Source organism: Centroberyx affinis, unplaced genomic scaffold (genome assembly GCF_046629955.1).
Source record: "Centroberyx affinis isolate AG114_WGS23_722 - 3 ecotype Tasmania unplaced genomic scaffold, CSIRO-AGI_Caff_v1 ptg000999l_1, whole genome shotgun sequence".
NCBI lineage: Eukaryota > Metazoa > Chordata > Actinopteri > Beryciformes > Berycidae > Centroberyx > Centroberyx affinis.
Window position 1 is genome coordinate 1 of NW_027279564.1, and position 61,664 is coordinate 61,664.

The window sequence follows — 61,664 nt, forward strand, 5'->3', positions numbered from 1 at the left end:
TTCACCCCTCTCACACTTGGAAACCAATGCGACATCTGACTAAACAGGAATAGGGGAAAGATGACTGAATCTCCAGTATCAGTTATTATGACTGTCTGGCTATTTTTAGTTGAGTCAGCCAAGTTGTCTTACTCTGTTAGTTATTTAAAGGCTGTAATAAACATCATAGCCTTGAAATAGGAAGGACACCAAACTAGCCAAAGCTTTCAGGGATGCCAATTATGTCCTTTAAGGATATGAAAAGGCCTTTATATGCCTGTAAATGAAAATCTCTTAAATAGTTGAGGGTAAAATATTGGCAGACGGTAGAACCACACACCATAGTCAGGACTGATAATGTGAGGAATAAGTCAAGGTTAAGTCACTTTAATATTGCCTTCCTTTGCCCTTGGATGTGAATTCATCATTGAAACCCATCTCAAATGGTGGCATTTATTATATCAATAATACTGACCAGGAGTGACTGGGACTATGGGTTTAGGATGGTGGTACAGGTTTAGAATGGTGCTTAAGGTAGGCTATACTAGTATACCTAGTTAAAGGCACAATAAGTACGATTTTTACTGTCCTATAGTACAAAATACCAACAACTCAATGATTACTATATAAATAAAGTTATCATTATTATTATTATAATTTCCTCCCAAGACCATCCTTGAAGGTATTATAAGAGAAAGCTGGAGTGATGGTTAGCTTGTTTCATGGATATTACTTGTTAGTCTAGTCTAGTCTAGGCTTGTTTATTTATATATGTTAGCTTATGAATGAATTCAAACACAGGCAGATATACTTCATGGAGTCAGACTGCTTGGCCAGATCGACCCTTAGCAAGAACCCTAGCAAGATGCTGCAGTGCTCAGACTCACTGGAAGACATTGGGTCCGAACACAGTGGCGAGATTGAGGGCGGTCATGCGGTTGTCCTTGTGGTGGCGCTCCACATGGGTGAGGAAGAGGCAGAGGTAGCGCAGGAGGCTGTAGTGTGCGTCTGGAAGTTGCTGCAGCAAGTCCCTCAGATCTGACCAGGAGCCATCATCACTGCACTCTACAGGCACAAAACAAGATGTGGGATCAGATGAAAGATTGGAGTGCTACTTGGAATCTGAGGTTCCATTCATGTAGTGAGACAACGCCGATTTTTTTTTAGTCATTGCTATCTTAATAATGCATCTTCCTGGAAAAAAATGAAGCCAACAACAGAGCAATTTTATTAAAAAAGTGAAGAAATTCTCCAGCATTTGTCTGCAAGGCTGGAGCAGCCATTTCTCTACATTGGCCATTTTCCTACAGTGGAATTGCATTAAAACACATAATCAGAGGTAAGGAATTTCACGTTAGCATAAAAAACAACTTTATTTAATCAAATAACATCCAATGTATTAACCGCCAAGACACACAGACTTAACAAACCCCACCAACTGGATTTCCCTTGGCGCAGCTTAGAAGTTGTAAGACATAAATAGAACTTGAGTGTATAACATCCAAACCCTAAGTTTAGTAAATAGTTTAATAGCCAGTTTCCAGTAGGCAGTGATATCTCCATCCACCTGCTCTCCATAACATCTAATCTTGAGTTGTGGTGACTAGTAATACCTGAGCATTAGAGCAAAGAGCCTGAAAACACGCTGATGCTATTACTAAGGATTCATAATTGGGTCAGGGTTGGATAAACGGATACGGCTACTGATCCTGACTGACTGGATGACGCAGCCATTGTGTGTGTGTGTGTGTGTGTGTCTGTCTGTCTGTCTGTCTGTCTGTCTGTCTATCTCTACATGTTTGTGTCTGAATATGTAGAGGGGGAGGGGTGGACAGCGGCTTAAAGTGCTCACAGCTGTCTTGTTCCCACTGAGTGAAGTTCAAATTGTGTGTGTGTGTGTGTGCGTGTGTGTATGCGTGCGGGTGCGTGTGTACGCCATGTGCGTGTGTGTGTGTGTGTAAACTATATGCATGTGTTGGTATACGCCAACCAGTGTGCTAGTGTGCTTGTACATGCTTTGCTGATGTGTAAGATGCCCATGGCTGCAAAAGTGTGTGTGCATGCCTATTTAGTAATTACAGTAGCTGCATACACACAGGGAGCATAAAAAGGGTGATGAGCTGTTTGTAAGATTGAAAAAAGAAAAAGATTGTAATTGGAAAAAAACAAACTGGCTCTTAAACCTCTGACTCAATCCCAGTGGAATGAGGCAGAATGCAGCTGCTAACAGTCAGCAATAAAAAAAAGTGTTTTATTGGTGCGGACAGACAGAAGACCCCTCATGTGTGGCATCGTCATATGAGCATTTGGACATTGGAAAGCCAAAGCTGCTGATGTGTAACAGTATCTTGCCTTGACAGCAAAATGTCATCCATTACAAGAAAGTCGTTTATTAATACGGTCGTCCTGGCAGCCAGTGTGCGCCACCTGCACTGGGTACATGGTAATGGATATAGAGACACACGTGCCGCCCATCAGCGACAAGACTGCGGTTCCACTACCCAAGGAGAAAAATGACACCACTGCTTTGAGCCTTAATGACATGAAGCCTGGTGGCATTCTGGTTCACTTTTATTTGGGTCAGGCAGAGGTGTGACCAAGTCAGCTTTGCTCAAGTGCCAAGTCTGTCTCAAGTCTTGAAGCACAAGTCAAGACCCTAAATCTAAATGTCTAAAAGTAGAACACCAAGTCAAGTCAAACAAATCAAGAGTCCAGTATCAATTTCATTAAGAAAACAAAATATCTAGGACTTTCCAATGGAATATTGTTTTAATCGTGCATAAATAATAAATAATAATAAAAGCGCATCATGAGTTTGATTTACAAATTCAGAAAACAGAATTTAAATTCAGTCGTCTGGTGGAACAAATCTCATCACTTTCAATCTAAGTCATTTACACAAACACAGAGATCTTTTGTCAAAACTTTAGAAAACTTTTCAAGTCAAGTCAAACTACAAGTCAAAGCCAAGTCCCAAGTCACCAGAATCCAAGTCAAGTCTCAAGTATTCTCTTCATGCTTCAAATCAAGTCTAAAGCAATTAAAATTGTGACTCGAGTCTGACTTGAGTCCAAGTCAAGAGACTTGAGTCCCCACCTCTGCCCGGTCTGGTCACACTCAAGTCTTACTATCCTAACTGAGATTTTTAACCTGATTGTTAACATTCTTTGACACTGCACCAGTATAGGGCTTTATCAATGTTTTTATATATGGCACTGTGTCAGTGAGCATATCACTAATCAGTCTGCAAATCTACGTATGTATTTATATAGATCCATTCATCATTCACCAAAGGCGTTTTTAAAAGTGGCAGACATTGGCATGGGTGGCAAACTAATCTGATAGAGTATACCAAATCATTTTATTCAGAGGTTACTGCCAAGTCGCGCGCCAAAGAACAGTCTTCTAATGCGCCATTTGGCCAAAAGCCCTGAAAAATAGGCCTGCTCATTGGGCTGATATTTATGTGATCTATGAGGGCAAAGCAAATACTGCAGCCAAAATGTAGACTCTGCTCCCATCAAACAGATTGAACCTGATGATGGAGGAGGGTGGAGAGTGAGCACAGACAGAGGCTTCCCTGGCCAAACGACTCACTTTACCTTTTATGGCCTCTAAGCATATACAGTAAGTCAGAGCTATTAGGTCCCTCGCTCTTTTAAACACACAGACTCTCTCTCTCTCTCTCTCACACACACACACACACACACACACACACACACACACACACACAATGATTCAGCAATACTGCTCATGCCATACGCCCCAGACAGTGTGGTGCTAACAGTACATTTTGGCATCTAAAGATAGCTTTGCCTATGATCCAATCAGAATCATGACCCAGTTACTCACAACACTTGTGAGGGTAAGCATATGAAATTCTGGATTTGTGAAATTGTTTAGGGTAAGTATTGTATAGTATGTAAAAATTAAAACCTTGCCAACTTGGATTAAAAGCCAATCCTATAATTGGAAAATTACCAAAGCAAGTGGACAGCTGCTAACTGTAAGCACATGCGAAGAATTGGGACACCAAAATGTCTTCTTCTTCTTCCTCTTACCTTGATGCTGCTGTATCAGAGCTGGTTGGACAGTTGAGTCTACCAGGCCTTCGGGCAGGTCTCTGAGGTACTGTTTGAGCAAGCTGGCCACCGTACACACATCGGCTTCGGAGAGGAAGTCCACATCCTCGCCGCTCTCCAGCCGCTGCTTCAGGGTCTCCACTGCACGCACGTTCCCATTCACTCTGAACAGACCCTCCTGATGCAGGGCTAGAGGGAGGTCAGAGAAATATTATAAGTATATGTACTGTTCAGTTACATTTTTACTCAAGTCTGATTAAGAGTACCGATTCCATTATTCAAGTAGTAGCTCACGGAAAATGTACTTAAGTACTTTTATAAACAGAAAATCATTAAGATTACATTGGCCCTTTAAAAATCAACGATTCTACATTTTTTGCATGGTCCCTGCAAAATAACTTGATGGGTCAATATCAGTCCAAGGTTTGGATGGTTCCTTTTTTTTTTTTACACACATCAACAAAGCTAGAATGGCTTATGAGAGAGAGGACTGTATACTAAAACTATAAATTAAAGAAGCAAACATGAAAAGTACATTTCCCAAATGTTAAACTGAAGATATATTACCCTACTCAGTAAACGGACTCAAGTGCAGTAACCAAGTAGAGTTCATTGGAAGTAGTTCCTTTCTTCAAATCCTTGTTTTATAGTGTTTCTGCTTAATTGGATAGTACTAATTGGAAGGTAACAGCAAAGGTAGCCCAGAGAGAGCAGCTGAATTGCAACTAAGACCATGGGCATCACAACATACTGTAGGCTTTGGCCTGCTGACCTAGATCAGAGAGGGATGGGGCTGAGTATACTGAGATTAGACACAGGACAACATGTGCTGGAAAGGTGAGGAACTGGGAGACGGGAAAGATGTGGGAGAACAAGATGAGAAGTGAGTAATATAGTTCAAGAATTAGATGACAGAACAGGGATGAAATTGGAGTTAAGAGGAGACAGTTTAGTTATTGTAGGTGTAGTAGCTGTACAGCTGTAGCAGTAGTTGTAGCTGACCAGCTATGTAGACACTATGCTATGTCCCTGCTCCCTCATGACACTTGAGCTTATTTAATACCTGGTGGGAACAACATTAGTCCTCAGTATGCATTGGCAACTGCACTGAGTGGAAATCCCCACCCTATCATATAGCTACTGACTGTTGAGAACTGGCATAGGAAAACTTTGTGAGTCGCTATGGATACAAGAGTGTTAGCTAAAATGGAAATGGAAAAAACCACGTATGAAACCAATTCAGCCTGCACAGGAACTTACTGCACAAGCATGGGCGTCAATTTTACCTAAAGTCTAAAAATAAAAACGTATTCATGGCCAGCTTATCTCTAAACTGTGTGCGTTTGGTGACCTAGGTGTAATAGTGTATCACACTGACCAAATAATATCTTGTCAGTCATCAGACATTGCTCCACTTGTCCCCAGAAAGTCGGTCGATATATAAGCGGATTTGAAGTTTGCAGAGAAATTGCCATACCTTGGGGTGACATCTCTGAACACCAACAACTTTACCAACTGTCAAACAAGTTAAATAACCACACGGAGCACGTGGAAACGACGTCAAGCCGCCTACCCTTCAACCCCGCTGTCCTCGTTTCTCTCATATCATTGGAAAAGTTCAGGCGCCATGAAAGACAAACAAGTGCTACAGACTCATAGCTCTGCACTGACATCTAGTGGACAAACAGGAGAACTACAGAAAATGAAGAAAGTGAGGCACTTGTACAATACAACTAAAAGTCTCCTTAATGTGATGGAAATTTCAGACTTCACCAAATGAAATAGGCCTAGATGTTGTAATGTAATTGTTTGATTATACGTTATTCTTTGATTATTATGGAATAATCAGTAATGGTATGAAAACCATGTTAATAGAAATAGACAGCAGTAGTGAGTAGCGAGACCAGAGGTTCAAGCCCCCGTGTTGGCAGGCGTCCACGCTGCTGAAGCGCCCTTGGGTGCTGTTCTGCAGCTGAACCTGATCTGTGACCTCTCTGTGGAAGGGTGCATGCGAAAAGAGAAGCTCCCTACAGGCATCACATTATAGCTGGACCATAAATTCCGCAGCCTTGAGATATTTAGTGCCATGTTAAGATTTATGAAGGCAACTGGATGTTTTCACTCCCATTTTATGTTACAAATTATTAAATATAAATGCAGAATATCCACTGCCTGCTCTGTTGCTAGGAAACCACTTTTAAAGTTGGCAGTATGCTAATGACCATACCTCTGGACTCAATAGACATGAATTTCTCAAATTAACATTTGTTAATAAGCCTGTGCAGTCGTGACAAAGCCTCACTCAATTTTACTTATACCAAATCACAGCAGCAGCATAATAATACAACTATGGTATTCATATCATAGTGCTTCTGATTGCATTTGACCAAGGATTAGCAAATGATGAATTCATAAAATGATAACGTGAGTCTTGTTTGGGAGAAATCACAACATAACTGTGTGATTAACTGAAAGAAACCTTTTTGTTACATAAAGTCTTACAAAAAGAAATCCTAATAATACAGTGAATTTCAGAATGGGACACTAAATGTTTCCATGGGGGGTTCCCAGATGATGCTCTCTTATAGGGGGTAATCAAGCATTAATATTCTATTCTATTGTATTTTTCCTCACCATGCTTGCGGAGATGCTCCACCATTCTCCGCACCACAACAGGCACGCCATCCTCCACCATGCCCAGCTCACGCAGCTCCAGCAGGGACACTCCGAATAGCCTGCTGCCCTTGGCCGCTGCTGCCCTGGTGGGTCTCAGGATGGGCAGCTGGACCATCTTCTTCATGTCTTCCTTCACCTGCACCGCTGCCTTGTTGTGCTGCAGGGAGCAGAGCAGAGAGCAGCAGTCAGCCGCTGACACCACGGGCACAGAGGGCATCGCCGCCGCCGCCGGCATCTAGACAGACACCAGTGAGACACCTGTCCTGTACCGGGGGGTTCGTACACACACACAGACCCACACACACACTGCTCCTGACACACTCATACTCTCACACACTATTAGAGAGCAGAGAGGAGTGTGTGTTGGGAGCTGGGAAGAAGAGAGAGGGGAGGGCTGTCCCGTCTACCTGTTGCTACGACAAATATCTGGTTACCATGCAACACCTTTGGCTGAAGGGAAGGCTAGAGTGGCACGCACCTGCACACACACACACACACACACACACACACACCTGTGCACAAACACATTCAGGTGATGGCCTGCTGAGATCAACAGCTTGGATATTAATTGAATGGAAAGTAAAGAGAAGGTAGCAAATGGTAACTTTGGACATGGAAGATGTACATGTGAAAAGGTTTTATCAGAGAGCTTAAGCTGATTTCCTGATTAAACGCTACAGCTCAACTGCACTGGCATTTATGGTACAATGCACTGCATAAATACATTGTGCGCCCAGCAGGAATATACTGTATGAAATGTATATGAGCTGAGAGTGAAGCATACAAGAGTTGGATCCTTCAACAGAAAACTCTCTTAATACAGTGAAACATGCGAGTGTGCTCTAATTACCAACTTTAGCCCAGCACCCACAGTGGAAAATAATTGTAGACCAGGGTTTAAATGTATATTTACAGCCTTATATAGTTGTGTGTGTGCGTGTGTGTGCATGTGTGTGTGTTCACCAGCTGCTAGGTACTGATATCTTATCCAGGCAAATTTTGTCTCTATCTCCTGATACACATGCAATACACTCTCTTTCAGTCTCTCTATGCCTGAGACAAATGTACACACTCCCTAAACAAATATCACTTAGCACCACGTGAGAAACTCGCCAAGTCTCTATTCAATCAGCCAACATTAGAGACAGAACAGGGATTATTATAGATCGATTTGGCTCAATTAACTATATTATACTCCTGTTTCTGTTCAGTCATTACTAGGAAAAAAAGAGTAAGACACATACAATGGAGGCAGGATTCAAAGACTCCCACTACACCAGATCAACACAGATTCAGAGCGAGCTTTACTGTTGTAGCTATAGCTACAACCATGTGACATCATGTCGGTCCAGAGTTCACCACTTCAAAGGAGAGAGCCGACCTGCACAGTGAAACAAGAGTGAAACAAGAGGCCCGGTCTATGGTATTCTCTAAAGCGGCACAGTGGCTTTACTGTGTTACGAAGTTATTAGTAGGTAGTGAAGAAGTGGTGTAGAATGTATTCACTCATGTCACCAAATGTTTGGACATAATGGGGACAGGCGTGTGCCACTCTCAGGTCGGCTAATTAAAGCCCACCTCACAGATGGTGCTAAGATGGCTAAGGAGACAAGATCTTTACGGTGGCAGATGCTCTGGCAGCGTTAATAGGACCACGCAGTCACACTCAAACGAGCGCAACTGAATAGCTCTTTTGCACGCAAGGTGGTACATGATAATGGTGTTCACTCATCCACTCGTTTCTGGCAGGTGAATGCAAATATGCCAGCTATGTCTCCCTGATCACAGTGTGACGCGGTAATTAAGTGGCACTTGAAGTTTGATTGTGGCTGTGCTTCATCCTTGGACGACTGCCGGAGAAGTGGCACCACTTAATGAGCTGCACAGCGTGTGTTTAAGCACTGAGACGTTCTCATCTATTATGTGGGATTGGTCTGAGGAGATATTATCAGCCTGTGTAAATGAGAGTTTTAGGTTGGACAGATCTGAAAGGTATGAACAAGGCAGCCATGATTTTGTTCACACATGCTCAAAGATACTCGCCCATTACATGATGAATTCCAATCATTACCTTCTGGGAGGCGTTTCAGAATGCCAAAGGCCAATAAAAATGTTTTAATAGGTCATTTGTCCCTAGTACAGTGAAGATTTTAAACCGAAATCAACATATATACCCCTCCCTCTCCAATTTGTATGATTAAATTAGAAATTTAGTTTCAAGGCCCAGGGACTTGATGTGATGTGTTGATGTGTCTATGTCGTTTACAAGGTCTGTATTGATTGTCTTCTTGTGGTGAAGCCAAAGACAAATTTCCACATTGTGAACAATAAAGTTCTCATATTGGTATTTGTAAAGATTAAAGCAGCGCAATTAGCCTAATAAAGACTGCTATGTCTTTTCAGCAATACAGTGGAGGGTGAACCCACCTAAAATCAGTTTACTCACCTTTTCAGCCATAAATCGTTATGACATGCATTCATGATATAGATAGTATATGCCATATTAGTAAGTAGTATCACACTGATGTAAGTTAAAGGTGGATAGGGCCTTTTCAGGAAAATAAATAATGCTTTTCTGAAAATACAATTGATTTTTGTTTATATTGCTGATTGTTTGACTTGTAATGAGCATCAGCTGGAGGCAGAAGTTTTTTTATTTGTCATTACATCATGGTTGATTGCTAACCAGATCAGGCTACAGTGCATGCATAATAACAGGCCACCATTGGCAAAGCTAATAGGCCGCACCACAGTTTAAGTAGCATTGGGTAAACTGTCCAGTGCTGCAAACTGGCTCCAACAGTAGTACTCCCATGCAGGTGTTCAAGAGCTAAGCCTGTCTGAGCTACGACTGACTGTGACAGCTAGGCCTTACTGAGCAGATGTCACCTAAATCTGTCCTCACACACACACACACACACACACACACACACACACACGCACACACATACATGCACACGTGGGAGATCTTGAAAAAACAGGCTCACACTTATACAGATATAACCTCTCATACACAGTTTTTATCGATCTCACACACAAACATGCACACACAAACAGACAGACCTACATTTACACTGTGACAGTGATCCAGAGGAGGATAGGTGTCCTACTCACTGAGCTTACAAAAGCCTCATGCTACTCACTCTGATCTTTCTTCTATCACACACACAGACACACCAGAGATGACCCCAGAAACCCTCCTTCTGTTTCTCTCTCTCTCTCTCTCTCTCTCTCTCTCACACACACACACACACACACACACACACACATACACACACAGCACTCTTATTGTCGCATATAGAGCCTGTGTCAACCAATACAGTCCCTTAAAAAGGGAAACGCGTACTACTGCTCGATTGCCCCTATTGTTTACCAGGACAGTCTATTGTGATTAGCCTAATAACCCTCATCCTCCCCTCCCCTCCCCCCACCATTAAAATGTTCTCACACTTCAACCTCTGACGGTGAGGAGGAAACCTGTTGTCAAGTGGCTCTGATAGCTAATGAGTGTTGAAAGTCTGCTCTCTCTCCTCTTGAGAAGTGTCTCCAAGTGTCCTTGGTTTTCTGAAGTGTCTTTTCTCCAACATTTGGCATTGTTCATGTAGGTAGACAAGTTATTTCAAAGAGGTTTTACACAAAGATGCAGCTCACTGCAGAGACTGTCTGCAGTGAGCCTGTCTGTCCCTTTAACTTGCTCATGGAGGGGATAGCAAGCCCTAGCATGTGGCCTCCCTCTTCACCCCCCCCCCCCCCCCCCCCCCCCCCCATCCTCTCCCTCCCCCTGTCTCTGCCGCTCTCCCTATGTGGGTGGCCATTGAAGCAACTGGTAGCAGAGGCAAAGGCAGCCCCCCAAGCAACAGCTGCTCAACTGAAACATGCTGCTACAAACAGAGATGTTAAAAAATGTGTATAGAAATAGACTGTTAAAGTCAATATTTCCAGTATGGAAATTTTGGGGAAAGTTTGTCATGGTTGCTATTCAAGACTCCACTTAAAATTCAGGCACTGGGCAATTTCTAGGAAAACATTACAGGTATGAACAGGAAGCATAAAGCTCACAGTGTGTCATGAGGCCCCCGCTCCTTTTCTTGTGCTGTCCGGGACGGCAGAGGAGTAAAAACAGAAGACTATGCCAGCTGAATAACAGTAACAAGGGAGGGAATTGCTTTCTCTGTTTACAAGAGTACAAGGGAAAGTATTCATTATGACGTGGGTAGTCATGGATTTGGTGAACAAAGTTATTTTAAGGGAGGGAAAGTTAGTCTTAGTGCTGAGAAAAGGGAATATAGAAGACTTGGCACCGAGGACTGTTTTTTTGGAAAGACTTGCTGTGCCTAGCCCAGCAGCTAACACACACACACACACACACAATCAAAGGCACACCATCCCGCAACATCACAAAAGAGTGTGTAAGACTGAAACTGAGTGAAAGAGACAGTCCCGTTGTGCATTCTTTAGCCCTTAATCACAGATTGAATGGGAAGTCCTTCAGCCGACTCGGGCTTTACAGCTTCTACTCACACAGATGGTCAGAGCTCCTGCCCCCATTCTTCCACAGAAGAAACGCCTGCAGAGGGAAAGATGAGGGGAAAAACTGCTGCTATCCTCCCTCCTCTTCCACCTCTTCTTCCCCTCCTCACTCTTTTCCAGGGCAGGCGCTTAAACTTTGCCCAGTAGTGGGAAACCCTTTCACCCTCGAAGGTGCCATCCAAAACACAGCACAGATAATCCACACCGGGAGAGAGAGTAAGGAATAGTTGCCAACTCCAGTCTTCACTAGGAGACTAGCTGCCTCCCAACCCATGAGCACAGATTAGTGCCTGTCTCTCTCTCTTCCTCCCTCTCTATTCCCCTCTCTCCTCCTGGGCTGAAATCTGAGCCGAGCTCTCTGATTGGCTGAATTGCCTGGTCATGTGATCTAGGGGTTAAAACCCAAAACTTTAAGTCTGTGCCTGCAGGATTCATCTGCCTGGGAGTAGGGAAAGCAGAGGAGCGAGCCTGCAGGCGCCGAGCTCCGGAAGTAAAACATATTTTGCTTGGAGACAGTCAAAAAACTCTACTAGGACTGAGATGACACACAGAAAAATGAAATAAAACTATTTTTAATCAAAGAATGAAACGTGACCACAATTGTCACAATAGCTTCATCACTGAGAAAAGAGAGTTTTCAAGTTTGCATATTGTCTTAAATATCATTTGCACAACATCAAACATCAATTATCTACACAGACTCTTTCTTTAACGCCTCACCTTAGCAAAAGGGTCAGTCTTGCATAGAAAAATCCCATCTGAGGTGTTTGGTTGTACATTCAATTTCTCACTCCATCTAATGATTGCAGCTCTGAGTTTTGTGAATTATTTTTAACAGCATATAGCTATTCAGGAAAATACTGGCATTCTTCTATTATTTCTTTTCTTAATTGCACCTTTGGGGGGCATGTTTGGGGCAATCTTCCTTTAATTCACATAATGTGGAAGAAATTGTATTCTATTTAGGCTATGGGAAATAAAAACTTCAGTGGGTGTTGGTTTGCTGAATTTGCTTTGCTTGCTTTGAAATATGTGCCAAATAAAAGTTCTCAATTCCTGTATGAACTGGTTCTGTTGCAGGATTTGATACTTCTCACGAAACTCGCAGCAGTTATCAGCATTATTGGGGAATAAAAACTTGAGAAAGCCATTTATCTGCAGAAAGCAGATGCCTCTAAATTCATAAAGATGGCTTATGGCTTTGGGTTGATGAGTATATCCGTCAGCATAATATTTAAAGGAGTTCCAAAATGAACGGGATCCTCTAATGTTACTTTACATAGAAAAATGATGATTGAGCGAAAAACTCAATAACACTGGAAAAATCTTTATTTCAAGACACTGGCTTTAGTACGTTATGCCACTTTCATAGATGAACTTCTTCATGTTGTGGTGAATCCAGTCGCTGAAGGCAGAGACCCGGGTGAACACCGAGGGTTTCTTGTCTTTGATGCAGCCTTGCGGCCCGAAGCTGACAATGCCGTGGACCTCCCAGGTTGTGTTGGTCCCGGCAGTGGAGCAGGCGAAGGGGCCGCCGGAGTCGCCCTGCAGGAGAGGCAGAGGGGAAATGGATTAACTGTATAGGTAAGGAGCTGAAGTGGTGAACACTGTTGTTTTGCAATCAGTATAAATCATCTCTGTGCCCTAGATACTGTATGGGTCTATCTTTATTAAAAACTTGCCCAACAAGCATCTCTTGGCACAAATATCAGCGTTCTATAAAAAATATATAATCCTATTAAAATTTAAAAGGCCCGGTGAAAATTTCTCCCTGCTTGCACTTTTGCTCATTATGGCTAACAAACATGTTCCTGTGTCCTTTGTCCAATTACGACAAGCAAACTATAGACAGCCATTTGCTGTCAAGGCTGACCGATCACAAACAAACAGTTTTCGGGGTGTTACGTAAAAGACAACCCAATCATGAGATGCCAACACACTTATATAACAGTGTGTGACAAAAGCTTCCAGAGTAGACCCACTTCAATTAGCAGAACAAGCAGCATGCCTTTCCTTTATCCTCTCCTATCTAGAAACAAAACCCTCCTGGAACTGCAGTATGTCCATCTGAATATTTGGAATTATTTTCCCCACTAAACCCTATCCAAGGGCAAGGTTGAATGTGTCCTCTCACCTGGCAGGCTGACTTGAGCTCATCTGGGGACCCGTAGCCAGCACAGATCATGGAGGGCCTAAGGGTGTCCCACCAGTAAGCGGGCTTACTGCAGGTGGGGAAGTCAATAATAGGCAGGGCCGCCTGGTTTAGCTTCTCTGACACTTTGGGGAACAGGCTTCCTAAAATAGGGGTGGAAAAGGAAAAAGGTTATCATCGTGACACAGAAACACATGCATTCACTCCGATATACACAATGTAAACCTCCAACTCTCGTTATCATTACCAATCAAGAGCCATGGTGAATGGGAACTGATGAAGAGGAGAAACAGCATCATGCACCTGACAGCTGAGATTGATCTGGTATGATTATGATTTTAGCTGAACTTATTCTATCAATAAACATGAGATTATCACTGCTGCTGGATGAAAACCTTGTGCAGTTTTTCTCTGGAAATCAGGCTTATTGTCAGGTTTTCAGAATTTACAGTCCATTTTTGAAATGATTTATTAGGTTTTGAGTGGATTCATGGGCTCTAAGGTGATGGAGCTTACTTACTACTTGAAAGATAATGTAAACTTTCAATTTAAAAAAAGAAAATGATCAAACAATAGAGTTTAAAAAGAGCAAAGAACCTGGAGTTACGGTTTTAAACAACAGCAGCATTATAGTGGTACAACACTGGATTAATGATTAATTAAACACTGAATGTTAAATTCTTTCGTTCTTTTGTAATAGTGACATTGGCATTTTTACATAGAAGTTAGAATATAAGTGAATACTTTCAATCTATGTAGTTCCTGGAGTAGCTTTACAACTACAGTTCATCTGAGTCAAGTCATAAAGGAATTCAAAACGACTGATCCCCGCTACCTTTCTCGTCTCCCCAGCCGGTGACGAAGCAGGGCGTCCCAGCAGGCATCACTGCCCCAGGTTTGGGCAGACAGATGGGGCTGATCTCCCTGGTCATATTGACGGGCTCGGCCAAATGCACCAGGGCGATATCATTGGTGATGTCGGTGCGATCCTGCTCGTAGACGAAGCCCTCGTGGCGGATGATGCCGTCCACCTTGTAGCAGGTCTCGGCGGAGGGCACGTCCATGGAGGAGTTCATGTGGTGCTTCCCCAGGCACATGCGCCAGTAGCCGGGGTTGTTCAGTGGGCTGGAAGGCAGGTGGGAGATGAAAGGTGAAGGGAAAGTTAGGGTCATATACTGTTACTCTTCCCTGGCTGACGTGCAAGCTGATAGCCAGGTTACTATTACTGCACAGCACAAATTCAAAAGAAAACACATGTTTTTAAGATGTTGTTTAGAGGACGTGTGGGCTTTTAAAGTGGTGTGCATGGTCTCTCTCTCCCTCTCTGTCTCTCTCTCTCTCTCTCTCTCTCTCTCTCTCTTACACCATGAAGCAGTGAGCAGCAGTAAGGATCCATTCCTCGTGGATCAAAGAGCCTCCGCAGCCATGCATGTAAGGTATGGGTGGCATCGGACTTGCCTGGGGGAGAGACATAAATTGGTCAAAATGAAAGCCCTCTCTCTCTCTCTCTCTCTCAGACACTCACACTGAAACAGGAGCAGACTGTACCTGCATGGAGACCTGCCAGGGCCAGGAGTGTGGCACTGCCTCTTGCCCATTTACCACCCTCAGGGCGGCTGTATTGGGTGTCACCGCTGGGCTGCCACAATTCTCTGGCCAGTCTGGGAACAGAGAGTGAGTGCACATTTTCATTCTCTATAAATAAGCTGTGATCTGCTATCAACCCTACATCTGAGTGGACAGAGGTGCTACGACTTTGTTTGGGCTAGGCCCGCACTCACTGATAGTAATGTTGTCCCATGGGTTGGGGGGTGGAGGAGGTAAAGTGGGAACCACACTGGAATCGGTGGTCCAGTAACCACGAAAACCCTTCTGCTGATTGGCGCCGTTACTAAGGAAGCGGATGACGGCTGTGTTGCCAATGATGGTAACATTTGGAGGCGGGGCGAAGCCACAGAATCTACCTGCACAGCAGATAAGAAATAAGAGATTTATCACCATTGTACAGTGTATTGACAACAGTTGCTATGGATAAGATTGGCTTCTACAGCAAATATTCTACACTAAAAAAATGACAGAATACAAAATGAATACAACAAGAGAATTTGTGGGGGGACAGCAAACCTTGTGAGGCCATCCCTTCTCCATTGAAAATCTCCACATAGTCCGCACAGTTCCCCAACATGCTTACAGCCTGCACCTCAAAGTGAGTGAAGACTATATGGATGCTTTTGGCTGAGGGAATGGTAATTCGCCATGTGCACACAGACTGGGCTGGGTAGTCACTGGGCCAATTAGGAGAGGTGATTTCTCCCTGTTCAGTGCTGAAGCTTCCTCCACAGGGAGCTGTGTGGGCGGACGAGAGATGGGGGGAAACGAGACGGAAGGATAGGCAAGAAGGAGAAGGGAGAGGAATGTACAAAGAAGAGAAAAAGAGAGTGAGAAAGATTTTAAAAGCGATCCTGAAATATATTACAGGAGATACAACATTTGTTTTGGTCCTTTTGCTCCAGAGGCCTCACCCTCAGTGTCTTGTCTTACCCTCTGTGGGGTCCACTGCCCTCCAGGTGGCGTTGAAGCCTGAGTCCACCACCTTGTCATTGGAGGAGAAGCTGATGTGCAGTGTCTCTCCGTCACTCACCAGCTCCTGAGGGGGAACATGGCTGCAGTAGGTGCCTGAAGAGAGGGGAACATGAGCTAATGTTAGGCTGGGAAAATCTGTACCTCCTGTCCTTAGACTGCTGACTGCTTGTGCAAATAAGTAATAAGCATATTAGCAATTTTCAAAACACAACCCCATGGTTCCTCTTTCTGTCCTGTTTTTACTATGTAGGGATTCTATAGCAGTCACGTGACATTGAATTGAAACATTTACAAAGACACTGTTGAAATAGGATATTGGGGCGGGACATAACACGGGGAGGGATCATTCAAAACTGTAAACTAATGGGATTTCAGTTAAGGACAGAAAGGCTGTTTTATTTGATGGGAAGGGTGGAGGGACGGGATTGTGATGATTTTATTGGTTGGAATTTTTCTGTAGGCCTCCTGGTACATGATGATGTCACCACTAAAGATTTTCCATTTTCCAGTAAGTAAAAGTAATAAGATTTTAATATAAAACTATAATAAAATATTTTTTTTGTAATTTCTTTGCATAAATTGTCAAATAGGTGTATGGTATGATAGTTAAAATGAACTAAAAAGGCAAAAAAAGTCATATTTCAGTGTGACTTTAAGGATGAGATGCTGTATATCACAAGAGTCACAGCAGTAGGTTAAGAGCTATGCCTGTCTGCACATACAAGCACACACATACATATGGGTACACACAAAGACATATATACACACACACACACACACACACACACACACACACACACGCAATGGTGCATGTAATGGGCTGTATGCTGTACCTAGACTCCCTGTTTTGTCTGTGAGGGTGACTTTGTCATTCATGCACAACTGGCTCTCCTCCAGGGAGAACGTGTGGAAACGGAGGTGGACCAGTTTGCCGAGGGGCGCCCGGATGTTCCACTGGCAACGGGCTTTGTTGCTATAGCTGCCAGGGTAACCCATTGAGGACAGGGTGCCACCTGTGCCAGTCAGGTCCTTTGGCCCACCACAGCCAGATGCTACACAGAGAGGACAGAGAGTGACAACCAGCAACAAATTGGGATTTTGTACCATATTTAGACCCTACGTTTAAAAAAAGATGAAAGATGTCACATGTTTTATTGTTGACAAATAGTGTTTCTGGCAGCATATACTGCATGTGCCTGGCAACCATAGAACTGTTTTTGACCAGTTTGGGTCAGTTGAGGCCAGCTGGCGCCGTACTGTGCTCATTGTAGAGATCTCTGCGGATGACATTCTCAATCCAGGGGATGTAGGCAGAGGAGCGGGTGAACACAGACGGCTTCTTGTTCATGATGCATCCAATAGGGCCAAAGCTGGTGATACCGTGAACCTCCCAAGGGCTGCTGGGAGCATCCTGGCACACCAGAGGACCACCTGAGTCTCCCTGTCAATCAAGATTGCATGGGCTATAACATCATCAGCATGTTATTAAATAACATATATCTGAGGTTAGATGTATGAAAGAACCATCCGGTTCCCATGATTTCATTTTATTGATGCTTAGAATGCTCCATAGTCTGCAGAACTAACTTATTAGTCCTGCACCAATAGGCCTTGTTTTACCTGACAGACAGACTTGAGCTCGTCAGGCAGGGTATAGCCACAGCAGATCATGGAGGTCTTGACCTGGAACCACCAGTAATCTGCCCTCTTGCAGGTATCATAGGGCACAACAGGCAGGGCAACCTGATTAAGGGCCTCCGCAACTTTGGCATTCATGGAATCACCTGATAATCACACAAAACAGTGGAATAAGTCACTTTGGATTATTAAAAAAACACATTCAACTGGAGATACTGGAGGGTGCAAACACTGGAAGTAGTTGCACCTTCAGTCCAGCAGAGGGCATGCAAGCTATTCCAGCGCAACATGAATACATTTTTAACAGCAAGTGAACACAATATTGCGGTCAAAAAAGCAATTATGCAGGGCGAGTGTCTCCTGAGTTGCCGTGTTATTGCATTGTTTCAGTAAAAAATCTGATTTTGAAGCCAAAGGGTGAAATTACAGTGGAAATAAAAATGTCATATATGATTGTGAACATGCAAATATGTGTTGTATGAGCAGCCTGCATATGAACATGAAGCCCAGAAACAGCACCGGTCTCGTCTCCCCAGCCGGTGGCGTAGCACTTCTTCCCCCCTGGTAGGACTTCCTCCTTGGAAGGCAGGCAGGCATACGAGATCTCCTGATTGGATGTCACCTCCCCGTCCAGCCTGATCAGGGCGATGTCAAACTCCACGGTGGGCACGGTGGGGTACTTGAAGCCCTCGTGGCGGTAGATGCCAGTCACATTGAAGCACTGCTCACTGGGCTCCGTGTAGGTCAGGTTGTGTTTGCCAAGGCACATGCGCCAACGCTGCAGCTCGTCCGCGTAGCTGGGTAGAAAAGCAGCAGATTAGATAAATCAATAATAATACATTACAATGCACAGTAAACAGACACAGTGTACAATGGACACAGTCAATATACTTTATGTGCAGTGGTGAAAGGGTGCATGTTTAAAAAGGAAAGCTGAGATACATGTCAGTGCTCAGTGTAAGCTTGCAGGGTGTAGTAGCATAATTTCTCAAATACATGCCTTTGTACTGAACACAGCATATTGTGAGTCATCCCTCACCACACCTCTGTGATATATGCTTGACATACTTGTGTGCATCCTATTCAGCCATTCAACAGAAAGCTGTGTAGTGCACAGGCTCCACAGAGCATCAGCATCTCTCTCCCTCTGACAGGCTCTTGTCAAGGCACTGTGCACCATTAGCCAAGGCAGAGATACATCGCTAACGAGGCACCGCTCTGGTACTGTAATAAGCCTTAGGTAAAAGCACAGGCACAAACAACTGCCTTGCAAGATTACGCAAATAGGCTTCAAGAAAGTTTCTGGCTTAAACTTTGGACCTGAAGTGAATAGGATTGTGTCACAGTCCATAAAATATTTGGTATTTAAAATGTATTTCACCGCAAAAAAAATCAGTGCCCAGAACTATCTCGTTTTGAAGATTAATGGCTAACGTTTTAAGTCTAAATTTCTTTTATGTGTACTGAATGTGAAGATGATAAAATAGAGCACTCACTTTATGAAGCAGTGGGCTGCTGTAAGTACCCAGTTCTTATGAATAAGAGTACCACCACAGGTATGGAAGAACGTGGGTTCTGGACGACTGGCTGGCCAGACCTGAAACACACATAAACACACACACCGAACATGCGGAGGAGAGAGAGTCATATCATTAAAGTTGATATACAGGGGCTGATCCCATTTTTATTTTTGAGAGTGTGGGTAATTAGATCCATGCTATCAGTTCGTTAATAAATTAACATGAGACAAGAGAAAGAACAGAGGGGATCTTTGAACACATTACCCTTTGATTACACATTATCAGTTAAGATTTCAGCTATCTGAATTTGCCCCAGGAGAGTCAAATTCTCAAATTGTGCCATAATGTTTCTTCTCCATTTGCAACGAGCTGCATTTATAGCAACAATTAAATTCAAACAATTACGTTGTAAATTCTGATCTAATTAGCTCTATTTGAATGTAAGTTAATTAGTGGAGTGTCTCACCTGCATGGACACTTGCCAGGGCCAGGAGTGAGGCGTGGCTGGCTCTCCATTGACAATGCGAGTGGTGACAGTGGGAGGAATAGCCGGTTTCCCACATGTGCTGGGCCAGTCTGGGGAAAGAGACGGAATCACGGTTATCTATCTTGTGTCTGTGCGTATGAATTTGTTTGTGGTTTTCTGTGTGTGTGTGTGTGTGTGTGTGTGTGTGTATGCGTGCATGCGTAAACAAAGACTGAAGATACATATCTGCAGCAAACAGATAAGCTCCCATCTCTTAGGTACTGAGGCTTTCAATCATTTGCTCGGGGGATCCACATTTTTAAAATAATTTTTGTCACAACCAAGACTGATACTGGCTGCCACTGTGAGCTGTGTTCCTCTGCTTTTGGCTTTTACTGACCTACTAGCCTGCATCATTTTATTCAGTCCCTCTTCATACAAACAGTGTGATTTGGGGATCCATTTTAATCTTCCTCTGCTCCTCCAGCAAACCAAAATCGGGTCCCATGCAAGCCAGACTTTAAAAAAAAAACACTGTTTCCGGGCCAAACTGCTTGACATGACATCACCAGCAGACATCTAGATATAAATTTCCCCTTGGTCATCCAAACAGCTGACAACAAAACGTCCCACTCATTCACTCCCTCTCTTCTCACCCCTTCCTCCTTCCTCTCTCTCTCTCTCTCTCTCTCTCTCTCTCTCTGTCTGTCTCCCTCTCTCTCTCTCCTTCCCTTGCCCCACACACAGGGCACCTCTGGTCAGAGCCTGGGTGAAAAAACCCAGAGGCAGCAGAGTCCATCTATAAAACTCTATTTCAGCAATTGGCTTGGCAGGAGCCTGGGCCACCTGGGGCCCATCGCTGGGTAAAGAATGGGAGTCGGGTGACAGCCAGCTAGGAGGGAAAGTGCAGCACTAGGCCACTTCACATTGTGTTCTCAGCACACCAAATCACCTTGCTTTACTGCACATCTGGGGGGGTAGCAGGGGTGGTGTGTGTGTGTGTGTGTGTGTGGAAAGGGGGGGGGGGGGGGGGGGGGGGGGCAGCATGAATCAGATGAAAATAGGCCAGGCTTCTTCACAGCTTCTAAGGAGCTTTTTGAAAATAGATGTCGGTCGATGTGATTGATGATAAAGAGGATTGGTCTGCTAAAACTGTGTACACAGTATACAGTGTGCAGTGTGTAGGAGAGGTGTGGAAGTGATGTGTAAGCCGAGATGTATGAGAAAAACAAAACATCAAATTTAACGATAAGACTAATAAATTCCTGTCATTCATACACTGCCAGTCAAAACTTTGGACACACCACATTTTTCAATATTTTTACTATTTTCCACATTTTAGAATAATAGTAAAGATATCAAAACTATGAAATAACACAAATGGAATTATGCAGTGACCAAAAAGTAAAAAAGTGTTAATAAATCAAAACCATTTTATATTTTAGATTATTTAAAGTAGCCATAGGCATACATACATAGGCATCAACTTCACTATTTATAACTTCACTATTTTTATTTGTGTAAGAAACACATTTCAAGCATTTAAGCATAAGCCTTTAGATCAAAATGGCTTTAAGATAATGAAAAACATAGTACATTCAATCAGGTGTATCCAAACTTTTGACTGGTAGTGTACATCGCCATAATAATGCAATAATCTACATTTGGCACTTAAAATAATGTACAGTTACAGTAAACATCCTAGTTCAGCCACACTATGGTAGAACTATGTGAAACCTGGTGAGAAACCTTCTAACATGTTGGCAGAAACTGTTTTCCACTGAGACAGATACTCCACCTATGGTGATGTCATCCCAGGGGTTGGGCTGAGCAGGCGGCTCGGTGGGGGCCGGGTGGCTGCTGTCGGTTGTCCAGTACGCCCTGAAGCCTTTGGCCTCCGTAAATAAGTCAGCATGGAAACGCATCATCAGCCTATTGCCTTTTGTCTGGAGGGTGGCAGGCAGTGTGGTCCCACAAAACGGACCTGAAACGGGTTAAAACGACAACAAACCATAATGAATTGAACTAAAGAGATACAGTGATTAAACACAGAACTATGTTAAACACAGCTCTATCTTAAACACAACGCTTTTGCTTAAACACAGTGCTATCTCTGTTTAGAACAACTAGTGTAGATCTACAGTTATAATAATTAGACATGATGGGTTAGTGAATGCATGACTAGGTGTTGCTTGCAATTTCATGTGTTCGATACAGATGTGAACACACAATTTATTCCCACCATGCTACTGTCTGACTGATCATCCTGAAAATGCAAATGGTTGTAGGATCAGCCAATAGAGTAGGATTTCCACAAACCCACTCACCATGCTTTCCTATCAGCAAATTGTCCTGAGTTCTGATGTCATACACCATTAGGTTATCATAGCATTTGGAAGTTAGGATATCTTTGGCTTCTAGGTCGAAGTGGGTGAACGTCAGTGTGATATTTTTCCCCAGCGGCAAGACAATATTCCACATGCACTCAGTGTTGGCCTTGTAGTTCATAGGCCAGTTCTGGGACTTGATAACCCCGGTTTCCTCAGTGGAAGACGCACCACAGCCCTGGACCTCTGAAATGGGGAGAGGAATAAATAGAGAGAGAAACTGTGTGAGATGTGTGTGTCTATACACTGTGTTGGAGTAAATAGCCAGATAAGTGTAAACGAGCTACAGTGTCTGAACCTGTGACAAGGCAGAGTGAAGTAAGAGATGGAGAGAGGAGTAAATACACAATGTCACAACAACTGGTGAACACAGGATCATGCAACACATGTTACAGTAGAGGCTTGATCCATCAGGTTAGCTTTTGGTCCATTTACTTTCAGAAAGTATCAAAAAAAGAGCAAATAATCAAACAGAGAAGCATGTGTAGTGGTTTGTTTTTCACCTGGGGCCTCAAGTTCTTCTCTCGCCTGATAATCGTGATGAAGATAGGAAGAGTTTTATCTTGCGTTTACACAACACAGTGTACCTGACCTGTGCCTTGCCAGAGTTCACACAGCTCATGTGGCAACTTTGCTCCTGTTATAAATATGCAACTGGGGAGTGAGATGCTTTATGGATAGTCATTAGGAGGTGCTGAGCTGCCTCAGCGACACGTGCCTCAGGTGTGAGTGTGTGTGTATGTAGGCATATGTGCGCCTGTGTGTGTGCTGTGTGTGTATCAGGCGTCTGTACCTGTGATATCTTCAGGATACACAGCCTCCCACCTGGCAGAGAACCCTCGGTCTGTGAGTCGACTGTCAGACTGGAAGCTGACAGACATGGTGTCAGTGGCGCTGACCACCACTGGGGGAAGGATGTAGCCACAGTGTGTGCCTGAGGAAGACGAGGGAGAGGTGAGGAGGGAAGGAGATGTAGAGGGTAGAGCCAGGGACAAAAGGATGTATCAAAGGATGCGACAAACGGTGAAGAGTAAGAGAGGGAAATAAAAAAAAGCATAGTCTCTCAGTGTGACTTAGCTGCAAGGGCTCAGAAAAGATTAAAAAAAAATCCAGAAAGAGCCAACCATAAATCACACACTGTTTTGTGAAGGACATCAGCTATTTATGACAGAATGAAGAGGACACAGTTTTGTTTTTATTCCCCTCTCGTCTGCCTGTGCGACCGATTTTTGGCTGCTGCGCTTGTTAAGTGTAATATCTGGTTCGAGCCATGCTCTCCTGCTGAGCCTTGAGCCCCCATGGCAGGAGGTCGCAACAATTCTGACATAAAGGCCACCAACTGGGGCTTTTGGAGTGGAAGTGTCATGCCGTTGCTCACACACATGCATGCACACGTGTGGTCACAAGACACACACACACACAGTCATACGTACACACACATAGACAGAGGGTGACATGTCATCTCAAAGCTAGTTGAGTTATAAAGCCTTAAAGATAATGGTTTCAGACTGTTTCAGGTTGTGCTTTCAAAGCAAAAACAAATGTTTCTTCTCGGATCTATGTCAACATAAATTTGAATCTCACTCACACAGACACACACACACACACACACACACACACACACACACACACACACCTTCCGCTAACAAGACACACCTCTACAACACTCTCATTACCCAGCTGTGTGTGTTTCAGAGAGAGTGGGTGCTTGTACCTCAGCGCTTTAGTCCTTGAACGCTCAGCAGCAGATAAAGCTGTATCAGCCCCACTGCAGCCACTGGAGTGAATAATAAGGAGTGGCAATTTACAGTTTGCTTGCTTCTTTGCAAGGAAGATCCTAATCAACAGCTTTACAGCCAGGGGAGACAGGCATGCTCCGGCGCTAGAGCTGTTTCCCTAGCAAGGTGCAACAAACACAAGCCAAAGTTCCCTTTTTTTTTAACAAGGCACATTCTTTGCAGATGCTTATCGCCTGCTTGCTGGGATGTTTGTTTGCTGCGTGTGTCCCCTCCAGTACCTGACCACCTCGTTTCCAAATGCAAGGTGAAGGAATAGTTTATAGCCTTTGCTCCATAGTGGCTGACATTTAGGCTCCACAAAGGGAGAAATGGCAGAAATAGCAGAGACAGCACAGATAGACACCCAGATAGATGCTTTGAGATGAATTTGGGGTGAAGGCAGAAAGTTAAAGAGACATTAAAATATACAGAATTTCAGGTCATTTAACAAACTGACTTGAAATTGACATTTAAAATGACAAAAAAAGTGTATCGCTCACCTAGTGTCTTATAATTATCTGAGATGATCAGCTTGTCCTCTTTGCACTGGCCAGTCTCTCCTGTGATGGCCATATCAGTGATGTGCAGTTTGACCAGGAGGCCCGTGGGCACAGATATCTTCCAGGAACAACGTAGATGAGCAGGATATGGTGTTGGGAAACCCAAGGACTGGATCACTCCCTTACGTCCATGGAGTATTGCCGGACCGCCACATCCTGACTCTGTAAAATGCAAAATAACAGCACAAAAAATTATGGAAATGATATTCACACCTCATTACAAAAATTGTTTTGAAAGATGGGGGATTGAGGTAAAAGCGGGGGTTTCTGTGCATCTGAGCTCCAGATGGTTCAAAGGTTTCTTTTTTTTCCTCTTATTGATCAGAGCCAGGTTACTCCCGTACTTGCAAAACTGTGCCATGAACAGGTTCGTTATTGTAGTACCTTAATTGGCCACTGGACAGATCTGGCCTGTCTACCAATAGCTTTAATTCAGTGATGAATAGACAAACCTTGAGGGGGATCTCCCCTCTCCTACGCAGAGGGCTACTTGCATTCATCCTTATTTGGAGCTGTCACCTGATTAGTGTTGTGCCTATGCAAGGGAAACTGCATGAGGAAGCTTAACAATTACGTGAGCTGCATCAGGAAGAAACACCCCTCATAGATCATCTGGTTGTGATGATTGGCTCAGAAAGCAGATAGAGATAACATAATTTACTGAGCATCAGTAATGACCTGTAAGAGGTAGCTTTGTGTCTGGATATATTTTGGTGATCTCCCTCACTGATGAAATCACTCCTGTTTGAAACTGAATTCAAACTAGAAAAATGGGGGTTATGATGGCAACATTTTCTTGGGAAGCAGGTTCTGCATCATCAATACTGTTGCTGCTGTGGGCTAGTGAGCCAATCAGTTATAGTGAATGGGCGCACATATTTCAGCTGAAATCAAGAGAAAGACATGGGGGGAAGGGGGGCTCCCCACAGAAAATCAATAGGACCAAACTGTGTTGTGGGCTTTATAATCAAAATATGATTCCCAACTAGTGGGAAAATAAACAAGAAAGGTAGAAGACTATAGCATTAAGAGACCAAAAAAATAAAGCTTACCAGGAGGGGCAGGTGTGGAGGGTGGAGGGGTTTGTGAGGGGGTTGGCCTGATCGTGGGTCTGGGTGTGGTTATAGGCCTAGTCGTGGTGGGTCTGGGTGTGGTTATAGGCCTAGTCGTAGTGGGTCTGGGTGTGGTGGGGATGACAACAGGTGGAAGGCTGGACTTGGTGTAAGTCGCGCTGAATCCTTTGGAGGTCAACGTGGCGTCCGTTTTAAAACGCAGCACCATGGTGTTGCTACTGGATTCCACTGGGTTTGGTAACTTGCCGCCACAGAATTTACCTTTGATGGATAACATGTCAGTGTTAAAAGGTGGTAAATATTCACATTTTTGGCAGCTGAAGAGAAACAATACATTAGCACATCAAATATGAAGAATTATATTCTATACTGCCGACACATGTCTGAACAGGCAGTATTTAAACTTTAGCAAATTAAAGAAAGACTTCAGAATCTCTGCCCATTGAGCAACTTCTCATCCCAAACTTTTAATAGAGCTCATCTTTTATTCATGGACCCACATAGTTGACATAGTTAACGCTGAACAAAGCCTACAGTATGTTGAAATTCACAATGTTGAAACACATCCCTTGCATTATAATCGCACGTTTGAAATATAAAATGACACATGGTAATATTGTGGTATATTTGAAGTCCTTGTTCAACTCAAACATGGACAATAGATCTACTTTGTATTAATACTGTGATATTATTGTATATTTGAGACGTAGCCTTAAAGAGGGATAGGGGATACATGAAACGTGTGCATCAATGTGTGCACAATATAGCTGTCTCTACTCTTCTACATCTTATTAAATGCACAACTTTATGTTTTCTTGCTTTCCCTTGGTCTTCTTCACTGTATACTGTGGACAAATGTGTTTTGTCTTGCCTACCCAGTGTAGCAGAGCCGGCTTTGTGGCCATCAAAGGCCTCAACAAAGTCTCCACAGGCCTCAGGCACCAGGTCAAAGGAGGTGAATGTCAGTCGAACCTTCTCGCCATCAGGTACTGTGATCCTCCACTGATCCAACATACAAACGCGCACACACGCCACACGCCACACGCACACACAAACACAAACACACACCAATCATTCATGCCAACACCAGTCAGATTCCCCTCTGTGCTTCCTCTTTCAAAGTGCAGCAGATTTCAAACCACAAAAAAGTGAAAATGGCTACACATGAGAGACAAAATTCAGTGTACAGTCTCGTCTATGTAGCAATTTGCTCCCTGCAATGGCTCCATGCCTCGCTCTCCATGTTTTCTTACCCTTGAGTCTCTCATGGGTTGCAGAGTGCAACATAAGCAGCATTTTGACATAACTCATAAAATATATTCATTCTGCTCTGGCAGAGACAACATAGGACTATAAGATAATGATGACAGCCAAATAACACCATAAGACTCCATGTCCAAACCCAGCATGGGAATCCTGAGATTAAAATACTGGATCAACTTTGATTTAATGAGATGCATTAATCAAAGATCAAGACCAGGAGAGTTGTCAATATGGCTGTGCTGAGATCCGTTGCTGATGGATTTACTTTGGGATGCTAATCTGAAATCTTTGAACCTCAAGTTAACCAATTATCATTGAAATACTAAAGTAATATGGTATACACTGAATGTACATGTACACATATTAGGGAGATCTTCCTTGTAATATTGAGTTGTATTAGCCCATTTTGCACAATTCACATCTTTGTCTCAAAGCTTAGAAATCCTTCTCTAACTCGTCTGCTTCTATTTCTCTACATTTCCTCATTTGTGACTGGTACAGGTTTAATAACTCAAATCAATAAGGAATAATGGCTTTGTGTGTGTGTGTGTGTGTGCGTGTGTGTGTGTGTGTGTGTTTGTTTGCGTGCTGGTACCTGGTACAGTGCTGCATTCTGGTAGTTTTGCTGTGGGAAGCCGGGGGTCAGCAGATCCCCGCGGTCACCTTCGAGAGCGCCACCAGCTCCGGCTATTTCTGGCAACGGGGATGGAGGGCACTTCAGCTGAACAGACACCTCAAGGATACCCGCTCTCCATCCCTCCACCCCCCCCTTCATTTCCCTTTTCCCACCCATCATTTCATCCAGCACCCAATCCTAACAACAGTCACTTTCTAGGTCAATCGTATAAGAGAGGCATTCAACATTTTTCAGAGCCGAGGCAATTTCTCGCTAAAATAGAGTTCCAGTTATCATCTTACCTGATGTACTCTCTGGAGCCACAGCTTTGTAATGAGCCTTGAAACCTTGGTCTGTTTTTCTGTCGTTGGTGTCGAAGTAGACCATCAAGCGGTTTCCCAGTGACACCACCGGTTTGGGTTTGGTGTAGCCACAGTATTTACCTACACATAACCACACAAATTATGTAGAAAAAGGGAGGAGATGGTACACAATTCCCTCAGGCTATTCAGAGAGTCTGCACAGCCTTTTAATCAAAATGGAATATCACAGAGAGTTCACATGAGGCTGAAAATTTGCTTATAAGCAACTAATGGCACTCATTTAATCATATTTTGTCATTTTTGGTTTTGATTTAGAGAGTGGAAAAGAAGAGGATACATGATAAAAATCTTTCCCGAGCGATAAAGATCAAAAATATTTGAGAAGTAAGTACATAGCCTTTAAGTCGGCGGTCTGGGCTGCAAACTAGTGGGGGAGTGTGTGTTAAGTAGAGCAGTGCAGTGGACCAGGCGGACTGTGTGGCTCACTAGCTGAGTCTGCCCATGGATGGATGGGCTGATTTGGGCATGACATCAAAGCTCAATCCCCTTAGCCTTGGACGGGTGGATAGCACTGCAGGCTGAGGGAACTGGTGTATTTATGTGCATGTAAGTGTGCGTGCGTGTGTGTGTTTGTGTGTGTGTGTGTGTGTGTGTGTGTGTGTGTGTGTGTGTGTATGTGAGTGGCTGGCTTCTTTATTCTTTCTCTCTATCTTTCTCTGTCTCTCTGTCTCTCTGTCCGTCTGTCTGTCTGTCTGTCTCTCTCTCCTCTCGCTCTCTCTCTCTCTCTCTCTCTCTTAAGGGGCCGAGGTGTGATGACACTGCGGCAGAGAATATTCTCACTCAGGCCTCACATTCACATCTTCCATGCCCTTCAGACCATATCTATCTATCTATCTATCTATCTATCTATCTATCTATCTATCTATCTATCTATCTATCTATCTATCTATCTATCAATCTATCTATCTATCTATCTACTGTATCTATCTATCTATGGATAGAAAAAGCTTGTTATAATGCCAAATAGGCCAAATAGACTATGATAAGCAAACAAAGATCTGATTTCAGGGTTTACTTGTGATATAAATTCCAGCCTAGTGTCTGGAAATGTGAGATGCTCAAAGTGAGTGTGTTGCATCATTAAATCTAATGCTTTAAAATTGATATATTGCCATGTCTCACAACAAAGCGGAGAAAAAAATCCCCCACCTTACAACAAAAGAACAGGGAGAATCAATATTTCCTCACAGTTTTTAGGAAACTAATTCCTTTTTTCCCCCCTTAGGTTAGAATTAATGTGAGGTTTTTATTGGGTGCTCTCTTGGGCTCACCAATGATTCCCAGCGTGTCTTTCAGCGTGATGAAGTCGGCCGTACAGAGCTTGGTGTCCTCCAAAGCAAACTCTTCAAACCACAGATGGATCACCTGCAACGGAAACATGCAGAGGTGTTTTCTCTGTTTTATATTTGAGAAGTCGATAAGAGAGTAGAGCTGCTGACAGGGAAGGGAGGAGAGGCTGAGTGTGAAATGTGTGTGTGTGTGTGTGTGTGCATGTGCATGTGTGAGATTATGTGTGTGTGTGTGTCTTTGTGTGCACGCATGTGTGTTAGTGCACGTACGTGTGTGTAGCAGACAGCGAAAGGAAGAGAGAGACGGAAAGAGAGAGGGAGAGAGAGAGAGAGGCAGAGGGAGCGAGAGAGAGGGAGAGGGGGAGAGGCAGAGGGGTAGCGGGGGAGAGAGAGAGAGAGAGAGAGGAGAGAGAGGCAGCGGGAGAGGGGGAGAGGCAGAGGGGTAGCAGGAGAGAGAGAGAGAGAGGAGAGGGGGAGAGGCAGAGGGGTAGCGGGAGAGAGAGAGAGAGAGAGAGAGAGAGAGAGAGAGAGCAGTAACCAGTCACTGTGTCAGGCAGACAGGAAGGCAGCCATGCTGGCAAAGAAAGAAAAACCCAGGATTTTGTTTTCTCCTAAGGGTGCGGGGAGGAGAGCCGGGGAGAATGAAGGAGACAAGGCGGCCATCTGTGTGCGACGCTGCCGCTGCATTCACCCCAGCTGTCCTCCACTGCTTGACCTGATAGAAGACGGTTTCCCCTTTAGCTGATGAACTACTCTATATCATGCTGATGGCTATACACCAGGCACACACTCTGTGAAAGACCCTGTCTGGGATGAGAGTGAATTGTTTTGATCGATATCTTTACAGAAAACAAGATATAAGATTGATGTGTTGCTCTATTTGTAATGAGTATATTTAAGTCAATCAAGCTCTGTTGTGTTCAAGAGGAAATTGATTCATCAGACATTTGGTCATTACAGAATCCTCCTTTGCATAAATAAGAAATAAAAGAGTCTGTTAATTAATATTTACAGTACATCTCATGGCTTGTTCCACATACTGTAGCTTTGCTTAAATTCCCAGATGCCTATAAGTTCAACATATTCTCTATAATGTTATTTGAAGAGTGAAGGACAGGTTGCAGGAGGGGGCTGCGGCTCTATATTCTGTAAGCATACTGAAGGATGTTCGCTGACTAAGGAGCAACGCTGATGATCCACGCTACCTTATCTGGGTCCACGGTGATGTGCCAGACGCAGCTCTTGCCGTTGTCGTAGCTATTGGGGTAGTTCCAGCTGGTGAAGGTGCCGGACTCTCCAGACAGCTCCTGAGGACTGCCACACCCTGAGTCCACCCCTGTACATGCATGCAGAGGTGGAGAGGACAGAGGAGGATACATGTTATATATTTGGCTATATACTGTATTTGGAAATCATTCAACAGCAACAGATAAGATACAATACAATACGATAAAAAAGAAAAACACATCATATACAGGGTGAACACATCACATTGCACATAAAAACCATAATCACACTACATTCAATTACACATAACATCAAACATCAAAGAGATACCCTCTTTTAAGAACACCCTATACCACAGATATTATACTAACCCACCTGTTTAACCTGAGGATCTTTCCATCCCTCCTTAACCATCCATATCATTTTAGTGGTTGTACAGAGTCTGATTTTTTATGGAATTTAAGGCAAGGCAAGGCAAGGCAAGGCAAGGCACATTTATTTATATAGCACATTTCATACCCAAAGGCAACCCAAGGTGCTTTACAGAGAACACATGCAAAAGCACAAGAAACAAATAATAAAAACATTAAAAGCGAGCAAGCAAAAGGACACAGAATAAAAACAATAAAAGCAAACAGGCAAATGTCCACAGATTTAAAAAAAAAAAAAAAAAAAAAAAAAAAAAATAGTAGTATAAAAGAAAATCAATTAAAAGCAATGGTAAACAGGTAGGTCTTTAGCTTAGATTTAAAAGTAGTCAGCATTGGCTCAAGTCTCAGCTCCACTGGCAATTTGTTCCACATTTGAGCAGCATGGAAGCTAAAGGCAGCTTCACCATGCTTTGTTTTTACTCTGGGAACAGTCAGTAATCCAGAACCAACCGACCTAAGAGGTCTGCAAGGTTCGTATTGGGTCAGGAGATCTGATAGGTATCTTGGACCTAAACCGTTCAATGATTTATGGACAAGTAATAGAATTTTGAAATTGATTCTGTGGGAAACAGGTAGCCAATGTAGTGCTCTGAGAACTGGAGTTATATGCTGGTATTTTTTGGTCCTTGATACAACCCTGGCAGCCGCATTTTGGATTAGCTGAAGCTGTCTGATTGCTGTCTTAGACAGACCTGTAAACAGTCCGTTGCAGTAGTCCAGCCTGCTAGAGATAAAAGCATGCACAAGTTTCTCTAGGTCAGGTTTTGACATCAAGTCTCTGATCCTTGCAATATTTTTAAGGTGATAAAAGGCTGATTTAGTTATTGATTTAATGTGACTACTGAAATTTAAGTCTGAATCCAGGATAACACCGAGGTTTCTAGCTTGATTTTTGCTCTTAAAGGACAGACTATTTAGGTGAGCAGAGACTCTAAGTCTTTCTTCTTTGGCTCCAAAAACAATGACTTCAGTTTTTTCTTCATTTAACTGGAGAAAATTTTGGAACATCCAGCTACTAATTTGTTTAATGCATTGTCCCAGGGAGTCTATTGAACTGTACTCGTTAGGTGACACGGCTATATATATTTGCGTATCATCTGCATACATGTGATATGAAACCATACAATTTTGAATAATATCAGCTAATGGGAGTATGTAGAGATTGAATAACAGAGGTCCGAGAATTGACCCTTGTGGAACTCCACACGTTGTTGGGAGACGCTCTGACGTACAGCTACCGATTGATACAAAATAGTCTCGGTCCTGAAGGTAGGACTTGAACCAATTTAGGACCATGTTAGATAGACCAAACCAGTGTTCAAGTCTGTCTATTAATATATTGTGATCAACCGTATCAAATGCAGCAGTAAGGTCCAGTAACACGAGGACAGAGACTTTACCAGAATCTATGTTGATATTAATGTCATTCAGAACCTTGATAAGAGCAGTCTCGGTACTGTGGTGGGGCCTAAAGCCAGACTGGAAAATGTCAAGGTAGTTATTTACTGCCAGAAAGTTGCTGAGTTGTCTAAAGACAACTTTCTCAATGATTTTACTGATAAATGGCAGGTTTGATATGGGCCTGTAGTGGTTAAGTACAGATGCATCCAGATTAGCTTTTTTTAAATGTGGCTTGATTACTGCAGTTTTCAGGGCTTTGGGGAAGACCCCTGAGAGCAGTGAACTGTTAACTATCTGTAATACATCTGTTGCCAGGTAACTAAAAACTTTTTTAAAAAACACTGAAGGCAGCGGATCAAGGCAGCACGTGGAGGGTTTGAGATGTAAAACAATTTCTTCAAGAGATGTGAGGTTTATGACATCAAAATGAGTCATCTTTACCAGATTAGTTCTAGTAGATTGCTGAGGCGTGTTATATAGCTTAAGTGAGGAAGCACCGATAGTTTGCCTAATCTTTTGGATTTTTTCTGTGAAAAAATAAGCAAAGTCATTACATGACTTTGTAGAGTTGAATTCGGGAGGCATTGGTACTCGTGGGTTGGTGAGTTTATCCACAGTGGCAAACAGTGTGCGTGCATTATTAGTCTCCGAGTTAATGACCTGAGACAGGAATGATTGTCTTGCATTTTTCAGTGCTAAATAGTATTTCTGGAGACTCTCTTTATAGAGATCATAATGAATTTGGAGTTTAGTTTTCCGCCATTTACGCTCAGTTTTTCGACACATTCTTTTTTGGATTTTGGCCTGAGGGGCGTTCCTCCATGGTGCCTTTTGCTTACCAGAAGAGACTTTGACTCTAACTGGCGCAATTTCATCGATGACGTTTAAGATTTTAGAATTAAAATTGTCCAGAAGATCCTCGACTGACGTTGACAGAGACGTGGGTATCGTGGAGATTGCCTGAGAGAATGCTATGCTGCTGTATTCACTGATATAACGTTTTTTGACTGTTTTGGACCTAGTGCGAGTGTCCACTATGACAGTCATATCAAACAGAACACAGAAATGATCCGATAAGGCAGCATCAAGGACCATGACATTGGAGATATCAAGACCTTTGGAGATAACCAGGTCCAGTATATGGCCTTTGTTGTGAGTAGGCTCTTTTACATGCTGAGAGAGTTCAAAGTTTTCCAAGATAAAGGAAAGTTCTTGGGCATTCCTATCATTTGGATTGTCAGCATGAATATTAAAATCACCAGTAATAATTACACGGTCAAAGTCAGTTACAATAATGGACATCAATTCTGCAAACTCATCAAAAAATGTAGCTGAATATTTTGGTGGCCTATAGATATTTAACAGGATAGTTTTAGCACTCCTATTTAGTATAACTGCGAGATATTCAAAGGAGTTGTATGTACCAAATGATAATTGTTTGCAAAAGAACGCATCCTTGAATATAACAGCTACACCACCACCTCTTCTTCCTGCTCTAACTACATCCAGAAAGTTAAAGTTGGGGGGCGCTGACTCAATAAGAGCTGCTGCCCTGTTGTTTTCATCCAACCATGTTTCGGTTAAAAACATAATGTCAAGTTTATGATCTGTAATGAAATCATTAATCAAAAAGGATTTGCCTGCCAGGGATCTTACATTCAGCAAAGCCAAATGTATTGTGTCAGGGACAGGTTCAGAGATTATTGTCTGTTGGCGAGGAATACCAATTAGGTTTGATAATTGTGCAAACTGAGTTGGATACACCCAAACTGAGTTGGATACAATTTAAGAAGTACACAGTATTGTTAACAGCAATACAGGTAAAAATAGTATGCAATTGCCAGGTTTACCATGCAATTCTAATATTTAGAAAACACCTTATGGTTTCCGCACTGCAAAGTGAAAATCAACTTGAAAAATCTCCAGGAGATACCTTGGCAACAGCATTGATTATACAGTATGTCATCAGCAGCAGCAACAAGATCAGGCTTTTCCCGGTGGATGTTGCAGCTTTGGCAGACAGTGTTTGCAGCACAGCTGTGTTTAACAACAAAGCTCTGGAATATAATTTGTCATGCAGGCAGAGTATTGCCATCAACATTATCACATTGTTAACATTATTGTTCTGTTGTGTAAAACAAGCCGTCTCGTTTTTTTGGGGGGAGGCTAATCCTTTTAATGCATTTCATGATGATAGACTGACCTTTTTCATTTCTTGTAATGATGAAAGGAAATTGGTTCAGCTGATTACAAGGTATTCATTTCACCACTTAGGCTACTCCTTTCATGCGGACCCAAACAATGCACCCACTTCCATTACCAAAGACAAAACAAGGCAGTGGAAATTTTGGGAGACGTCTGCTCTCACAAAGCAGTCGCTGCCATTTAAGAATGAAGATGTCATTTTTTTTCCCCCTGCAAGGCTAGAATGAATAATGGGTTTCCTAAATCAAAAATTAAATTGGTAAGAGAGAGGAGAACAGTGAGAGAGGAGAGGACGGGGTTTTATTTTGTGTGTTATGTTAAACACACACATACATTATTACTGTGAAATCAGAAGGGCCATTTGGCTAACAGGGGTCAGGCATGAAAACACTGGTAATAATATATTACTGCTTGCTTCTTTTTGTTGCTTCTTTTCATCTCTATATTTTGATTTCTGTGAGATTCGAAAAAAGAAAATGAGAGACTAGAAAATACATCTGACTGTGAATATATCAGTGTAATACAGTTATTTGTTCAAGATCTGCAGACGATCTTGGGAAATTCTTGACACCAGTCACGGACGACCCTAACCTATATATATATATATATATATTTGGTAACACTTTATAATAACCATCATTAATAAATGGTAAATTGATAGTTAATTAAACTTTAGTTAATAGTTATTTTACTGTTAACAAACAATGAAATGATCATTAATAATGTTTACTAATTATTAGTAATGCTATAATTTATGTTATTTTATCATTAGTTTGTGTAATATAAAATCATTTGTTTGTAAATTATATATTGTATCATAGCTGATAAGAGACGGTAAAAAGGGTAAAAAGCTATGATACAATATATAATTTATGAACAAATGATTTTATATTACACAAATGAATGATAAAATAACATAAATTATAGCATTACTAATAATTAGTAAACATTATTAATGATCATTTCATTGTTTGTTAACAGTAAAAAAACGATTAACTAAAGTTTAATTAACTATCAATTTACCATTTATTAATGATGGTTATTATAAAGTGTTACCATATATTTTTACATCACAACAATTTACCATCTCTCTTTTGACAAGCTGTTTTTCCCTGTCGCTTTTCGGTCTCAAAATGCCTCTCATATTTTGCTGGTGCAAAGGCCGTGGAAAATCTGAAGTTCAAGGACAACTCTTCAATATTAGAAAAACATCAAATATATAGGAAGGAGTACATGAGAAAAGACGACGGGATGGAGCTGTGAGGCTTTCAGTGGTGGTACAAACATTTAGCCACAATGACATTTTGATGACCAGTATTCTTGTTTTTAACACATTTTTCTTTTAATTTTTTTCAGTTGTATTTGTCTGAGTACATTTTGGTTATTTTTTGCATTTCCCACACTCAGGACAATTTAGTTTGATAAGGACGGCTCACTTAATATTTGCACACTCTATGGACCTTCACTGTTGACAGTTGATTACCTGAATTCGTACTGTATCAAGTGACACCATTTAACATCAGTGACATGGGCGGGTAGACGTTTTATACCTGCAGTACCACAGGAGGGACAGGGGACTTTGTTTTCCCACAGCTTTGTGTTGTAATATCTCACAGATTACAATTGCACAACCTAAGATTTGGTGAACATCCTAAACTGTCTGCCTGTTGAATAAATTCTTTCTCTGTTTATATTTTGGTTCAACATTAAAGAGCCCATGCAGAACATCATGTGCCACCCAATCAGATCATAATAAATCACCCTCTGCAGTCAATATAGTCGACAGTGGAAAACCACTGACAGCAACGTTGTCATTGGTCAACAGACTGCGGGTCCGATCAGACCACATGCCTTTCAATAATGCTCAGTCTCTGATTTGATGGCGAGCAGACGCAGCTTTCTAAGCAGCCCAATAGGCTTTTACTTTGGTTCCCAGTGGGTTTTCTATAGACATCCCTTTCTTGTCTTGCCTTGTTGTTGTGTTTCCCCACAGCTGTGTATCCCTCTGCTACAGTGTGGCTGTTGGCAGGTACATCACAACAACAGAAACCTCTAGCTTTCCTAGCCACTGTGGGTGTACATCAGAGAAGGAAATATATTCTGTAACTAGCTGAGAAACATTTACTAATACAATGTATATTGTAAGGCAAAGGGGAAAAAAGTGATTACGCAAGAGCTAAATCCTCTTCACTTCACTAGGAAAGTCATATGCTTGTAAGGTGATAAGTCCATATGGAAGAACTGCAACGTTTGATACAAAAAAAAGTTTGCTTTATGAGATGCTAAAACACTCAGCATTCACTTATAGGCACTCTTCCTAGAGTTATATTATATTAAGTTATTATTATTACTGTGAGGTTATTAATCACTGGTTCACATTTTTTTTAAAAACCTGTTTGCTTTGACTAACATTATACAAGAATTAGACTATAGTATTAGTCTTTACACTTGTTATAGACACTCACCGCCTCCACTGGAAGAAGAGTCAGCTTTGTCAGTGAAGTAGACGACCAACAGGGCGATGCAGGCACCGGTCATGGCCAGGAACAGAAAGATCAGGATCTTCTCCAGGGTGGTCATACCCTTGGACCGACGGGACTTCATCAGTTCCGCATCCATACTCCTCACAGTGGCAGAGATGCACCCAAAATGTGCCTTGTCCAACACTTAACCAACTTATTATGAACAGAAGGAGACCCGGTGTGCCTGAACTTTGACAGCACAGATGTACCTTGAACTCCCCTGAAGGCGGTGGAGCAGCTAGCCGCATGTCAGCATGGGGGCAAATGATGTGACTGAGCCATAAATCACACAGTATCAAAATGACACTTTAATGATATTGATACTGTTCTTTAGTCAAAAAAAAAAAGTTGTTAAGATATCTTTCAATGAGACTGAATGAATTAGACAAGGTAAAAAGGTAAACCTCTCACCCATGACCTAGAAAAGTTAGTTTCACATGTCAGATTTGATCATAGCTCATTGCACCCAGCTGCTATTCTCTGAGTTCTCTGTCCTAAGTCACAAAATGTAGTTATCAACACTCATATTCATGCTTGCGCACACTTCAAACCTCTTTACTGTGTTTTGTTCAAACTTTGTTTACACCAGCATTTCTGGCAGAACAATTCACTGAATTCTCATTTTCATAGCATCCAAAAATAAGTTTAGTAGCTGCACTGTGAGCATTATCTGGGACTTGTAATTGATTTGAATTCCACACCTTGTGGGTATAATTAATGCATCCAAGGTGCTAAACAACTTACTGCTGATTTAATTTCTTGAGGGATGGCAGAGAAAAGCTTCATCTCTGGTCCTGTGGAAAACAGTCTTAGTGGACAATAAATTATGTGACAATATCTTGGGGTCTTTTCTAATAGGTTTTTTTTTTTTTTATCATATTGCAGATCATTTGTTTGACTGATATGCAGGAAACACAGCCATTAGAAATCAAGTCTTTCTTTGGTTTTACTTGCTCACTGAAAACTGGATAAGCAAAAGTAGTGTTCCTTACTGTAATCAGCAATTTCACTATCTTAAAACTCATTACTAGATGTGTTATTTATAGCTCCCCCCATAAACAAAACCAAGTTCAGCATGAAATCTAACAATAATCAGCAGAGTAAAACAAATGAGAGTCCTTGACCAGAGATTAAGATAATGTCTTGAGAACAATTTTACCATACAAGATGGTGGATTGGATTGACCTGGAACAGAGTATCATGGGTAAAAAAGAATGGACAACCTTGTTTCATACAAAAGTGTTTTCTGATCAAGGCCCAGTCCTTGCTTTCCACATTCCAAGATGAAAGTTATTCTAAGTCATAACATCTGCAAAGTCTATCCAAACTTTTTCTTTTTCCAAAATGTGGTCAAAATGTCCAGCTACTATATGGCAAATGGATATATGACATGAAGAAAATCAAGTGACAGTGATAGTATTCCATCATAAACCACCAGAGAGAGGCTGTCAGGATGCAGCACTCCTCCAATTCAACACTTGGGGTGGGATGTGGGAAACTCTACCTGGCCAGAAGAGTGGCATATATATAAAATTAGCGTTACTTCAGCCTGATCTGAAATTTTGTGGAAAAAGTCTTAAAATGCAAATATGTGCTCTTTCTGTGCACAAAAAAAATGAAAGAAATATGTGTTCCCGTCATGAAATGATTGCGTGAAGGAGGCATATCATAAACAGGACATAGTCTGACATTGAAATAGTGCAGTGGAAAGTAAGAGTGTTGTGGTCAGGGTAGTGGATGGGCGTAAGCATTTGCCTTCAACTCTGATGACCTGGGTTCAATTCCCAGCTTCTACCAAGAACTGCTAGGCCTACTGTGAGTTAAGTTTTAATTTTTAGCCTAACCTTTAACCCAAACCTTAACCAAAGTTGTTTTAGTTGCCTAACTTTAAAGGGTCTATGTATCATTTCTGGTCCAATACTGACCTCTATCATTTAGTGATGTCATTACAACGACAAATCAACGCTTGGCCCCTCCTCCACCTTCTGTAGAGCAAGACCATCATCAGCATCGGTAGCACTGGTTGGAAGAACCTAAGGACTGTTTCACAATCGACAACAATGAACATTCTATTGATGTTTTACCAACGTAGTAAATTTTTTTGTTCGATGGACCCTTGCCGTGATTAGGATACTGACATAACATGATTCGCTTTGTGTGAATATTATAAGATATCGAAGGTAAGTAATCACCATTTTGTGTGTCCACTCCTGTTACAAAAGAAGGGATCGTTGTTGCTGTAACATTGGGATTGTAAAATGGTGTATAGCGATAGAATCGTTCTCAATTTCACCTCCCTGGCCCATAAACGGGCCGGTGCATTAAAAGTCGAACTGTTCGACTGTTTGAATTTACCAGAACACCCTACCTAGTAATAAAGTCTCAAGTTATTTGGGAGGGTACAACACTGTAGTAGGAGGGTCTTCAAACAACAACAAAAACACAGCCGAGGCCTGCCCCTGTGTTTTTGAATGCAGAAATTCTCCACAGCGCATGCGTTGTGAGCCGTTGTTTCACTTGCTACCATTCAGCAACCCCTGCTGAACTTAATTGTCATATTATGCTTCAGTAAAGCAGAAATATTACACATTGATCCTTTAATTCCTCTTGGGGTGTTGAAGTTAAAATATACAATATTTTTTGAAAGAAAGGTTTGGTAAGCAGTCTTGCCACTTGCTGTGATTTGACATCATCCCTAATTACCTCTCTCATTTCATACAGTACTAATGTAGCCCCATAAGAGGGGGATTAACTTCCTATGCGATATTGCATACAATGCAGAGTGATATGGGCGGCGTGGCAACAAAGGCTCTGAGGTCAGGGGTAATGAGTTTCACAAGGAGGATGTTCGTCTTGGGCTGAATCTCCATATGATGAAGCTTGATGGGGTTTTGTCAGGACCAACTCCTGGATTCAGTTCAGATACATTAGCAGCTGATACAGAAATCTGTCCGTGGTTGCCTTTCCCTTTAATACTTCATTTCTCTCTGAAGATAAGGACTTACTTTCCTTCCATTTTCTCTCGGAGAAAAAAGTCGATGATGTAACAGAAGCTACTTATCTCTCCATAGGGACGTTGAGGAGGACAGAATTATTCCTTAGGCAGCATATTGCTTTATAGCAATGGCAGAAACCAATTGTATAAGACGTTACCGATAAATATTGCTGATGATCGTGTTATGATTTGTGGTCTGTCACTGCTGCTGTTTTAAGTACTACATTATGATGCAGTAAGAGTACAGCTTTGAAACAGATTCTTCACCACATAACATACTGACATCTAAGCAACAATGGGAACAAAATCACAATAATTTGTGGTATCTGTCAAGCAACAGTAACGTAACTTGTTATGAGATTAAATACTTTGACAATAGTCTAATCTAAAGAACGCTTTACCAGTGCGTTACTTAAACCAGCATAACTAAATGCTTGTGTGAGTGTCTCTCTCTCTTTCTCCCCCTCTCTCTCTCTCTCCCTCTCTCTCTCTCTCTCTCCCTCTCTCTCTCTCTCTGTATATCACCTTTATCAGTGTGAGGTTTGTTTTGGATCTTCTCTCTCCACCAGGGGACCTATGATTTATGGGCACATCTGTCAGCCATAATAAAGCAGACTCTAATGAAGCCGGGAAGGTGACCTTTGTGTGTACGTCTGCATGTTTTCGTGTGTTCTGAAACGTGCATCTTTGTGCATGTTTGACTCTGTAACAAAGGTTACAGGGGCATGGGCTTGTGAGTGGGATGGTAAGGCAATCAATGATAAGCTCTAAAATACTTGGTGCATCCATGTATACGTGTGTGTGTGTGTGTTGTGTATGTCTGAGAGAGAGAGAGAGAGAGAGAGAGAGAGAGAGAGAGAGAGAGAGAGAGAATGAGGCATACAGACAGACAGAAAGACAGCGTGTTGATACAAAATGGTGAATGTTACAGATGAGGAAATAGGACATTATAGAAAACTGGAAATGATAGATAAAGGGACACACACACCACACACATACACACACACACACAGCCCAACACTGCACCACAAACAAATGTAGGCCACATATTCCACTGGGAATGGAGCGGCCATCAGGAGGACGAGCCTTACTTCCAGCTATCTAGCTAATACAATATGGGGATAAATAAGAGGGCTGGAAAATAGAGAGGAGCAGTAACAGGCTGTTTTAAAAGGGAAATTCTGCAGAGTTGAAGCCAGGCTTTAATCACCCCGCCGTTACCGGCTTAGGGTGCTTCGTTATGATATCATCGTCAAAGAGAGAAGGGGGAGCGAGGAGAGTCTGGGACAGAGACGAATGTGAGCTTGAAAGGAAAATGGGGAGAGAGAAAGTTGAAGGGGAAGGCAAAGCAAGAGAGAGGGATGGTTATGAAGAACACAGAAGAAGAAAAGAAAAGAGCTGATACAGGCAGAAAAAATAAAAACAGTGCAGATTAAAAACGGAGATATTCAAAGACAGGAGAAATGAAAGAGAATGTCTGAGACATTCATTCCATCAGCCAGCAGTGAAATCAACAGTGTGGTTTTGGAGCCGGGCTGTGTAGAATTAAATGGCAGCACTATGATCACCAGCCATTACAAGGGATCCCTAATTACCCCACTCCAAATCTCAAAATATGATCTGTAAATAGTAATTAACACTCATCCCCATGATAAAAGTGTATCTAATGTGCCTCAAATGATCTGTGGGGGGAATAGTTGTTATTCTAATGACGGTTTGGATAATTGTAATGGCTTCTGTCCAAGCTGTGCCTGCATGGCTCCTATAACGGATTCTATATGAGCCGATTGTAGAAGCTGGTGTTTGTGAAACTAACTGGGTCAGTGTGAGCAGGTCTTAAATCCATACACCAGGAGAGCAACTTATCTGTAGGACTTCGATTATAGCTTTAAAAATGTTGTCCAATTCCCCCGAGCATCCAAGGATGCCGTTATTGAGTTACATGTGGGAAGGGTTTACAGCCAATAACTATGTTTTCTTATTGAGGGAAAGCATCATTCAGGGTATGAGGGAATGTTAAAAGACCACACACCACCAGTGACATGGAAAAAATGGACTAAGTCAGGCCAAGATAGTGTCTAATCTTTCCCACTTACGCATAATTTGATATTGCAAAGTACCCTGAAACATTAAAATGTTAGATGATGATAAATTACCCAACTGTTGATGAATACGGCCTCTCAGACGAATCAAATTTAGGTGCTCCACAATTTATGACCCTCTCTAAATCGATAGTGATCTGCAAGTCAAATTCCAAACCTCATGCATAGGTTTTTACTTTTGATTTACATTTAATTTCAGATCATTTCATTCATTAATTTTCAAGATAACACGCAAGATGACGCCTCGATCTTGCACAAGCATCTAGGAGAATGAGAATGTGACATGTCCTTTTCATAATGCGTGATGTCGCTCACCATCAATTTTTATTTTTCTCAGGAAGCGTTTTCCAGTCATTAACACAGCCGTTCTTCAGTACAGGCCAGAGTTATTTCTGTGCGGTGTGAATCCTCTGCGCATTGCAGCACATTTCCCCTAAAGCCCAGCTGCTAGCCCACAGTACCTGCACCATTAGTTTAAACATCTCAGCTCGTGTCAGGGGAGACCCTTGGGCTGCGACGGCGGGGGCGGGAGGGGGGTTCCTCTCATAGACAATCAGTCCTAGTATTAGCGTCTGAAACAGCCGGGGTGTTTCCTTGTTAGCCGTGACACTTGAGAGAGCATTATCTTACTCTCAAACCGGGTATTACTGCTGTACTGTCAATGTCATGTTACAAACATAAGCTTACTATAGTCAGTGTTTTTAACAGCACAATGTTATAGGCTGGTTGCGCTCTTTATGACAATGAAACATGAATGGCAACCCATGCAGAGACATAACATTACACTATAACATTAGGCTTTGACATATTTATTATGCAATTAGTAATTATGGTGTCATTAATGTTATCATATTTTAACAAAATAAAGTACACATGGCGAGGAGGGGGTACATAGGAAAAATGCAGAAGTTTATATTCAAACCATCAATAATCTAAGAATCCATTATTTTTGCTGGGCATCTATGACTGGGGAATGAGAATGTACCTTATTGTACTTGTGGATTTTTTACTGAAACCCCGGGATGTGACCTGTGTATCTATAGTGCAAAAAATGCCATGTGAGTCCTGTAATGCCTGCTCCATAGAATAATACAGAGTACAGGTATTTGCCACTGGCATGTGTTCATTAAAATTCCCACAGAGGGCATGGAGCACAGCTAGTGAGACGAATATCGAAAGCAAATTGAATACAGTCCTCTGGTAACTATGGCAGTGGGTGGTATTTGCCCCTGTGCCTTTGAGAGCCATCTCCATGTGCCTTGTCATTGGAATAAATCTCCCCCTGTGCTAACCACTGCCTGTGGCCAAATCTAATCTGCACTTCCAAATGGGAACCAGTCACAACGACACAGGGGGTGAGGGGATATTAAAAATTGAAACACTAGCTAATTAAAGCTAGGATGAAAGAGTCCGAATTAAGGCTGGTGACTGGGCCTACAGCAATGGACAGAGGCGGCGTATAAAGGGGAAAAAAAGGCTGGGAGAGAGACGGGGAGAGGAGGAGGAGAAGGAGGGGAGGGAGACACTCTGTACACGAGTACAGCAGAAAAATCTACCTGAGGCCAAATTCAGTACTTGAATCTACAGGATAGGTCAGTGATACACGTCAGTTTGGCACCCCTTCAATCAGTGACTGTGATGATTGTCTAGTTCCTGGGTGAGTGTCTCTATTATCTCTCTTAAATGGCAGGGTATGGATGTAAACAGGGGGTCGGGGGCACTTGACAAGGAACAGTATCACCAGAAACAATCTGAGGCTCCTATGCTTGTACAGATCTGAATAGGTAGGATGGGATAGATATAAGCAAGCCTCTGACTTTAACTATAATAGCTGTGTCCAATTATCCCAGTGGATCAAAAAAGGTTTAGGGATTAAGGGCTTGGTTCTGGGTTGTTTCTGGACAGGTTGTGACATTTCACGGCAGAGAGACTACGGGTGAGAGGAGACTTTCTTCCTGCTATCACATCCTGACATTAACAGGAGGTGACATGCTTGTTAAGACAATAACAGCAGTCTCTTGAAATCAGTGTTACATTGGATGGGACAGAAAATTCACACTGAAAGGAGCATTAAAGTGTTCACCATCAAACAAAGGTTTGCTCAAGATATTCCTCTGTGTATGAAGCATGTTAGTTCATGCAAAGCCTTTTGAAAGTTTGAATGATTTCAGCATTTTATTACACTAAATGATGATGGCTGAAAATAACAGGATAGGAATGTTATCCGGCAGAACTGGTCGTAACTCAAGAAAATATATCTCTTAAAGCCTTAAGGATACACTTGCAATTAACTGGAAGCTTTAATTAAATTAGATGAGCAGACTCATCTTACAGCGGGCCTGGTCTGATTCTATTGCACTCCCATGCATTTGAAGGTTTGCTTTGCACTCAGTTTTGAAAAAAAAATAAAAAATAAAAAATATGCTTCCTCTATCTGAAAAGCTTCAAAATGCCTTTCCCTGATTTGTTTTGTCAACTGCCAAACCTGTTATAAACAGAGCACACTCTTCTTTCCTCTATACCTAAATCCAATCAAAAGCATGAAATCAGAAAAACAGCCACAGAAATCAAATTTAAAAGATTGCAAATACGGCAAATACATTATTTTCCTTTTTAAAAATGGATAATTTTTCTGAGGATCTGTCTATTACCCCAAGGCTATTAATTGCAATATTCACCCTTCTCAGAACCAATCTTGATTTGAAATTTAGTCTTTGTTCAATAAGCTTTGATAACATGGATATTTTAATAGGTGGTAAAATAAATAAATGGCACAAATAATTTCAGGAACACACTCAATTTGGGATTTTTAGTTTCAACATTGTAACAAGGTTGACTGCAGAAAATACATCAACAAATCCATTTGAGCAGTCAATGAAGCTCACCAAAACAAAAGCATTTTTATTTCATCTTTGTCAGATTCTGTGTGAATGCCTTCTGACATGCAACTCTCTTCTTCATCTCCTTCCCAGTCACATAGTGCGTAATGAGGAAAACACACAATGTGAGTTCAGTGTAGAATTCTGTATGACATTTCTAGTAGACGAAATATACTGTATGAAAAAAGTCGCTACACAAGATGCTGAATGGTAGAATGGTACTCGCACTAAATCTATTTAGAATTGCTCTCTCTGCTCTCCCTGTTATCTAAGCAATGCTCCCGATTATAGATCAGTAAATTGCTTAACAGATGGTCTATGCTCCAGCCCACCCTCGACTTTGTTGCCCCTCTCAAATGTAAAAGGCAAAAGGCAAAAAAATAGCTCTTTGTCACTCAGACCACATGGTTAGGGTTATAAAGGTATTTTAAAGCAAGTCACTTGAAAAGTAGAGTGCAAATGGCAACTGAGCAAGAAGTCCATTGACAGCCTGGAGGGCCAAGTCCAGCCATTTCCTTTAGCACACCTAAACTCACCTGACTCTAAGACCATTTTAATGAAAAACAAAACACATCAGAACTCAGATTTCTGGCACTGTTACCTCTGCAGCTGATTACATTGTAATGCATTTCAACCTGGACACATTCTACTGCCGGAAATCTCTAAACTGATTATGGCATCTAGATAATCTTCTTGGGTTCTAGACCCATTACTACTTAATGAAGTAAATAATTCTGTTTCCTTTGGAATTGTTTTGGACTATCAGTTCAGTCCACTATCGGTTCATTATCAGTCAGTTATCACGTCACTATTAAAGAGGTCCAGCCTCAAAACTGAAGATCTGAAACCATACGGAATACTAGAAAAGTTTGTAGCCCAGAAGCTCACTCAATATCTCAATTAAAACAATATCCATATCTGTATCCTCCAATTCAGCCTCAAACCTCAGCACTGGACTGAGATAACTAACCAAAGTTACAAATTAGCTGCTATAGCCGTTGACCAGGGCTCTGCCTTTGGTGCAACCTTTGATACTGACATCTGTACCGTCTCCTGGACAGCACTGATGTCTTTTCGGTTCTGCTTTTTTGGTATCTGCAACACTGCTCTTAACTGGTTTCATATATACCTAATGGATCCACATTTGGTGTCCTAGATGCTAACATGTCAGCTTGTTCTAAGTTATGTTTTGGTGTCCCTCAGGGTTCAATTTTAGGTCCTATCTTTTTCTTACTCTACATACTCTTCTCTTCAACTCTTATGCAGATGATTCACATCTTTACATAGCAATAACGCCAGGTGATACCATAACAGCTAAATTAACTTGAAATCTGTATTTTTGAAATTTAAAAAATGGATGGTAAATGACTTTCCTCTGTTCAATGCAGACCTGAAATGCACTTTTTAGGCCCTAAGCTGCAAGAACTAATTTTTCAGACTTCTCTCCTAATTTCGACGGCCATGCACTTACCCCAAAGGATCCATTAAACATTTTGGTGTTATCTTTGATTAAGACTTCTCCTCTGTCACCACATCAAGGCAATATCCAAAACAGTACATCTTCTCCTTAGAAATATCCCCAGGATTGGGCATTTCCTCTCCTGTGCTGACCTAGAAAAACTGATCCACAGTAATGCAATGCATTATTCTCTGACTGCCCCAAGTCTGCACTTGGAAATACACTGCAATGCACTGCACTGGAAATACTCAATTTACTCAAAACTCTGTATCCCAAGTAGTCATGCGAACCAGAAAACACAAATGCATTATCCCAGTCTTACCTTCCCTTCATTGGATCCATGTAAAAGCATGCATATTATAAAGTTTCAGTTCTAACTTATAAGGCATTAGATGGCCCTCCACTTTATCAATGATTTAGTTACTGCCTACAGTCCCACCGCTAATCTCCACCGGCAGGATGTAGAACTCCTTGTCATTAAGAACAAGAAGAAGACATTAAGAAACTAGCTGTGGGCAGAGCCTGCTCCTATGGAGCTCCTTCCCTCGGAACATGCTCCATGCCCTCGTTAGGGAATCAGACACTGTCTCACTATTTACTGTAAGTCCAGGCTCAAGACCCATTTATTCAGCACAGCCTTACTGTACCTTAACTCTCAGCTGCCACGTGTCACTCTCTTGCATCTGCCCTGGTATGGCCTGGCCATATCCACTAACGTGCATGTGGGAACGTACAGGCACACACACACACACACACACACACACACACACACACACACACGCACACACACGCACAGCTTCTCTTGGAGTTTGTGATGTGCTTGTTCTGTCTTGTTTTTATTAGCCTTGTTTTTCTCTCTTTTTATGTCCTTTAATTTCTATAAAACGCTCTTGTGACAAACATTTCCGTCTGGAAATAAACTTCAGAAAAGTTCAAAATTCTTAAGCAGCTTTAGAGATCATCAGAACTGCCATACTGACAGTATGACTGCTTGAAATCACTGCCAATGAGTCAGGAAAAAAAAAAAAAAAGCTCAACCTTGTTTTTTTGTTGTTTTAATAGAAAACCAAGAGAACAGAGATTAAACAGGGTGCTTATATGCATACAGTCCCTTTTTGCACAACATAAAGAAATCAGTGCTGCAAAGGTTTCTTGATCAAGACAAAAATGAAAAATAACCCATTGAAAATAAATCTGCAATAAAATAATATAGCAATCTTATAAATATAGGGCCCCAAAACACCTCATAAACATATACCAAATGCACCAAATGCAATGAGACGTTGACTTGATATATAATTGCACAAGGTAATAAAGGTAAAAGGTAATATACTGACAGTAAGTAATATGTATACCCCATGATCAGTGCCATGTACTGTGTAGGTCTGGACTTCATTGCGGGATGTCATACGACTGCCACTGGAACTAATATACATGCGTTTCACTATTATTGCCTTTGTCATTTTAAATACTGTTAGAAGTTTTCTCTCTTTTTATAGTATCATCTATTTCTAGAAAATAAGTCTTGAGTTGTTCATTTTCTGTATCTATTTCCTACTTTTGTCTGCTTTCTTGGATCACAAACATCACAAATGAGTGACTCTGTATACTACAACATTCCAATATGCTTACAGAGATAGCTTTCCCATTAATGTTGCACTTGGCATTGGAATCATCACAAGGGGAGGACAAACATTTTGACCTCTAGGAAAAGGGAGGGGTCTGACTCTGGCTACCTCTGTACTCCACTACTCGAGCACGGAGGAGGGAGGGGGGCGCACACAGCAGTTGGGCCGTCTGACATTTTGCAGCATTGACCTGAAAATGTTCTGCTGCCTCCTCTTGTTCTTCTTGCCATGTTGCGGCGAGTCGACAGCAGAGATAGACTTCCGGATGGAAGTCTGGACAATGAGCTTCCTCTCCTGCTCCTTGATTTTACACTGCAAATGACTCTGAATGGCAAAGCCAAGGGATTCTGGGTCCACAGACGCCCCGTAGACCTCCCAAGTCATCCCTTGCTCATCCCACACCACATCGTGGACGCTCTTCCCTTTCTGCTTCCCGGACTCGTCATCCTCCTCCTCGTTTCTCTGTGGTTCCAGCTTCTGCTTGCCAGATTTCGTCTCTTTCGTCTTTGTCGATGCTTTAGCTCCAGCTTTGGACTGCTCTTTTTTACTGACAGACTTGTTTATAGATGGGTCTGACTTACGTGTGGTGTTTGTTGCTGTTGATGTTGGCAGGGCCTGGTTGGGCTTGGTTGTAACAGTAGCCTTGGACGGGGCAGGAGGATTATTACTGTCAGCAGATTTGGACTTGTTAGCACTCGCTGTCTCTGGGGGTAATTCTGATTGGGAAGAGAGAGCTTTAGTAGAGGCTGTTTTGGCTGCAGGCTTCTGATCTCCAGGTTTACTCTGGGAGTTACCAGCCTTGTCTTGGTGGTGGCTCACGCTCCCCGCTTGCTCCTTCTGCGTGCTGGGTTCAATGTTGATTTGATAAACTGGCTGCAGAGGTGGAGGACCTCTCTGGATGCTGCACAGAGCTGAGCCTGGCTCTTTAGGCTTGGCCCCTAGCCTGGCGTCTTGCTGCAGGGACATGGCCTCTGTGTGGAGAACCACACCAGCATTTTGGTTGGGGCACAGCCTGGCCTCTAGGGTGAGTCTCTCTGACCTGGCATCAACAGAGGTGGGTAGTGAACCTATGTGAAGCTGTGAGGGCACAATCTGGTGGGTGTCCACCTGGTAGACCACAGCCAGGCTCTGGGCCTCCTCCCTGGGGACTGCACCGGTGCTGGGCTTGCAAGGCATGGCAAAAGGCAGCAGACTGGGGCTGGTGGACACCGCCTTACTGCATGTGTTAGCTACTGCCTGAACCTCCACATCTTGAGACTGCTTGGCTGGGCTGGCTGACAGGGAGGAGGTCATGGTGGAGGCCTCCCTGTAGAGCTTGCACTGAGTTTTCTGCTGCTGCTGCTCCCCATAGACAGCTGTGGCAGTCTGGCTGGCTTCCTCAGCCACCTGCCCATATGCTGGCATGTTTTGTATAGCCTGCGGCAATGTGGAGGACTCCTTCTGTGAAGACGCTGGCTGATGTTTATCTAAGGAGATCTGTGTATTCTTTACTGGTTGCAATTCCTTCTCTGGATGTATGGAACTTGAATTCTTACTTGTAAGCCCAGCCTCTGCGTCTTGGCTCTTAGGTGGAGGTGCGGTGGCACTGAACACAGCTGCAGTTTCCGTGCTCTGTTTAGTTTTGGATGACTCTTGCATTTTGTATTCTGTTTGAAGAGGGGCTGGTGATAATGTCTCAAGGGTGCAGGCTTTTAAGACCTGCTGGGGGCATTGTGATTGAGCAGGGCTGGTGGCTGAGCTATGTGAGTGCTTATTTATATGATCAGGCTCTTTAGATTTCAACGGTACATCAGTGTCCTTGTTTATGGCGGCTAAAATACCCTCTGTGTTGCCGTGCTGGGGCGTCGGCACTTCAGATGCTGTGTGTTTTGATTCACAGGCGTTGTTAAGCTTTTGATTATTTGGAGAGACATATTTACTACTGTCCCCTAGAGGTGACTCTTTAGCTGAGGATGTGCCACTGCCCTGCACTATAGGCTCTGCACAGCCCTTGTCTGCTGCACTTGGCCCTTTTACTCTGCAGTCATTTGTCTGCATGTCAACCTTTGTAACAGCAGATGACAGACCAGCCTTACAGATATCCTTCTCCTCAGCCAGGCTCAACATTCTCAAATTAGCATTGCCATCCCTCTGGTCCTCTCCTGTCTCACTCACACCTTGATCTGTCAGAGACAGGTCTGGCTTCTGTTGGTCTCCACCAATCACAAGCCCCGATTTTTCCTGGTTTCCATTGGCTGGTACTGGCATGTCTGACACAACACTTCTAACTGGTTCCCCTCCCTTGGAAGCTGTTTGGGTATGTGGGAGGGTGTTAGTAGGAGCAGTAGTCAGAGACAGGTTATCCTGTTTGTGGTCTGTGGAGGTAAGGGTGGGGTTTGGACAAACCTGAGAGAGGTTTAGGTTAGGTTCTTTAGCCCAGTTGGCATTAGACTCCTTATTGCCCAGCGTGTCCACCACAGCCAGCTGAGGCACCATCTGGACTGTCACTGTCCTTTTTGGGTTAGTTCCCATGCTGAATTCAGTGCTTTAAATACAGTCGTAATCCAAAGTTGGAAACAGGTGTACGATATGCTATCAGTCACTTTGTGAAATTCCCTAAAGGAGGAAAATAGACATAGTCTTAGTTTAAAAAGAGCAGTGTGTGCTTCACTACATCTAGAACTAACAGCTCAGCAATATACATTTATAAATGTGCCAGTGCTCACACATTGTAGACACAGGCAATCAGTGAAAAAAATAATCAGATTAAAATGATAAACATGCATTCAGACATTCCTTTTTGGAATGAAGAACAAAGGACAAGAACAATCAATTAAAAGAGCTTTGTCTAATTTCATCACAGCTTCCCAGTAAAATTAAGATGACCTGTGAATCCAAGTATAATGATCAAATTAATTAGTTAAGATACAGTCGTAACCATAATACTGTCTGTCCAAATCAGATGTAACTCAGAGTAATTCTGAATTCAAGTAATTCCAAGCTACAAACCTGTCTGTCATCTTTTGAGTCAGACTATTTTTGTTATTTGAACCTCTGTTGAAGGTTTATATATATATATATATATATATATATATATATATATATATATATATATGTATATGTATGTATGTATGTATGTATGTATGTATGTATGTATGTATGTATATATATATATATCAAATCGTTTGGTCTAATCAGGCCACTCATGGGGGAAAAAAAGAATAACTAGGAATAACCACTACAGCAGATGCCAGAGTGATGCATCCTTAAAATAGTTTCTCAGACTCCAGCAAAACAAAGTTTACAGACTCTTCAGCAAACTACAAAAATAAGAGTGTGACATGGGTTTAAAGTGCCTGCAGACAAAGGATCTTTCTGAGTAAAAACTGAAGTGATAAAGTCCCACATTTAATGGAATTTCATCATGTGGCCCACAAGTCTCTTCTGGTCAAAAAATCCCTTTGTCTGTGTTTGCTTGGCAGTTCAGTAAACGATTCTACTCTGAAGATGACCCCTAATATCTAAAATGATGAGTGTTATAAGGAGATATCAGGATATATAATTAAATTGATACCATTTCATCTATTGTTGCTCACAGAGGGGACCAACCAATGTGATTTTTGTGTCACTTCATAAGTTTAGTTGAATGTTCTTTACTCTGTTCTGTGATACATTGCGAGCAAAACAATTTATCATAACATTGTTATTATATAAAACAACAATGTCTTTTACAGATTCTTGTATAACACAATTATACAAGAATGATACAATGGCATAATATTTATCTAGAATTTACATTTATAACATTTCAGTGTATCTACTTAAGGCAAAACAATATCAATTTCATTTCAGTTTCTAAATATAATTCTGCAAAATGCCAAACAAATTGAAAATGTCCCCTGAAAACAATCACAGTTATTCATTAAAGGTCTACTTTTCCATTACCATGGCACTTTTAGTGAAAAAAACAGATGAGGTTTGAAAGTGAGAGAGGCACATTCTCAGCTTCTCTTTTGTCCCATAATCAGCCTACTGAAAAATATATACTAAGCAGTGATATGCAGTTTCACCAGTCTCTTCATCCTAGGCCTCATAAGTCTCCATCTTAGTGAAAATCCGACCTGCCTCCTAAAGGTGTAAAAACATCTATTCTCCCAGTGATTTGTCAGTAACAGGGCTTGTAGGAGACATCTGTAATATCTGATCCTTTAGAGTGAGACAAATGAATGGCCCCATGACCAAGACTTTAATCATCCATAGCAAACTATACTTAGGCTACAGAGGGAGCAGACACACAGCAATTGGTAATTTAGTGTTCTACAGAAAGCACCAATTATCCATTTCCATTTCATTGTCACTACTGATGAGCAACTCAACTCCACTCCACATTATGCGCAGTTCATCTATCTCCATGAAGCAATGTTAAACTCAAGCTTATCTTTTGAGTTATTCCCCTTGCTCACAACAAAAAGCATCACCACAACTCTCCAGATTGCTCCTCTTTGGGGAGTGACAGCAATAAATAGAATAGGTTCGGCATTGGCGAAGTCGTCTCTGTAATATTTCTTTCTGGATTATTCAAATCAGAAAAGAGATGGGGATCCTCATTCCTCTCACCATAATAATCAATCTCTTTAGGGACTTTAGACTTCCTTTTATGGAAAATGCATTGATTTGAAAGCATAACAACGCAAGTGTGACTTGAATAAAACTGAAATAGGCCCATTTTAGCTCAGGCACAGATGTAGCCCAATTGTGTCTACCCTCTTATACGATTTATCAGGGTGTCTGTTGTGAAAGTGCAAACATTTATGGAAAGGATAATTAGCTAGTCAACAATTAGACGCCCTAATTATAGGGCTTCTTGCGCGCATCAGTTTAGAAATAACATGAGCAGCGGACGGAGTGCACGCAGAATATGAATTCATGCAAAATGGGAAAAGATCACACACAGTAAAGTGATCCAGACGCCCATGTCAATTAAGATCTATGTTACACCATAGCCTACATTCGCCTTCCTATCCCTCCCTCACAGTTTCAGAGACCACCGGTATTTGGTGATTTGATTTGACCTTGCGGATGCATTCAACATCTGACACGAATGAAAAGACAGTCAAGCGAAACGGGGGAATTGCTTACCTAGAGAGACGGTACCTCCCGTGCATGTCATTTGGGTTAAATAGCTGCGATGGTTCGGGTACCGTGTGCGCGTCCGTGTCAGTGAGATGAGGCTAAACCCCAGAAATGAATATGGAAAATCAACCCAGTGTCGGTGACACCAAGCCACGCCTTCTATGGGAATATGGGTCTTATTATACAGGGATATTGATCCTCGATAGTAGAGAGCGCAAAATTCAAGCACTCTGACTGCGTGCTATAAGTAACGGTCGTCCGACGGATCTTTCACTGAAGTCCTTATCTGAATTTCTTAGTGCAAAAAAATAGCCTGGGGGAAAAAAGAAGATCGACCTATCACCCTCTCTTTTTGGCTTTGGCGCTGTCCTCAGGCTGTTTCGACAGACTGAATTGTTTCAAAGTGCGTTGTGCAGAGACACGAGATAAATAAGCTATGAATGGGATATTAATAAATGAATGGGATACACGATAAGAAAGACTGAAAATCATGTTTTTAACAGCCGCAGGCATCCATACCTATAGAGTCACTTCTTGCGATTGAATTTGATTATTTAGAAATGCAACAAAACAATCTCTCGCTATAATTTTCATATAGGATATTATATTAGGCTATATATAGGCTACTTTAGATTTTCAGTGACATTTGTATCGTATCCTTCTAATAATGTTAGGATTAGTAGCCTGCAGTTCTTTTTCGTAAGGGGGGAAGGCATGATAAGAAATAGAATCAGGGTTTGTTTCTAAACAGCCTCCATCATCCGTACAATAGATTAATCCGAACAATTTCTGATTAGAAATTAGAAATTCATGTCTAAAATTTAGATATTGTCCTGTAGCCTACGTTCTAAAAGTTTTGCTCTATGATATTGCCTAAAGGAAAGACGTGCTAAATAGCATTTTTGTCCTTTTTTTCTGCGGGACATAAACGTTAGCCTACATCTGTAGTCCTACATTGCCCAAAGAAGAAAAAAAACACAGAACAGTCTCATTACGGCCCAAAGCTCTGCTAACTCCAAGATACAGCATTTTCAATATACTGTATCCAGAGGTTTATCTGCTATCTGATCCATTCAATTAAATAGCTGGGATTCACTTTCATCTCTCCCATGGTGTTTGAGGAAAAAATATCATGTGTTGTGTCGGTGCAGGTCTAACCAGTTCGATTATCAGAGTCAACATCAGCCTTTAAATGTCTATATTTCCCTTGCTCAAGCTCTGAGACAGTTGTTCTGATACAAATTGTTACTTTGAGGATTTAGTCTTCAAATGTAGGTCTGATCCAGGAGCTCTTGTAGGAATGCAGTAGGCTAATTGTATGGGATGGACCTCCTGCCCTTAGAGCCCAAAGGGAGTGATTAGGTGAGCAGGCAGACCTCTTCCCTTCTCTCAGAGGCTACACCATGCCTTAATTACTGTCGAGTGCACCATTGGAGAGCAACTTAATATAGGCTTTGATTTGTTGTACGGATTTGTTGATGTCACAGCCTTTGGCTTCAGAGAGAGGGCTTCTGTACTGCCGATTTAGAGAATGTGACACTGTTGGCATTGAAAACTATAATCTATAACGATAAAGAACAGCCTGCTCCCTGTGTGTGTGTGTGTGTGTGTGTGTGTGTGTGTGTGTGTGTGTGTGTGTGTGTGTGTGTGTGTGTGTGTGTGTACTGTGCTGTCTCATTATTGGCAGCCGCCATATATGGCGGAGACGCTACTGCTTATACCCCTGAGAACCGAGTAGCCTACTATGTTTTGTATTGTGAAGACCTATGCCACTGGTCCATGATTTTGTGAATGTAGCCTACTCTACTGCAATATTTGTGTCCTTGTACCGTTTTCTTCTATGTGGACATAAATAAATTGTAAAAATGTGTGTGTGTGTGTGTGTGTGTGTGTGTGTGTGTGTGTGTGTGTGTGTGTCATTGACATGATTAAGTGTGCAGTCCATCAGTCCATAGGGGTTTTGGTGCAGTTATAGTGTGAATCTGGCATCATCTTGTGGTTTAATTGGGGAAAGCAAATGCTCAGGCAGGAACCCATGAGCTGAAATGTCAACAACGATTATCAGATTGCGGGTTATGTGAAAATCACTCCACTGACCTAGGTCTGTTTTCTAGCTGCATCAACTACATCATTTTGCATGAAAGGTTGTCTCCTGAACTCCAGCTGCAAAAAAACACGAAGTAAGGTTTGGGCACCTTTAAAATTTTTCACCAGTAGGTAGCGCCGCAGCAACATTAAAGGCTGACCTGGGCTGTGTTCAAAGACATCATGCTAGCCAGCGTTCATATTTAGCTGCACCTAACTATCTTGCTGCGTAACAGCCAATTCTCTTTGCAGAAATTTGAAAACTTTAAATCATAAAAAGACCATTTGCATAAGTCTCTATATAAAGTTATATGTAAGTGTGCAGCCTAAAGAAAAACCCTTGCATCTGTACGGTTGTTGACTTTTCTAACATACCAATGCAGCTGTGTTTCTGAACGTAACCCAGACAGATTGAATGAGTGGTTGTTGTCAACAGAAACGCTGCTAACGCAATTACACCGCGGTAGCTAGCTAAGTTAACTTTAGCTATATCTTCATCTCTGATAACGGTGTCTCCGCGAATAGAGGGTAACAATCACAGATTAAATTGAGCTACTTGTTCGTGGTAAATATTAGCAAGTAAATAAAAATTGGTGTGAGCGACCTAAGGTTAGTCACCTCACTAGCTAGCTAGGCTAACATCATGACAACCTGTTGTCTGTGTAGTTGACTGAAACAGTCATCTGTGAGTTAACGTACTAACTTCACAACGTAAATGTTAGCTAGGAGTTTGCAACCTAAGTTAACTTGAGTTTGTCTTTGAGTGACCGGCCGATTTACTAACCAGCAGGCTAACGCTACTGAACTAACAGTTAGCTGTTAGCTGACGGTATGAGAAGGGTTTCTGTAGCTGAATGAGCGCTTTTGTCTGGAGTTAGCGTTGTGCTATCAATCCCACTGTCCTGGCTGTTTAACCCTCTAATATTTTCTACAGCCGAAACCAAATTTACCTTCCTTGATAACGCCAACTTCACTATTACGTTAGCTAGCATGCTGGCTGTCGTTTGCATGTATGTTACTGTTAACACCAGATCAGATAGTCTGTTCATTCAGTCACTTATTAATTACGTTGGTTTTGAATTCACAGCAGTCTGGCTTCACCGAGCATTGGCCATTGTCATTCGAGCCAACGTTAACAAATACTGTAGATCGAGACAAACTAATCTTATCATCTCTTCTCAATGATCAGATTTGTGTGCGCAATAGGAACAATGAGTTGTTTTTGAATGGTCCTGTGCATTAGGGTTCAGCATGTATTTAAGACAGATGATAGTCATGATAGTGGCATATTCTCTGTGCTTTGACCACATAGGTTGGCGAGCTAACTAGGTTTAAAAGGAATATACTGAAGATACCTTACAGTTAATTCATTGCCATGTAGTTTGCTGATTCGTAGCTACCAGGACATTTCTTTACAGTCATAGAATAGGGAGACATGCAAAGTGTATGTTAAAATAATTGGCAATGAAAAGTGCTGCCCAGCCAGGGGCTTCCAAAGGCATTGAATAGCCTAAAATAGGCTATAAGGCTTGGTTGTTCTGCCTGAAGTCCACCAAGTGACTGATGTCTTATTACTGCTCACATTGTAGAAAATGCTGGGGTATATCTGGCAGTATTTCTACACATCCTTCCTGAGATACTGGCTGAAGTGGGTCATCAGACTTGCAACTGGGAAATGTGAGCTGCAGAGAATATGCTTGGGGTACGAGCCAGGGGCAACAAGGACAACAAAAGCAGGTGAGTCATCTCAAGTCTGGCCTAGATCTGCTGCTTACCATGTCTTTTCCCAATGTTTGTGCAAGGTGTACTTATCTACCTGTTTTGTCCCATTATAGAATACTCACTCCAGGCATCAAAGAATAAGGTAAGAAGTTGTTGCCAGTGTTTACTGTAGATTTGATTTTTTGTAGATGTGGGGTGTAGGGATAATCTTGGTTCAGGGGCCCAACTTCATTCCAGGAAACTAGATTAATACAAAGGAAACACTAGTTACTTTACTACTACTGAGATGGAGCTATTCATTATCTTTTATGAACTCCAGTGTAGGCCTATCCTGTGATCTTAATCAATCAGGCTTTATCTTTCACCACACTCACCCATCTTGGATAAACTGATGACTCCACTTATTAGTTATGATTGTAGTTTATAATATATAAAGTAATAATTTTCTGATAAACAGTCCATTCAGTGACAGAAGTGCATGGTCATCGTTTTCAGAGCTTTTGAGGTTGACTTTGAATTGCCTTTTCACCTTCGCTATTTGATAGCATAGACTACAATAAAGACCAATGGGTCGGTTTTCTATCTAGTAGCTAGTTATAACCATGCACTCCTTCATTTCCCCCTTTAGTTTGCTCTGACCACCTTGTTTTCCCTCATTCCATCTCTCCTGTCTTACTTTCTTCCTCTGTAGGTTTTAAGAGATGCTTTGCAAACCAGCAAGGATAATTTGGAGCAGTGTGTGGACCAAGTCATGAAAGAAAAGAGTGTCAAACCCCAGCAAGATCCCAAGTAAAGTTACTTCTTATCTGAAATTACTGTTATCTAGAGGTTGCTTATTACCTCCAGTTACTTGATTTCCAAATCATATTCAGTTATGTGTGATTTTGAATGGTTTGTATTAATTATTTGTTTCATTTCCCTACTTTTCTAGGTTCAAGGAAAGCCTACACCTTTGTCTATTACAGATAACAGGATACAAGTGCCTATACACATCTGTGGAAGACTTGAGAAAGGAAGTCTTCAACTCAGAGAAAGTAGAACATGAGGCCATGCTTTTGAAGGTTTGTGCTCCTTTTTCGGGGTCCATACATTATTAAATGCATTATTAAATAAGTTGGTGTTAAGGTGTTTAGCCATGATACCCTTCTTTAGAACTGAGTATAAGAAGCTACCACACGCTTACTAAAACAGGTGCTGGAGGGTTATGTTTTACAGTACATCTTTAAGCCTTTATGGATTTGAAATTTGGCGCTCACCTGTAATACGATGTGAAATAACAGTTGATCGAAAGCTATTTTCCAGGGGCTTTAATAGCATAAACATAGCTTATGATTAAACATGACCTACAAGATGGACACTGAGAGCTGTTTACGCTAGATCAAGAGAAATCACATGTATAGTTTTTGTGAAATTAAGAAATGTTATTTGGCTTAAAGTCATGTTAACCATCTAGTTAATCAGTACAATAAAATGATTTAGATTTGGGTAATAGATTGATTGTGAACCCAAAATGTTATCCACTACTTTAGATAAAATTATTAGTCATCTTATGTGCACCTCAGCCATCTTCAATACAGTGGCAATGATAGTTACTAACTCTATATTTGTTGTATTTGTACTCTCAGCTATGGGACCTGCTGATGCCAGCAGTCAAACTGGAGTCTAGGGTAACCAAACAGTGGGGAGACATCGGATTCCAAGGAGACGATCCCAAGACTGACTTCAGAGGAATGGGCATGTTGGGCCTAATCAATCTTGTGTGAGTGTCTCTGAATGAAGATGATGAGAGATTAGTTACAAAGAAGTACAGATAATATCAATACTGACCATTAATTGTGATTTGCCAGAAAATTGTTAAATGAGGAGCAGCAGGAGCCTTTCCACACCCCATCTCTCATAAAAATATCTTTATACATTATTTAATTCATATCAGTGCACAATAACATTCAGAAATGTAATTATAAAGTTAATATAAGTTGATATAAAGCTTGTACAGGTTGTCAGCAATTAGGCTATTAAACCATATGTGAAGTGTGTAATTTCTTTACAGTGAATGATAATTTTACTGTAATGTTTTTGATTTGTTCCAGTTTTTTCAGTGAAAACTACACAGAGGAGGCTCGTCAGGTGTTGTCCCACGCAAACCATCCCAAACTAGGGTAGGAGACTATCAAACATATGACATCAGCATATTGTTTTCAGTAATATGTGTAATATATTTGGTCTTCATCAAATAATTGTATCTAATCACCATAGACTTTATTGAAACAGATATTTCACAGTTCTCATGGTACACTGTACACTACACAAGTATACTACTCATTTGAGCTGTACATATTTCAGATATTCATATGCCATAGTTGGGATCAACTTGACAGAAATGGCCTACAGCCTCTTGAAGAGTGGCGCTTTGAAACCCCATTTCTACAATACAATACTGGGGAAACCTGAGCTCCCACACTTTCATCAGCTATACTGTGAGTAGAAATCACTTTATTCTTTATTGTATACCTCTGATTCTTTGCATCTGCAGGTCTGTTGAAAGTGTGTTGTTTTGTTTGTTTCCTCAGAAGACAAACAAGGAGTAAATATTGCAGGAGAAGGAGAAATGTGGTTGGTTGGTGCTTCTAGAAAAGAGTCCTTAAACCTCCATGTTTGTTCCCCCTGCAGGTTACCTGGCATACGAATTTGATCAGTTCTGGGTGTCAGAGGAGCCAGAAAGCATCATGCAGTTCAATCACTACAGAGAGAAGTTCCACAGCAAAGTCAAGGCACAGCTACAGGACCCTAATGTGTCCCTCACATTGACTGTCCAGCCTAAAAACTAACTTTATTCAGGAATAATCTCCGACCACTTTCATCTTGTATGAGCAACCAAGAAGGCATGGTCTGACCAATGCTGGAGCTGGTCGGACCACTGAAGCGTTCCTCAGAAATTCAAATAACTAAACCCTCTTTCATTTGTTTTTGCAATCCATTAGCCATAGTTTGGTCATCTTTTAGTTTCACAGTGATAGTTAGGGGTTTTACAATAGAGCACAAATGTACCACCCTATACCTCAGAAATGATCATTCCAGTTGTTAACTGTACTAAATAAAGGGGAAATGAAAACTGCTGCAGAGGATTAATAGTGATTTGGGGTGCTCTAGTGTTTTTTCTTTTTGTAAGGGTTTGTGCATTTTCAGCAAGCAGGCAACCAAATTGTTGCAGTTGAAGGACAGTAATAAAATGAGCGTTGAATGAGCGTTATTGAAAATTGGTGGTTAACTAGGCTTGAATATTATGTAACCTTGTTTTGAGCTGTCTTGTGTGTATTTATGTAACAATGCCTATTTGTTCTCACAATTGTCCTGCTCAGGAATTTGATATTTATGTCCAGAGTCCAAGGCTATATATGACTGAAATAGGGAATAATTTGCATTTTTTGATGCTCCATTGTGGTGCCCTTATCTTAAAATTTGTGCATGTTTTAATGTGTTTTTGATACCATTAATGCCATCTGTATTCTGTAATATAGGTGATGTGGAAATCATAATGGTTGTCTTGCACCCCATTTCACATATTTGTATGTGACCCAAGACTGGTATTTCAGTTTCTTTCTTCTTTACCTTTTATTTTTATGTTGTGATTTGCTTTTGAGGAGGATTTGTAATAACTAACACATCTTGCTCAAAGTTAATAAAAACACATTTTGATGCTTTTATGTGAGTGTGAGGAAGCGAGAGCAAGAGGGATTATCTAAAACAAACAAAGCAAAACAAGCACAGTTTGTGTAAAACATGTCAAATATATTTAGGACTTACATAAATATGCTGTTTTACATTTTGGTAGGGACACCCATATTTTTTGGTCATTGTATGTCAGTGTATTGTGCGCTTGCTGAAGCTGCCCTGAAATTTGGGATCGGCAGATTTGGAAGTACAGGTCTTAAAGTGCAAATGGGTAAAAACAACCTGGTGTTCATATCATTCACTCCCACAATATTTGGAATGAGCTCTGTATGCCAGATCATAAATATGAAAAGAGAAATACATTTCTCTTTATGTAGTATCAGTTCAACATATAGTTACATATAAGGTAGATTGTCCATTATTCCTTTTTGAACAAAGGATTTGCTTCTTTTTCACCACAGGACAAGAAGATTGTTGAACAAAACTGAAATCAATGTGGCTGAGGTATTCCAGTCAAATCGACTTTTGTTTGAAACAGGAATTTCAGTTGGTCTCCATCTTCTTCTTGGTGACCATCATGGCCCTCTTGATTTGCTCAAATGACACAAACATCATACATTCCATGATCCCAACCTCAGAAATGAGGGCACAAATCTGCAAGGAAAACAATGAAAAAAGAGATTGGTTAGATTACACTGAGTTCTAAAAGTTGACATTTTTACCCACAGCATAGTGGAATAACTTAAAATATTCTTAAACATTATAGAAGAGAAGATAAAAAGAAAAAATGCGTTGGTGGTAAAGGCTTTTTAATATTTTTCACTGCAAAAAGTGTGTCTTGGTATAATTTTGGATTTTTACATTTCCCATGTTCAAGTACTAGAGGCCATGATCTCTCTCTCTTCATACTGTTGCCCTTTTACATAGTGTAAACGGCTTATCAAGCCTTTTTTGTGTGTGTGAGAGAGAGACTGTGTGAATGTGTGTGCGCGAGAGATGAAGACAAAGAAAGACAGAAAGAGCTTTACCCTTTGTAGAAAGCCGTCGGCCCCTCTTTGGTCAACATGGTCCAGGCACAGTTGATAGCACTCTTGTACTGGCCGGGTGGTGAGTTCATGTACCGGGTTTTCACCACGTCCACTGGGGAAGCGATCACCGTGGTGACGAAGCCAGCACCAAACGCAGAAACAAAGTGGCAAGGCAGATTGTCTGTGGGGAAGAATTTGAAAAGATATTTAATAAAACTGTG

General features: G+C 41.7%; 5 protein-coding genes across 9 annotated transcripts in view; 1 reads left to right on the plus strand and 4 right to left on the minus strand.

The window, feature by feature from the left end:
• Window positions 1-12,614: 12,614 nt before the first annotated feature.
• Window positions 12,615-15,105, minus strand: LOC139646797 (chymotrypsin-like elastase family member 2A). Its single transcript, XM_071522523.1, has 5 exons — window positions 14,958-15,105; window positions 14,783-14,849; window positions 14,255-14,544; window positions 13,402-13,562; window positions 12,615-12,812 (listed from the first exon to the last, which is right to left on the minus strand). Exons 1-5 carry the CDS (start codon window positions 15,103-15,105, stop codon window positions 12,615-12,617), a joined length of 864 nt encoding a protein of 287 aa, XP_071378624.1.
• Window positions 15,106-15,144: 39 nt separating this feature from the next.
• On the minus strand, window positions 15,145-36,843 carry LOC139646802 (cubilin). Its single transcript, XM_071522536.1, has 20 exons — window positions 36,705-36,843; window positions 30,181-30,311; window positions 28,958-29,051; window positions 27,606-27,746; window positions 27,283-27,380; window positions 26,300-26,426; window positions 25,404-25,685; window positions 24,292-24,513; window positions 22,807-22,947; window positions 21,954-22,199; window positions 21,425-21,610; window positions 19,627-19,736; window positions 19,137-19,237; window positions 18,160-18,437; window positions 17,623-17,786; window positions 17,260-17,443; window positions 16,836-17,054; window positions 15,961-16,095; window positions 15,544-15,765; window positions 15,145-15,383 (listed from the first exon to the last, which is right to left on the minus strand). Exons 1-20 carry the CDS (start codon window positions 36,841-36,843, stop codon window positions 15,145-15,147), a joined length of 3,459 nt encoding a protein of 1,152 aa, XP_071378637.1.
• Window positions 36,844-47,944: 11,101 nt separating this feature from the next.
• On the minus strand, window positions 47,945-50,335 carry gprin3b (GPRIN family member 3b). The gene has a single exon (XM_071522537.1). The coding sequence runs from the start codon at window positions 50,333-50,335 to the stop codon at window positions 47,945-47,947; it is 2,391 nt and encodes a 796-aa protein (XP_071378638.1).
• A 5,101-nt stretch (window positions 50,336-55,436) lies between these two features.
• Window positions 55,437-60,544, plus strand: elmod2 (ELMO/CED-12 domain containing 2). 3 transcript variants are annotated; one of them, XM_071522539.1, is made up of 9 exons: window positions 55,437-55,549; window positions 56,611-56,758; window positions 56,857-56,885; window positions 57,435-57,532; window positions 57,675-57,804; window positions 58,369-58,502; window positions 58,834-58,902; window positions 59,087-59,220; window positions 59,414-60,544. In XM_071522539.1, the coding sequence occupies exons 2-9, from the start codon at window positions 56,614-56,616 to the stop codon at window positions 59,569-59,571; spliced, it is 897 nt and encodes a 298-aa protein (XP_071378640.1). In that variant the 5' UTR covers window positions 55,437-55,549; window positions 56,611-56,613; the 3' UTR covers window positions 59,572-60,544. The 3 variants fall into 3 exon arrangements, with proteins under 3 accessions (XP_071378640.1, XP_071378642.1, XP_071378641.1); XM_071522541.1 differs by having other exon boundaries at window positions 55,458-55,706; XM_071522540.1 differs by having other exon boundaries at window positions 55,458-55,630.
• Window positions 60,545-61,026: 482 nt separating this feature from the next.
• The window catches only part of ucp1 (uncoupling protein 1), a 2,546-nt gene continuing 1,908 nt past the window's right edge, over window positions 61,027-61,664 (minus strand). For all 3 annotated transcript variants that reach the window (XM_071522535.1, XM_071522534.1, XM_071522533.1), the window contains 2 exons: window positions 61,444-61,624; window positions 61,027-61,069 (listed from right to left, as the gene is read on the minus strand). In XM_071522535.1, coding sequence (XP_071378636.1) covers window positions 61,027-61,069; window positions 61,444-61,624 — 224 coding nt within the window. The remainder of the gene's footprint in view (window positions 61,070-61,443; window positions 61,625-61,664) is intronic.

Bases quoted from the DNA above. Each gene is read 5' to 3' on its own strand.
- LOC139646797 (XM_071522523.1), bottom strand. From the start codon at position 15,105: ATGTGCACTCACTCTCTGTTCCCAGACTGGCCAGAGAATTGTGGCAGC. The intron at 14,545-14,782 runs GTAAGAGAGAGA...CCTGCCTTCCAG, and splicing joins GCTGCTCACTGCTTCATGGT to CCCACTGAACAACCCCGGCT. The intron at 12,813-13,401 runs GTGAGAGGACAC...CCTCTCCTGCAG, and splicing joins AGCTCAAGTCAGCCTGCCAG to GGCGACTCCGGCGGCCCCTT.
- LOC139646802 (XM_071522536.1), bottom strand. From the start codon at position 36,843: ATGAAGTCCCGTCGGTCCAAGGGTATGACCACCCTGGAGAAGATCCTG. The intron at 25,686-26,299 runs GTAGGCAAGACA...TATCCATCAAAG, and splicing joins AGCCGGCTCTGCTACACTGG to GTAAATTCTGTGGCGGCAAG. The intron at 17,787-18,159 runs GTGCTGTTTCTG...TGTGATTATCAG, and splicing joins CGGCTGGGGAGACGAGACCG to GTGATTCCATGAATGCCAAA.
- gprin3b (XM_071522537.1), bottom strand. From the start codon at position 50,335: ATGGGAACTAACCCAAAAAGGACAGTGACAGTCCAGATGGTGCCTCAG.
- elmod2 (XM_071522539.1), top strand. From the start codon at position 56,614: ATGCTGGGGTATATCTGGCAGTATTTCTACACATCCTTCCTGAGATAC. The intron at 57,533-57,674 runs GTAAAGTTACTT...CTACTTTTCTAG, and splicing joins AAACCCCAGCAAGATCCCAA to GTTCAAGGAAAGCCTACACC. The intron at 58,903-59,086 runs GTAGGAGACTAT...TACATATTTCAG, and splicing joins GCAAACCATCCCAAACTAGG to ATATTCATATGCCATAGTTG.